At 42.2% G+C, this 60,948-nt stretch overlaps 1 protein-coding gene across 1 annotated transcript; it reads right to left on the bottom strand.

The window, feature by feature from the left end:
• Positions 1–11,198: 11,198 nt before the first annotated feature.
• On the bottom strand, positions 11,199–44,778 carry Srd5a2 (steroid 5 alpha-reductase 2). The gene is made up of 5 exons (XM_048353596.1): positions 44,498–44,778; positions 19,195–19,358; positions 18,495–18,596; positions 14,085–14,235; positions 11,199–11,265 (listed from the first exon to the last, which is right to left on the bottom strand). The coding sequence occupies exons 1-5, from the start codon at positions 44,776–44,778 to the stop codon at positions 11,199–11,201; spliced, it is 765 nt and encodes a 254-aa protein (XP_048209553.1).
• Positions 44,779–60,948: the final 16,170 nt, after the last annotated feature.

The following is a 60,948-nucleotide window of genomic DNA, read 5'->3' as shown; positions in this document are numbered from 1 at the left end:
AGAAATGGAAAACAAGAGGCCAAGAGTGCAAGTAGTTAGAAGCTACTACCTAATCATTGTGATTGGAATCAGAGAGAGGCTAGAAAATGATTGAAATGGGTTATTGATGGTAACACAATGTGTGGTACAAGTGGAGATGGCTCCAAGATAACAAGATGGCTCAGTAGCAATTCTTTTTCTTTTTTTTTTTTAGGTCCAAGACCTGGAGTAAAAGTCAGAACCTGACACTTTCACTCATTGGCTAGCGCTCTACCAACTGAGCCATGCCTCCAATCCCTCAATAGCAATTCTTAACACAAAAGCCAGAGTGGCCTTAGTTCCCTGGGTCTCTTTTCTTTCTATAGCCACTCCCCTGTTAACTTTATACAGAACCATGGATTTATTTTTGTTTTCATTTATGTGGTACTGAGGAATCAAATCCAGAGCCTCATGCATTCTAGGCAAGCACTCTACCACTAAGCCATATTCCCAGCCCAGATCCAAGTATTGCTGTTGCATTGGTTCATCTTTTATCCTTTGTCTTTCCATTTTGATGTTCCCCTTCCCTTCCTTAGTTCCCATAAACATATATATATACAATACCCAGGGTACCGAAATCAGTAACAGTGACATCAGGGGTAAAACCCTGGGGAAAAAGGACAGAAGAAAGTGGCATAATTTCAGATGGTACATTGAAACTAACAACGACAATAGTAAACCACTTATATTCTCAGCTTCTTAAACAGGCACTTCCTAATCTGTCATCCTCACCCTCATCCCTCAAAACCAACATCTCCCTTAACCAACTTCTCAACAGATCCCCAAGTGAATGGGGAACTTGTTTCATCTCTCTTTCCCTGTGTTTCAGTTAGTATGGGACATTAGAAAGGCTAGTGAGTCAGACATGGGATAGAATGGTAGCTCATCATAAAGTATCTCAAAGTCTTATATCTTCCATCAATAATAAGGACACAGTACATGCTTACCAAGGTTTTATGACACCAAATGTGATAAAAATACACAAAATACCACATTGTAATGACTTCTCAATAAATGTTTCTTTTCATGGTTTTCTTCTACTGTCATCTAGTATCTACTTACGCTCACTGTTTTTTAGCTCCCTTTCTTCTTGAATCAAGAGCCAACTTTGTAAAAAAAAAAAAAAAAAGAGTCAACTATGTTGTATACTCAGCCAAAGGAAAAACAAAGTGGAAACTGAAGTGCCATTTGAGATAAACTTGATTCTTTGGGTTCAGTTATGTTAAGGAGACATGGTTTAATTCCCCTACCTGTTCAGTCCGAAATAATATAGAAGCAGCCAATTTCTCCTTCTGACAAATGTAATGAGATCTTTGAAATATAGTTGTTCAAAGGGGAAAATGCAGTGTGGAGCTGATTTCATTTGATTGTATACTTATATCTCAGTGTCTGTAGAGATGCTATTTTGTTGAAATCAGAGTGCATTTGGCTCATGTCACATCTCTATTTATGTAATACAGTTAAGTGTAGTGAAAAGGAGAAAAAATACATATTCAGACCTTCTGAAAATAAATCTACTCTTAATATATGCCCCCAAATTTTATATATGAGAGGAAGCAGGGAGCAGTAGATAAACTTTTCTAAGTAAGTGAACAGCCTTGAGAAAAAAAGTTCCTGGAAATTTTTATACATGGAAAACATATGGCTGTAAATAAAAACTAGCAAATTACTGGCAAAGTTGCTTTGATTTTCAGCGTAGTTTGATCAATTACCTGATTTCACCTGTTACCAGGGAACTGAAACATTAAACCAACCCATGTACATTCAAGGGCACTTTTAGTCTTTTCTTGCATGGTATTTATTCTTGGTTTAATAATATAATTTTTGTTTGAGGCTTTCAAAAATGTAGTTTTGTGGAAACTTAAAAAAAAATGTAGTTTTGCATTTACATGTTCTGGCCAAGCACCAGTGACTCATGCTTATAATCCCAGCTACTCCAAAGGCTGAGATCTAGAGGATCAAGGTTTGAAGCTAGCTTGAGCAGAGGAATCTATGAGACTCTTATCTCCAAAATAACCAGCCCAAAGCAGGCTTGAAGTACGCCTCAAGTGATAGAGCACCACCTGAACAAGGAAATCTGAGCAAGGCCCTGAGTTCCCAACTCTCTACCCTGAATGTCAAACTGTAAGACAACAAATTCAGAATACGGACAGTTTCAGCTCTGCTGTGGATACTTGGTGATCAGAGCTGAAATATCAGAGTGTAGGAGACAGGTTATTCTGGGATCATTAGCCACTTAAACACTACACTTACGCCCTCCAGTGAAAGTCAAAGCCACAATTCCAATCAATTCAGATTTTGTAATAATTCTCTCCCAGTCTGTGCCGACTTTGCATGGAGAGTAGTCTACATCTTTGTTTCCTAGCACTGTACCTTTCTTCCTAGAATGAGGTACTTTGTCTACCTTGCTTGGTTAGTTATTTGTACCCTTAGAATATTGTGCACGTTACTTAGAAGATGTGTCTCATTAACTTCAGTGCTCTCATTACACAACATAGCACCCAGCACCTTATCATCATATAATGATATGACATACTGTACATAAAATGCACTTACCATAGTACCCAGCACATAGTGAACTCTCCTTTATCCTCTGCCTTCCCTTCTGATTGGTGGAAAGGATGGATTGCTGTGCAGATGTGTGGCCACCAGAGGGAGAAGTCCTTGGGGTATCCAGTAAGCACAGCACTGTAAACCTTAGGAACATGTTCCTTCTTTTTTGCATAGCTGTGGGGAGGAGCGCTTGAAGTAATTGGACTGAAGATACTGTCAAATCTGACAGCAAGCTGTAAGCATCAGGGTGTCCTGATAAGAAACATCTGGTGTTACCACACAGAGCCAGTTGTTTGTTTCAGAACCTCTTGTGGCTGAATCTTTTCTTCTCAAACACACCAAACTAAGCAAACTAAGACTAAACTCTGTGACTTAGAGTTGACTCTTGTTAAGAGTTCAGAATAGAAAACAGGGCATAAGATATCACAAGAAATGTACACACTGCCCTACTATGTAACTGTACCTTTTTTGTACAACACCTTGTCAAAACAAATTGTGTTCAATTAATAAATAAATTAAAAAAAAGAGTTCAGAATAGAACAGTTCACATACTTCTTACGAAATTAGTTTTCATAGTTTTTCTGTAAGACCTATCAGGCAAGCATCAATGGATACAACAGAGCATTGGTTAAATTCCACTCTGCCAAAACATGATGTACCTTTTCACACTTCTCAGGGCTGCAGTTACTGAGTCAGCAGTTTTATTCTTATTTGGGCAGATGGCCTCGTTTGTTTTTTCTTTGTTTCATACGGAAGGCAGTGAGTATATTTTTTATCCTACTTGTTTTCCTCCTCCCTCATTTTCCCCCGCTTCCCCTCGCCCCATTCTCTCCCCCATGAGTTGTGCAGTTGGTTTACACCATAGTTTTGTAAGTATTGCTGTTACATTGGTTTGTCTTTTTATCCTTTCTCTCTCAATTTTGTTATTCCCTTTCCCATCCCTAGTTCCAATACATGTATATACAATATCCTGGGTACTAAGATCAGTTACAGTGATATTGTTAGCTATGTCTCAGGCTGCTGGGTGCTGATTCAACAGGAATTTGGCAAGGCAAAGCTTAGTTGAAGGCAGAGCAGGCAGTTTTATCCCTAATAGAGCAGACCCTGCCGCTGTGCTCTGATTGGCTGAGCTCAAGCAACAGGATGTGGTTTAATGAACAGAAACAGGCTATAACTAAAATTCAGTGAGCTTGCTAAGTGATGAAGATAATTAATCTGTTGCTATGCTAGCTTTCAACAACAAAGTATTGGTAATACTGTTCCGTAAGACTTTTTCTGTTCTGTAATGTTCAACATAAAACTTTTCTAAAGCTGGCCCCTGCTGTAAAGTTATTTAGTTATATTTACCCACTTACTTTGAACTTATTTTGCTAGGTATTGGTCACACCTGTAACACCCTCCAGAGTTTCATTCTGTTTTACCACCTAGTTGTTAGATGGTCTCTAGTGAAGATCAAGACTCCCTGACCTTGGGTCTGGGGATATGGCCTAGTGGCAACAGTGCTTGCCTCGTATACATGAGGCCCTGGGTTTGATTCCCCAGCACCACATATTCAGAAAATGGCCAGAAGTGGCGCTGTGGATCAAGTGGCAGAGTGCTAGCCTTGAGCAAGAAGAAGCCAGGGACAGTGTTCAGGCCCTGAGTCCAAGCCCCAGGACTGGCCAAAAAAAAAAGACTCCCTGACCTGTTGTAACTGACACCTCTTGGAAGCAACAAGCCCCTGTAATTGACACCTCTTGGAAGTAAGGAGCCCCTGTTGTTAAGCTAGAAGGTATATAAGCAGCCTTCTGAGATGGCCCCGGACTGCATCATGAGATCCCAAACTGCAGTCCTGGCAGGTCAGTATTTTCTTGCTCAATAAAATCTTTTCTTTTAATTTTTTATCTGGGTGTCTCATTGACTGTTGATCCATGGACCACATAACACTTGTAAGAGGAGTTCTTAATTAAAGGATAGCAGGAATACAATGTAATCCACAAGAGCCAAGCCACCTGGCCAAAGAAGGCACTTTTCACAAAAACAATTCTTACAAGATTGACAGGAAGAAAGTGACACACCAGATCGACAGAAAGGGAGCAACCCTTTTGATAGAAAAGACAGCCTTTCTCACATTTTGAAGATGGGGAAATGTAGGAGGTATATAGAAGGCCCAGATAAATGAAAGGAAATAATAAACTTGCAGTTATGACAAACAGTTGACGTGCACAATAACACTTTGACCCTAAATAACACTGTAAGGGAAATATTATGATCCTTATGTCACAGGCTGGGAAAACAAAAATGAGTTACTTGCTCAAACATACATAGCTAAAAAGCAGCCCAGTTAAGATTCAAACTCAGATCACCTTACTCTAAAAGCTTGCCACATCCATAATATAGTTTGAGTATATGCCAAAATTCATAGGTTGGAAACTGAATCTCTATGGAAGCCGAATCTGTAAAGCCACATGCTAAAAGAAGGCAAGAGATGAGCTGTTTGGGGCTCATGACTTATAACTGAGTTGTGAATGTATAACTTCATTAATCGATTAGTGTTCTCAGGGAGGCTGTGCATTTGACAACTAAGTCTTTCTTTACATTGATGACTCAGTACTCAAGTTAAGTCTGGGTCTTAGTCTGTGATCTTCCTGCATGACTTTTTGCATCCTAGCTTCATCCCTAGCTTCATTTTTATTTATTATTCTTGTTTTTGCTTACCTCTACTTCGTATCTGTTCATAGTATACCCTCTTATAAACTACCTCAAGGAATCTTTTTTTTAATGAAAGAGTGTCTGAAAGAACTTGTGACAAAAGAAAGTATCCCTTCATGAATTAATGAGATTTAATTGGTGTTTGCTTTCTCATCAGTGCTGAAAACAGCATACCTCCTATAAGGTACAGTCGTTTGGTCTGGGGCCTGCGGAGTAAAGGGAAGCAAAGGCCATGAACAGGATAGATGCCTCCCCTACCCCAATGGGCCTCATGGGGCTTGTACAGTACCACCTACTTCTTACAACCATTACTTCACCCCTTCTCCCTGGGTCAGTACTACACAGCCCAAAAACCATCTTTATGAGGTGTGCTGACAGAAACACAAAGTATTCATTGTTAGGTTTAGCCATATGGCTTGTGTTTAAAGAAATCCAGCCTCTTATGAAAAAGGAGCTCTAAGAAGAGTTTGTCCTCTCTCTCTCTCTCTCTCTCTCTCTCTCTCTCTCTCTCTCTCTCTCTCTCTCTCACTTCTTTCCCCGGGAGCCTAAGGAAGTGACCAGGCAATCTGGATACAGGGAAAGGGGAGAAGTTTGCTCAAGGCCCCTGGATTCACTTCACCAAAAGTCCTCCACAGAACCTCCCATCTGCCTTCATTGTTGTCAGTTTGCAATGTGGGAAGGGGTAGTGCATATCCCTCTAAATATAACAGGTACTTACAAATGGCTTTTGCTTAAAAGTACTCACTCCTTACTTGGGCTCATAAATTAACTAAAAGCAGAATAACATCTTGGCATCTCTGCCAAGCTGTCTTCTTTCCTCTAAGTCTCTCTCTCTCTCTCTCTCTCTCTCTCTCTCTCTCTCTCTCTCTCTCTCTCTCCCTCCCCTCCCTTGCAATATCACATTGGATGCAGGAAAGGTAGGACTAATCAATACCATCTTCTGATAAGAGTGAAGCAATGCCTTTCTTATCATGACTAGGGACCACCTCACTATCCCAAGATGATGAACGACCGGACCAAACCTGTGACCAGAACTCTAATACTTATGCATATCTCTCACCTCCTTGTCCCAATTGTTCCTCTATGAAAACCTGAAGCTCATGTCAGAATCCCCAAAGAGAGAGTGGAGTGCTTCCTCTGCCTCTCCCTGCAGGGTGCCCATGCCACGTAATACGCCTTTCTCTGCCCCTCACCACTGACCTATCTCTTCATTTGGCCAGTAGCCAAACTTCACATCTCTGAAACGCAGAGTTGGCTCTGAATGAAAACTCCTGGTTACACAGACACTGCCTGCTCAGCAAAACCAAACCCAGAACTCAACAAGCTCAGAACAAAAGGAACACCAACACATCTTGGTGCATTCCCTCACTTTCCCCAACCACTTATCTCTAGTCACCCAAATCCCAAGCCCAGGTTGATGGGAAGAAATGAGACATAATGCAAATAATGTAAGATTGCAACTCAGTGATTGTGTGGGAATCATGAATGTGTATCTTGTTGGAACTGAAATCCACTCAAAGAACTATTACATTGTTCGAGCATTCTTATTGCTGTCTGGCTCCATGCCTCTGTCTTTCATCATAGGATAGTATAACTGCTATAAAACAATCAGCAGCCTTTTCTGAAAGGATTCGTGGTGCATTTGTTGTTACTTATTTGCCCTGCCTGGGCTTCTGCCCACAGGCTGTTAGAGAATCAAAGGCCAGACAGGAAAACAACCGACTTCCCATAGATCCATTTCTTCAGTTCCAACAACTATCTACCTCTTAATGCAATCACCACAAGGTAACCACTGAAAGTCAAGATAGCTATTATAAAACTACAGGGCTATAAAATGATGGGTTTATTTATTTATTCTTGGAAGAGTTTAGGCCTCCTAAATCACTATGTGCTTGTAATTTCCCATTAGAGCTCTTTTCCCTTTTAGAATCGTGGAGCCATTGTTGTTCCTTCAGAAGGAAGCTTGATGTAAGGGGATATTCAAGTACAAACCTTCTACCCATTGAACACATATCAAAACATCCACTCTGTCAAATAGATTTAGAAGGACATCAGCCCTGATCCTCCAACTGAGTGAGAGAAATGGATTAGTCACAAACATGCACACACACACACAAAAACAGGTGTATAGATGAATTGTGGTCCAACACTCAAGCTCTGTCCATTTTTTTCCCTATGAGTTCTATTGAGTTCTAACTGACAGTTCCTGAAGGACCAGCATGGTGTCTAATTCAACATCCTAGGACTGGAAGTGGGGCTCAGAGTGGGCGCATGTGCTTACCATGAAGAGGGGCCCTGGGGTCAATCCCCACTAATCCTTTTTATTTAGTGAATGCTCAACAAGTGGTCTTTGAGGGAGTGGGTTCAAATCCACTGGGCTCTACTGGGTCTTCCTTATGGAAATCTGCTGTGCCTTAGGGAAGAACAAAACAATAAAAAGGGCTTCTGTCCCCTTCAGTACACAAGATGTGCTGGGGCTAAGACTGCTATGAGCCTGCAGGAAGCACTTGAAGTCCCTCGGTCTCTGAGTCTCCATCTGTACTACAAAGGGTGGGGCTATTTGGTACTTTAAGTCTACTTTCAGCTTCTTAAGTTTAAGTCCTCAAAACCCCCAAAATAAAACTTACCTTCTATAAAGTTTGCAGCAAATACTTTTTCTGTGAAAACATCTTAAACAAGAAGAGCCAAACAAAACATTTTGTTACCTCACCATTACATTTTAACCAAAACCACTCCACAGAAACGTTATTCTGTAGCACTTTATTTTTATGAGGAATAAGCAGAAATCGGTCTACAGATCAGTACACATTCAGACTTTTATTGTATTTAATACAAGTATGTATATTCTAGCTTTAAACAAAGAAAACTGATTTTAAAAAATAATGGCCCTACAGCACTAAAAATACCTCAATTATCAAGGTAAGATTTTTTCCAATTATGTGGAGTTAATTCTATATCAAATTTGATTAAGAAATCTGTGATCATGCTAACTTGAAATGGTAAAAGGAAGTTTGTAGGGAATTTTTGCCCCAAGCATATCAGTTGCCTAAATAAGTTAGAACTGATCTGAATAAAATTCTTAAAAGTGCCCTCTTGTGGCAGAAACGTTATTGCCCAATAGCAGTTTGGGCCCAGATTGAAAGGAACTCTACAAAGTTAACTGTTATCATGCACTCTTTATATTTCAAGGACTGTCCTGGAATTTTACACAGCAGTAAGATAAGGGATCACAGAATGAACTAAAAGTCTCATTTCAGGTGATCTCAAAGCTACACCTGGGGATATATCTTATTGTTATCTTGAATACCCCCCAAAGGCCCATGTATCAGGACTTATTATTCTCCAGTGTGGCACCATTGGGAGACATTAGAACTTCAATAAACGGAGCCTAATGAGAAGTCTCTGGGTCACTGAGAGATGTGGACAGCCTTCCTCTTCTCTTCCTCTTCTCTCTTCTTTCCTCCTCTCTCTCTCTCTCTCTCTCTCTCTCACACACACACACACACACACACACACACACACACACACACACACACAAATGGATTATTGGGAAGTGGACCATGGTTAGAGGAAGTACACTGCTAAGAGCATGCCTTTGAAGGGTACAGCTTGTCCCAGGATCCCCCTCCTTCCTCCTCCTCCTCCTCCTCCTCCCTCCTCCTCCTCCTCCTCCTCCTCCTCCTCCTCCTCCTCCTCCTCCTCCTTCTCTCTCTGTCTCTCTCTCTCTCATTCTCTCTTTCCCTACACAGGAGGAAATTCTATTGCTTCATAACATGCTCTACCTACACCAAGTACTGCCTGCCTTGCCACAGGTCAAAAGCAGTGAGACCAGGCAGTCATGGACTAAAACCTTCAAAATTGTGAGCCAAAATAAACCTTTTCTCTGTGTAAGTTGATCTGTCTCAGATATTTACTGCAGTGATGTTTCTCCCTTTGTGCCCCTGAAATCGGACATATTTAACCTCAGCACATTTTCCTGCATCTTTCTTGTACTTCCTTGGAATTGTGGGCCATGATTGAGAAGATCTGCAAGTCATTCCTTATTTCCTGCTCAAAGGCCTTAATTTCAGGCTCACAAAATGAAGAGAGAAAGCAACACCAAAGACCGACAGAGAAAAAGGAACAAAACACAACAGAATACATTGTGGTTTAAAAAAAAATCTCTAGAAGCCTCAGGATCTTACCCAAATAATTTTAACAGTCAGGATTTGAGAGACGTTAATGAACAGCAAAACACATGTTTGTGTCATTGCAATTTGTACTTTTCAGTAATCTACCCCAGCTGCAGATGTCTCTTGATCAAAGTATCTTACACAGGGAATTTCTGCACTTAGCATCACATTTGCTAAACCTGGTGCTTAGTTCTCAAACTGAACAGGGGCTAATGCTTACCACAAACCAAGGGTTGAGGAGACAAATATTTTCAGGCATTCTGAAAACATTCAGATATCTAAATATTTCAGATATTCTGAAGGTGAGTACTTGGCCCCTTGTTAAAGCCAGTATCTCGGGGCTGTCCACAAGGTGATCCAGTCCTGGGTGGTGACAAACTCAAATGCTGGCTAGCTAGCTATGCAGTCCCAAGTTCTTATTCAGGATGTTTGGGGATCCTCCAACTTTTTAACACATAGTAACTGTACACAGTAGTAGGTTTCATTATGACATTTTTGTGTGTGTCATATCTTTTGTTCATATTTAACCCCCATGACTATCTATTGTCCTTCCCTTCAACTTTTTAAAGGAAATTAGAATGCTAGCATCTGATGCAGAAACTTCCTACTTTTTCAATTTTGACCATTGAAATGCAAACAAAATTGAACTAAGCGTTTAATACTGTCTGCATTAAATGAAATTGGTCTCTTTTCTGCCCAGGTGTATCTGTCTGTAGTTTTCAGCTTCTGCCTTTGAGACGTGTGAGGGAAGATGACCAACTTAGCCGTGGCATACATCTTCTTGAATCGATTCTCAGCACTGAGATGAAGGAACTCCAGGAGGATGCTGCTGCTCCAGGCTTCTGATGTACTTCGTGTCTCACTGAGGCAAATAGCACATGAGACTCATTTGTTTCCCTTATTTGACATGTTCTCATTATTTGTATATTCCCATTAGTTCCCCAAAATATGAGAGTTTGCAATGTCTATTGTAAAACATTTCTTTACTCTCTCTGTAGCCATGTTTCTTTTTGTGGTCAGAAAAACCTCCAAGAAAAATCCAACCCATTTCCTGGGTCAGACTAGAGCATCTCAAATGCAGATTGTGGAATCCTCTGGAAGAATAAGGTATTCATCAGTGCAGCACAGAACCAAACTGAGGTCCATGTGTCAGTACACGCAATATGAGGAGAGGGTTCTTTTTTGATGATCTGCATTTTCACCTCTTTCCTAAATTCTCTAAGTAAAAATGAAGCTGTGGCTAGGTCTTCCGTTAGGAGTGAGTGTGCTCTGGGTCTCTGACTTCAGAATTTGCATCTCTGCTAGCCTGCATCAGGATGAAAGGTCTTCCCCTAATAAGCTCCACAAGGCCTGCCTCAGCCCGGTCTCCAAAGCTGACTCACATTGACACAGAGGAAAAGCCACATCTACTCAGCTCATTCAATGGGGGGAAAAAAAACATGGGGGAAGGTTTGCACTTTCTAGATGTAGCTTAATTGGAAGAGGCTTTGTGGAAGAACCAGTAGGATGAAATTTGGATGGAGTGCCCTAGTAGACCAATTGTAAATTGTAAACAGGCACTACTCAGCATTCCCAAGCTGCTGGCAAGGCACCAAGCGACCTACTATTTTATATTTTATATTGTGTGTATAGACTTACATACATATATATATATACATACATATATATATATATATATGTAAGTTAGAGTTTCCATTAACGTTTCAGCAACTTAAGAGCTTCCATTGGTGTTGCAGAAGCTTGGCTCTTTTCCATTTGGTTTCTTCAAAAAATAAATGGAATAAGGGCCTTCCTAGATTTAGGGTAGTCCTCAAACATCTTGAGGTAGAACCTGAAAGACAAGAAAGTGATCATTCTAAATGCAGTGGAGCCATCTTGGAACTTGGTTACAAGTGAGCCCAGTCATGAGCATCCAGCCACTCCAGGTGAACATTTGCTCATTATTCTTCCCTTCTCTACAGCAGGTACCTAGAAAATGGCGATGCTTTTTATCTTGGGAAATAGGAAGTAACAGCTGGAGGGTAGTGGTGATGGATGTCCACAATATTATGAATGTACTTACCATTACTACATTTTACATTTAAAGATGTTAAAAGGTCAGAGTTAATGTTGTGTGGATTAATTAGAATTTTTTAAATATAATAGCCAGGAAGAAATATCTATGTGAGTTCAGCTGAGAACTACACGGAACCAGAGTCCCCCAAAGGCAAATCCCAGAGAATAGACAGGATTTCTGGAAAAATATCCCTTCATGAAATCTTAAAATAGCCCTGTGTTAGAGGTTCAGTTTTGTTCCTCTCCAAAATAGAGATCAAAGTCATAACTTCCAGTAACGGAAAATGTAATCTTATTAGGTGAAAAATGATCATTGTAGATAAAATGAGGTCACATTGGGTCAGTCTGAGTCCTCAGTTCAATATGATTGGTGTCATTAGAAGAAGAAAGACAGAAACAAGAGATACCCAGAAGGTCTCTTGAAGTCAAGGCAGAGGTAGGAATGGTCCATCTCTACCAGAAGCTGCAAAGAGCCAAGGAAGGGTTCTTTCCTCAAGTCATCCCAAAGAACATGACCCTGGTTACACCTTGATTCCAAACTAGGGCCTTGGAGAGAATAAATTTCTGTTCTGTTAAGCCACAAAGGTGGCGTCATTTCTTATAGCAGACCAAGGAGACTAATATGCCTTGTAAAAAGCCTTTTAACAGATTGTCCTCCTAATTAGTTGAAGCTGGTGGCCCTTAAGACACAATATGCACTGCAAAAGTGCCCTAGTTTGAACTGGAGGACCAAAAAAAAATCATAATTGATACAAGAAGTCTCCAGTGCTGTGATTGGAGAGGACACCACGTGTGTGGCCTCCTGTGCAAATGCCTGGTTTTGTTTCATAAGTGCCTTCACAAAGCCCTTTCAGCCCTATAAAAAAGACACCCTCTTGGCAGTGCACAACAACCAGATGGCCTCCATTTGGATTTAGTCATTGCACCAGCTGGGAACTTCTGATGGAACTGAAGTGCCTCCCCTGACCAAAAACAATGGAGTCTAACCTTCCCAGAGACTCACCAAGTGTTGAATGATGTCTTCTCCCTGCCCATTCTATCTACCTCTCCTGGGCAACAGACCCACCGGAAGTTGGAGAGCTGTCATGTTGACTCCTATGCGAACCTTCTTCCACCCTCCCCTGCTAAACCTCATGGATGTCAGGAATAGATCAAAAGGAAACTTTGCTTCATCCATTTCGGACCTGATTTCATTAATTCCATTCAGAAGGAAAGAATCTGTTCTTTATTTAACCTTCAGAAGTATGAGATGAATGATTTGCCAAGCTAAGTTACCAAGTAAAGAGCTTGAGGGCAGTCCTCAGGATCCTGGTCCCATCTCATCCCCTCTAGTCATCCATACCCTCCCTCTCAGTCTCCAGTAATCTGGCTCTGTTGACAAAAGCCATGCTAGTGAATAGATCTATAGCGTACATTCATGTTTAAAGCAACTAGCAATTTAATATGTTACCCTTTCCTGCCCAGTGATACTTTCTTTTGTCTCTACCTCACCACTGGCTAGTGGGGTTAGTAAAGCTGTAAACCAGGAGTGTAAGGGAAAGCACAGAAATAGAGGGACAAAGGGTGAACAAATGCAGCAATGGTACTCATTGGATACTATGTTGAAAATGAACTACACAACTTGGTGGGGGGGGGGGGCCGCGGGAATTGGGAGAGGGCAAGGGAATGGGGTGACATTGTCCAAAAACAAATGTACTCTTTACCTGACTTACATAACTGTAACCCCCCTGTATGTACCTTTATAATTGATTTTTTTTTTATTTTTAAAGCTATAAACCAGACTTTGAGGAGGCTCTAAAAGCCTGAAATCCCAATGCCAACCAGTAGATGGAGCAGTCCTCAAATTGCCCCCTAAACTGTTGCTTACCCTACCTTCCCAGGAGGCCAGTGAGGGCTTTAGATGAGTTATAGAGGGTTGGGATAAGGGAAGGAAAGGAGTGCCTGAAAACACAGGCACAGATTCCAGGGTAAATAATCCTACCATTTATAGGGCTCTGTGGATGCCTGATCTGTTAGTAGCAAACTTTGCCTTTAAAATGGCCCACAATTAGGGACTGTGCCCAGGCCCTGAGTTCAAGTCCCATGACTAACCAAAAAAGAAAGGCCCCCAAAAGGGTAGCCACATAAGTACCAAGCTAATGCTTTTTCTCAGTGACCCTCCAATCTGGCTGTACCTCAGAATTATCTGTGAAGCTCTTGGAAATGAAGCACCTTAGATCATTAACTTATGCCAAATGATAACCATCATGGGGTATAAAGCCTCAGTCAAACAATTCATGTGCATATCGCAAAGTTCCTCACTAGGAAATTCTCTTCAGGATGGTAGGTACAGTGGCTTTCCAGTTGTCACCTCAGGCGCCTCTGTCTACATGAATTTATTTTTGCTCTTAGTGAGGAAATATTACTACTACTATCACCTACTAAACTCTAACTTGAGTAAAAGCCTGAAAAGTCAGAACTTGACAGTCTATATTGCTGTTCCAAATTTATTTATGTTAATGAATATCGTAGGTTTCTAAACCTAACTCCATGAACTAAAAGCCTGCTTGGAGAAGAAAGCTATGCAAATACTTGCCAATCTATTGAAAAGTTTACCTATGATGATGAAAAGCTCGAATCCCAAGGAAACAAAGTGAGAAAAATGCAAATGCGAGTGCAGGAAGGGACCAAGTGGCTAAGGCAAAGCCCATCCATTCAATGATCTCACCAAGGAAATTGGCTCCAGAAACATAGGTAAACAAGCCACCTGTGTGCAGAAGAATCAGAAGTCAGTATTCAGAACTGAACTGCTGCAACTTCATATCCCTCCACTTTCTTCCAAAAGGCATAGTCAAGTAATAACTAAAACAAATATAGGGTAAAGACTCCTTCCACCATCTTAAGAATTTAGTAGAATCCCCTGGGGCAAAGAGGAAAACAAAAACAACAGCAGCCTGTTGGCCCTAGACCATTCTGGAATACTGAAGAGTGGCTGGATGGACTCCAGTCAGATCTCTAACAACTGGCTTGGGACAGGACAAAGGGGAAGGTGCAGGAAGTGTTCTTTTAGGACTTGAAAAAAAAAAAACATGTTTTTTCTCATATGTGGAGGTAAGACCTGATTTATAAATTTACATGTAAATATATACAATGGGTCAAATGTTTAACTGAAGTGTGGTAAATGCAGGTGGGTATTCCAATTGTGCAGCTCCTTTAAACAACTCACTTCCAGTTCATCAAAATGAATACTAGAAAGCTGGAAATTGAGGTGTTGAGAGGAGCGAGGTCAAGAGGAGGGAATAGATGAATGAAGAGAGGAAGGGTGGGGAAATGCAATTATAATATTTGATCTACGTATGTGAATATGGAACTCAACAAAGTGAGGGGTAGGTGGCTTTGGGAGAGATAGGGAGACTGATGAAGGGGTAACATAGATCAAGATGTGTTGTACTTGTAAACTGGCATGACAAACTGAAACCCGTTGGTATAACTAAAGATAATAAATAAATAGTTGGTGAAATAAATTGAAAAAGAAAGTATGGCTTTTTGTTTTGTTCTAGGAAGGGACATTTTCAGGCTGCCTTTTGCCTTTTCACACCTTTCCTGGATGCTATCAGTCAGTATATTGCACATGCAATCATGCAAAGTGCAGTAACTACGTTAAAACAATAAAAATCTGAGTAGCTGTGAGAAGTAATTAGATTCCCCTGGGGTATTTGCTCATCACTTCTCCACATGGCACCTGTATCTCTACAAAGCACTCTCCTCTGATCAAAGCTGAAAGACCTGCAATAGTCCTGCTTCTGAGGTCTGCTTCAGTTGATGTCAAACATTTCATTCTATCCAACCAGGTATTCCTCTCTTAGAACTGTATCTAGAAATCAGCTATTTCTAATATTAAATATATCCACACAAAATAAAATTAATAAAATAATAAATAAATAAATCCATACAACTTTATGGCCCATGTTGGAAGGCTTTACTGAAACATTTTTTTCTTCCTATAATTATATGTTCTGATTTTAAATCATTGTCTATTGTAACTCCAGGTTAGAAACTTTGTCAATATGATAATTAAGAGCCTTCTTCTACTCTTCTCTATCTAGTTATTGAGTGAGGACTTAAAATATCAGAGCCCTTGAAAATGATTTCCCGCAAGGAACTCATTGTATCAGGTTCCCTGTCTACAATTCTCCAGAGCATGAGAAGAACCACTAATCTGTTGCAAGAGTACCTGAAGATCATTGTTCCAAAATTCTCTTACGCCAATGAATATCTTAAGTTCATCTCTAAATGCAGTGGATAGTTTCCTCAACCTACTCTGTTATTTTTGTTGGGGGTTGATGCTATCATAGCATTAACAGTAAATAGTTAATTCATAGCTATGTCATTTTCCTTAACCAAAGGATTGCAATCTACACTAAATTATACTACCATGTCACAATTCAGGGCATTTTTATTCACATAGTTTTTGTTGTTGTTGGGTTTTTTGTTGTTGTTCTTGTTTTTTGCCAGTCCTAGTGCTTTAACTCAGGGCCTGAGCACCATCCCTGGCTTCTTTTTGCTCAAGGCTAGCACTCTACCACTTGAGCCAAGTGTCACTTCTGACTTTTTCTGTTTATGTGGTGCTGAGGAATTGAACCCAGGGCTTCATGCATACCAGGCAAGCACTCTACCAATAAGCCACATTCCCAGCCTCAAAGCATTTTTGTTATAAATAAAGGATTGTGTTTATATGTAGAAAGGAGAAATAGATGGCTAATTTGACTAAATTACAATATATGTACTTGTGAATTACCATGGTAAAATCCCTTTGTGTGAATAATACATGCTTTTAAAAATTACATAAAGAATTAGGGGAAAGTAAAACAGGCTATATTGGGAAATAGGTATCTGAAGGAGGGGTTAAGACCAACTGACAGGGTGAATGAAAGTGAAAAGGGTCAATTATATTTATGTATGAAAATCGGACAACGAAACCTGTTGAAATTGTTTAAAGGGGGAAGAGAGATGAGGAGGGTGGGGGGTAAATTTGATCAGGTACATTGTGTATATGTATATATGGAAATGTCACAGTGAAACCTCTCTTTACATACCTAATGTATGCCATAATTTTTTTTTTTTTTTTTTTTTTTGGCCAGTCCTGGGCCTTGGACTCAGGGCCTGAGCACCATCCCTGGCTTCTTTCCGCTCAAGGCTAGCACTCTGCCACCTGAGCCACAGCGTCCCTTCTGGCCATTTTCCATATATGTGGTGCTGGGGAATCGAACCGAGAGCTTCATGTGTAGGAGGCAAGCACTCTTGCCACTAGGCCATATTCCCAGCCCCATAATTTTTTTTTAAAGAATGGAAAACACTGATCCACCTGAGTAAGTTCAAAATTTAATTGAAATTCATTCTTACCTGCCTCTTTGTCAAATCCACACCGATTTCTTGAGAATAATTAATATTTCAAATAGCTGCATCTTCATCTCTTAAAAATGCACAGTTATGGACTGAATGATGACATTTCCATCAGCTAAGGCAGCCTGTACATCTGTGGTCCTGTTAGATTGTAATGGACCTCAAAAATTCCTATCACCACCAGGCAAGTGGCTCATGCCTGCAATCCTACCTACTCAGAAGGTTGAAATTGGATAGATTACAGTTCAAGGCCAGCCCAGGCAAAATGTTCACAAATCTCCATCTCAATCAATAGCTGTATGTGTTAGCATATGCCTGTCATCCCAGGTGTATGAGAAGTATGAGTAGGAAGATCACAGTCCAGGCCAGCCAGGTCATAAAGCAAGATCTTTTTTTTTTTTTTTTTTTTTTTTTTGGCCAGTCCTGGGCCTTGGACTCAGGGCCTGAGCACTGTCCCTGGCTTCTTTTTGCTCAAGGCTAGCACTCTGCCCCTTGAGCCACAGCGCCACTTCTGGCCATTTTCTGTATATGTGGTGCTGGGGAATCGAACCCAGGGCCTCATGTATATGAGGCAGGCACTCTTGCCACTAGGCCATATCCCCAGCCCCGCAAGATCTTATTTTTAAAAATGAGTGCCAAAATGGTGGACACTGTGGCCCAGGTGGTATAATGCCTCCTTAGTAAGCAGGTCTTGTGTTCAACTCCTAAAATCATTTTTAAAACATTCCTGTCTCCTAATGTTATCAGAGCTGTCATAATGCTGTTCCGTAGTATGTGATTCACATATCTGTGATGATGCTGGTGTCAAACCTATTGCAGTACCCACTACAGAAAAGCATAGTAATATAATTATGGACAGGACATAATGGTAGATACTTAATAATGATTCTTGTGTATAGTGAGTTTACATACTTTACTATACTATACCATTGATTATTATTTTAAAGTATACTTCTACTTAGTTACCAGACTGTAATATTTATTGTTGTTGCAAGAATGCATTCCTTCTACTTGCAAAACCATTGCATACAAAACACTCATGAGCAACTAGTCCAGCAAGAAACATTATCATAGGAGCCCTCTGCTCCATGCATGTGGCAGTCCCTGAAGGCTTTCCATTGAGACAAGATATCAGATGGGAGACTTGATATTCATGAACCTGACTTTGTGTAGACTTAGACTAACATGTGTGTTTGTGTCTTGGTTTTTAAGGGGGAAAAGTTTCAAAAGTAAAAGCATAAAAGTGTATATCTTACAACCATGCTCAGTAATGTTCACGTAACACTGAAATCTGTAGCTGCACGTGCTAAATTAGAAAGGATCACACTCTATAGATGGATGATGTCTTATCTATTTCAACTAGGTTGTAGCCTATCTATCCTCCCTTACTCCTGCCTGACACCCTCTCACACCTTCAAGGTACCGTGATCTTCCTTCTTTCAGACTCCTGTAGCTGTCTTGAGTCTCTGGGTTCCCAGGGGAAATGCCGATGTGCTGTGGAGGGCATAGGTGTAGCAGGGGAAGTCAGGAACACTCTAGGATGTGCTTGTTGTGCATTTAATCCTTCTATGCCCCTCTCTAGTTGTTACTTATTCAGGTAATCCCTAGCACAGGGGTCTTAACCTTGTGGAATCCTGTAGGTGATTTCTCCAGGCTTCCTGAGCTGACGCAATATGTAGTCACTGTGAATATTGATTCCCATTCCCAAAAGAAATAGGAAGATACCTAGGCAAAGAAGAAAAGAGAGAAATTAAACAAATATGTCCTGATTTGGGGGGTTTTCACATGAGCTAAGATTTACCTAAAAATGAAAAGAGGAGGAATGGTACTAAGATAGGGTTCCAAGTTCTGGCAGAGGAGTAGATGACCAGGTTTCTAGATTTTAATCTTCTCACAAAACATGAAGGGGAAATTCCATGACCAATGTCTTCCATTCTTTTAGATAAACTGGCTAGGAGTTACAAATTGGTACAGACCCAAACAACATGAGGGACTAAGCTTCATGGCTAGAGGGGCAGAACATTCTAGTCAGAGACAGACAGAGTCTTGAATAGAAGCTGTCAAGCAGGGAAGCCTGACAATCTCCAAGCCAGCATGAAGCCACTGGGGCTAGCACAGGAAATAAGGTGAAAAATGGCAGAAAATGGGGTAGGATTTGGAAAATTGGCCTCTCTGGATACCATATAAAGGAAAGACCCCAAAAGAGGTATGAAAGGATGAGAAGGTGATGATGAGAAGGTTACTCTAGTAAGATGAGGAGAAGGAATGGGCACTTTCACTGTGGGAAGGCTGGAGGGGATCAGAGGTGGTCAGAGTCACTTACCCAAGCTAAACCGCATGTCCGTGTACCACTCTTCAGGATATTCTGCACAGTAACTCAGATAGTAGGCTTGAAGGAATCCATTTCCAATGCAGAAGAGAATTCCTTTGAAAGCAATAGCAGCTGGGTAAGGTCTCCCTCTAGTGAGCAAGGAGTAAATAAATGTCCTGGGACACAAGAAGGAAAAAATTAGGTTCCATAAAAGAAAAAAAGGAAGGAAGGAAGGAGAGAAAGTGAGGGAAGGAAGGAGGGAGGGAGAGGAGGGAGGGAGGGAGGGAGGGAGGGAGAGGGGAAAAGGAAAAAGGAGGAGGGAGAGAAGGGAGAAAGAGGAGGGGGGAAGGGAGGAAGGAAGAGAAGGAAGGAAGGAAGGAAGGAAGGAAGGAAGGAAGGAAGGAAGGAAGGAAGGAAGGAAGGAAGGAAGGAAGGAAGGGAGGGAGGGAGGGAGGGAGGGAGGGAGGGAGGGAGGGAAGGAAGGAAGGAAGGAAGGAAGGAAGGAAGGAAGGAAGGAAGGAAGGAAGGAAGGAAAGGAAGTGTGAAACAAGGAAGGAAATGTTTCAAATAGTCAGCCACATTAAGTTCACCCCTACTTCCTTAAAAGGAACTATATTTTTCATCTTAAATTGTTGAGTTAAATTTTTTTTCCAAAGAAAAAACAGCTAATAGTTTGAAAATGAACCATACAATAAGAAATCCTATCATCCACGTGGTCTTTAGATGACTTATATTCAAAGCTAAGAAGTATAGAAGAATCAGAGTGTCTGGCTGGAATCACAAGGCCATCACAGATTGAATATTTCCCTTTTCCCTCAGCTCTGTGGATACCACTCAGAATGGCAAACCAACATTGGTTATTGCTTTCCTTGCTCTCAGATGCAACGCCTGAGAATGGATAGCTATGTAACATCCAGGAGAACCAGCAGCAGAGATGGAAGATGGCAACCTGGAGAGAGGGTAGAGGCTGTGGCAGCATCTTAAGGCAATGGTAGCCTGCTACAGCAATGAAGAACCTTTCAGTTCTACTCTTCCATGCCTCCCTCTCTGCCATGAGTGAGAAGAGCTCTCCCTGCCCCTTGCCACAGTGATGGGAAACAGCTCACGTCACCTGGGGCCCCTGAACTCACCTGACTAGAATGCAGAAATCCTACCAGGGTGGACCATGATGAAAGCAAGTACCAACTAACTAACTACCCTATGACTTCCATTCCAGAATTCTACACATCCCACCGCTAAACCAACACACTGCCCCTAGTCTCCTCTCCCAGTATCACTTCTGGAAGTATGACAGCCAGCTGCCTGGATGACACTGGGGAGCAGCAGTTCTGTGGTGCTTGGGGTTCACACCCCATGTCTCATTCCTCCTATTTCATAAGCTCATCAGGAGGACCATTGACTGGGGCCTGGACTTTAACCCTAATCTGACACTCAGTAACAGACATATTTCTCAGGAGAAGACGACATCTGAGAAGCACAACCACTGAGAAGCATCAACAATATATAATATGCAAATTATAGGTCTAATAAATAATGAACCACATAAACCGGGTACAGTGTGATTGCCACATAGAACAAGTGTGAAATAAGCTCTACAAGTATCCTCATTTCTTTGAGGTAAGGAAAAAGCCACTTTAAAAGGAAGTCAATAAAATAGAAGATATGAAAAACACAGTGGTTAACATAAAGAACAGAACTTTTAGAACAAAACAGCAAACAATGTTTAACAGACAGTTCAAGAAAGAATTATTGGACTGGTATGGTTCAGTAGTGGGGACCCACCAAAAAAATGGAAGGAGGAAGGGAGGGAGGGAGGAAAGGAGGGAGGGAAAGAAGGAGGGAGGGAGGGAGGGAGGGAAGGAGGAAGTGACATTGTCCAAAAAGAAATGTACTCTTTTCCTGACTTATGTAACTGTAACCCCTCTGTATATCACCTTTATAATAACAATAAAAATTTAATTTTTTAATTGAAAGAAAGCAAGGAAGGAAGGAAGTAAAAGAAAGAAAAGAGAGACAGAAAGGAGAGGAAGGAAGGAATGAGAGGGCAGGGGGGAGGGAAGGGAAGGGAAGGGAAAGGGAAAGGAAAGGAAAGGAAAGGAAAGGAAAGGAAAGGAAAGGAAAGGAAAGGAAAGGAGATATAAAATGTTGGGCAGGAAAGAGATGAACCATTATCAGTTACTTTTTAGATTTCACAAGTTGTTTTATGACTGGAAAAAAATCTTTCTTTGCACCCAGAAATGTAATGATAGAAGAGTCTACAGTGAGATGAGCAAATGAAACTTAAGATAAAAAAGTAAATGATGCATAGTTAGGAATACAGCCCATCTATTCAACCCCTCTGAGGTATCATACTGGTTTGAAGGCTAAAGAGACCAAATGATAAGTATCTAAAGGGAAGAAAAATCTTCTTAGCAAACTCTTTTAATTTTACACCTGGGAAAGCTGGAGCCCAAAGATGTTAACTATTCTGTCCATAATTATCCCAACAACTGGTGACAGAGGAAGAATAAGATCTAGGTCTTCTGACAACTCATCCCCTACACTAAAGCTTTCTAACTATTATGAATTGTTATTTTCAAAAAATGTCCTGTCACATTTAGGATCTGTGACATCAAACAAGGCCCATTACGTTTGCTCAAAAAGAGACTCATGGAGTCGTGACAAAACTAAGCTCAACACTTCACAAAATGTGACAGAGAATCCCATGCAGATGGCTCCATACCAAAGCTTGCAGCACAGCTATAGTCTGAACTGTGTCCTCCAGATTTTCTTGTGGGAACATGACCCCCATGTTCATATGTTAATGGCATTTGGAGGTGGGACCTCTGTGATGTGATTAATTAACCTACCCATAGATTCATGGGCTATCAAGGGAGTGGTTTTGTTAGAAAAGCAGCTCTCTCCAGCACATTTGTCCAGTCTTTCCATGTGAAGCCATCTGCCATGACAGGATACAGGGAGAAAGCCTTCACCAGATGCTAAATAGATGCTACTACTAAGCTCTTGGACTTCTCAGTCCCCAGAACAATGAGCTAAATAAACCTTTATTCTCTATCAATTTCCCAATCTCAGGTACTCTGCTATATCAGTGGAAAATGATGCAAGTCAAGAGCTGTTGTTTGGTTTTGTAAATTACATATTCTTACACACACACACACACACACACACACACACACACACGCCTGCCAATTCTCACCCATCTCTAAGTGTTCATGTGATAATTAGCTTGGAGGGGTTGTTTTATGAGGTTTTCTCCCACAATTGTATTTTGGATATGGATTTGTAATTTTTAAGCCTTGGAGGTCTGTCACCAAAAGCAGACAGCCTGGGGAAAACACTGAACAAGGTAGGTGAGTGTTGCTTTACCCTGAAATGGGGTCCTTCCTTGCCTGTCACCACACAAGATTTCTGTGCAGATGAAATCATCTAGGGCTGGGAATGAAGTTCCGCAGTAGAACAACTGCCTAGTATGCATAAGACCCTGGGTTCAATCTCTAGCACAAAATAATAGATAATCCTATGTAAAAATACTTTTTTTTTTTTGGCCAGTCCTGGGGCTTGGACTCAGGGCCTGAGCACTGTCCCTGGCTTCTTTTTGCTCAAGGCTAGCACTCTGCCACTTGAGCCACAGCGCCACTTCTGGCCATTTTCTGTATATGTGGTGCTGGGGAATCGGACCCAGGGCCTCATGTATTTGAGGCAGGCACTCTTGCCACTAGGCCATATCCCCAGCCCTGTAAAAATACTTTTTAAACTTGCATTATTTGTGAGCCAAGTTTTACAGATGTGAACCACCAAGATTACCTGAAGACCTGCACCTTTTCCCTTTGTCAGAAGGTCCATGTCTCCCCGCTGTTGGCTTGAACACAGCCAACCCTATCAGAACAGGGAGGATGCCAAAAATGGGCTCAAGATGGCTGACCCTTCTCATGCTACCATCTTTTCTTACAGCCACTTGGATCATTGCTACCTTGAACTCTGAATTAGTGTGCTGAAGAAGAAAGAAGAGTTAGCTTCTTGTGTTGCATCCTCAGAACCTAAGGCAGATAGATCACTGCTCCCCTCACCAGACTTAGAGAGATGAGCCTGGATCTCTAATACCAAAGTGTAAAGTCAGGTTCAGGGTGTCTGTCCTCCTTCGCTTGGAGGGGAAGTGAGACAAGAGAAGTGGAAAGAACAAGTACTCCTTGAGTGAAAAGGGACAGATTTTTGACTTGACAGATTCTATTACTTCATAAGTCTGGTTTTGAACAAATTATCTTCATCTATAACCTGAAGTTAATAATATTTCACTGGATTACTATTCAACTAAATGACACGATGCAAGAAAAAGCATCAGACATGGAATTATTGCTGGGTGTTTGCTTCTCTTCACATTCACATCCTAGGGGAGTTTGGGGGTCTGGAATTCTCCGAGGGGAAGGGTCTTAGAAGGCTATGGAAAGTTATTTAAAAACAGTTATTAACATTCCAATGTGATCCTGCCCATGCCAACAATAAGCCCAGAAGATAAATGCCCCAAATCCAGCAAGCTAGGTAGCCATGGTTCAAGTTAAACCATGTACCCACCCACCCTTACCTTCTGAGCCTTCTAGGTCTGAATGCAAACTCAACAAGCATTGTATCTCATCCAAAGCAACTGTCTTAAATTCAAGGTAAGGCTCTTGACTGGAACAAAAAACTGCAAAGTATCAGAGGCCCAGTGTAATAGTAATAATAATTAAGCTTATTTCCTGCTCATGCCACAGCATAATGCTCTCTGAGATGATGTCCTGCTCCAGTCATGCAGGACCCAGGGACATCTGTCTTCCAAGGGACCTTTGTTATCTGGCCAGTGGATACAGGAAGACAGAAAGTAAGAAGAGATTGTCTAGACTTTCATCAGAGTCAATCCAGGCTGTGACTTAAACTATCTTCACCCTCATCCTTTGTTTTCCAACCATCTGTAAGGGAGACTGAGACGTCTAGCCTTCTGGTTTTCCCAGTGGGAAACAGAAAAGGGTTAGGTGAACACAGACGGCAGGCATAGGGTTCTGTAGAGCCAGAAGTGCTGGCAAACAAATATGATCTGAGTGATTCTGCTGTTAGAAAGCTGGAAGTAGCTCAAAGTAAGTATGTTTCGGTGTAGAAAAGGACATCAACAATTAAGAGAAGCAAAAGACAGTTCATTGGTCCAGGAAGCTACAAAGGAATCCTGTACAAGGTGGTCCTTGACTTTGCTTCAGATCTCAGGCCCACACCCTCAGGTTCACTTTACCTGGTTTGGGACTACTTCTCTTTAATTCCCTCCCACACTTCTAATGTAAATTTTAATTCTCTTCTGTCCATTCTGAGGCAGAGACCCATAAGTATTATTTAAATAGAATGCTTTCTGTCACTGCTAAGTAAGTATTCATTTGGGGAGGGCTCTCCCTGGAAAGGGTTAACTGAAATTGAAAATCCAAATTAAATCAAAGGAAATAAACTTAGAAATTACACACTTTGCGTAGACCAGCTGATATTTAACTAAGTCTTCTTCAAATATAAATGCTATTGCTAAGATTATGAAGCAAATTCAAGACTTCTCAGTATATGAAATTTTAGACTTCATTATAAATCCAAATAAATTTGGACTTTATATATAAATGGTTTTCCGTGTATTGTATTTAGCTGCTCTAGAGAGTAATAACTCCTTCTATGACACTTATTCTCTTGTATCCACTATAGAGTAATAACTCCTTCTATAACACTTATCCTCTTGTATCCACTAGTCCATTCTTCTGCTTTCCTTTTTTGCTTTTTCTGGGGCTTAAACACAGGGCCTGGGTTCCTGAACTTTTGTGCTCAAGGCTAGTGCTATACCACTTCAGTCACAGATCCACTTCTGGGTTTTTGAAGTTAATTGAAGATAAGAGTCTCACACACAATGCTATCCAAGCTGGTTTTTTTGTTTTTTTGTTTTTGTTTTTGTTTTTTTGCCAGTCCTGGGGCTTGGACTCAGGGCCTGAGCACTGTCCCTGGCTTCTTTTTGCTCAAGGCTAGCACTCTGCCACTTGAGCCACAGTGCCACTTCTGGCCATTTTCTGTATATGTGGTGCTGGGGAATCGAACCCAGGGCCTCATGTATATGAGGCAGGCACTCTTGCCACTAGGCCATATCCCCAGCCCCCAAGCTGGTTTTGAACCATGATCCTCAGATCTCAGCCTCCTGAGTAACTAAGATGACAGGCATGAGCCACCTGGCTCTTCTACCTTCCTAGATAGTAAAACTCCTCCCAAGAGATGTCTGACCTTTTTCTCCTCTACTTTCCTTCTCCCTGAACAGGAGTGAATCTTAATGAGATCATCAGAGACCATCACATTTCTAACCCCCAAAGCCAAGTTTCAGCTCTCACTTCATACATTATTTCTTCATTCTGAGATGTTTTCTTCACTCAGATGCCAGCAAAGCACACTTTCTTGTTCTTCTACTTCATTGATTTGTTCCAATTTGCCTCTTCTCTTTCTCCTCATTCTTGTGACCTGTAAACGTTGGAATGCCCCCAATCCAGGCTTTTTTTTTCTACTTTATTTACTGCCACTGCCTATGTGGTTCTATCAAGTTTTACAACAATAAATATCATTGCTATGGTCTTTATGTGTTTGAAATTTAATTCTTGGTGCCATGGGGTCTGTTGGGTCTTTGGGAAGGAGTAGGGCATGAGAGGGGAGCCCTCCTGAGAATTCTGGATTAATGGCAATATAAAAAGGCTTGTGAGGGGCTGGAAATATGGCCTAGTGGTAAAGTGCTCACCTTGTATACAAGAAACCCTGGGTTTGATTCCTCAGCACCACATATATAGAAAAAGCCAGAGGTGGCGCTGTGGCTCAAGCGGTAGGGGTAGGAGTACTAGCCTTGAGCAAAAAGAAGCCAGGGGGACTGGGAATATGGCCTAGTGGCACGAACGCTTGCCTCGTATGCATGAAGCCCTGGGTTCGATTCCCCAGAACCACATATATAGAAAACGGCCAGAAGTGGCGCTGTGGCTCAAGTGGCAGAGTACTAGCCTTGAGCAAAAAGAAGCCAGGGGGCTGGGGATATAGCCTAGTGGCAAGAGTGCCTGCCTCGGATACACGAGGCCCTAGGTTCGATTCCCCAGCACCACATATACAGAAAACGGCCAGAAGTGGCGCTGTGGCTCAAGTGGCAGAGTGCTAGCCTTGAGCGGGAAGAAGCCAGGGACAGTGCTCGGACCCTGGGTCCAAGGCCCAGGACTGGCAAAAAAAAAAAAAAAAAAAAAAAGAAGAAGAAGAAGCAGCCAGGGACAGTGGTTCAGGGCCTGAGTTCAAACCCCAGGACTGGAAAAAACAAAACAAAAAGGCTTGTGAGAATATGTTTAATCTCTCTCGTCCTTCCACCTTTTCTTTTTTTTTTTTCTTTTTTTTTTTGGCCAGTTCTGGGCCTTGGACTCGGCCTGAGCACTGTCCCTGGCTTCTTCCCGCTCAAGGCTAGCACTCTGCCACTTGAGCCACAGCGCCGCTTCTGGCCGTTTTTCTGTATATGTGGTGCTGGGGAATCGAACCTAGGGCCTCGTGTATCCGAGGCAGGCACTCTTGCCACTAGGCTATATCCCCAGCCCCACCTTTTCTGCTATGTAAAAACACAGTAAGAAGGCCCTTATCAGATGCCAGCTCCCTTAGACTGAACTTCCCAACCTTCTGTTCCATTACTAATTACCCAGTCCATTGTGCTGCTATACATTATCTCCCTGAGAATTTATACCATGAGATGGAAGTCTGTATTCCTTGAACTCATATAGTGAGCTCTCCATCTTGTTTAATGGTCATTCCCATTTTAACACATCCAAAGCAGCACTCCTTGTCTCCCATACTTCTGAAATGTGTACCTCCCCACTCTTCCCTATCGTAGTAAAAGCAAGCTTCATCTTCTAGTAAGAACCTTGAACCATTCTCCAACATGCCCTATCTCTCTCTCACTCATTCTCCTACTCTCCTCTCCCCATCTCTTTTCCCTTGCTTTCCCAACCTCTTCACCACTCTATTCTCTCTCAGGTACCCCAAGTAAATTTATTAGCAAATCTTATATTTCCAAAATCTGGTCACATTTAATGATGGCTCAAGCCATCATTAAACCCCTCACAGGTAGATTTTTAAATCTCCTCACTTGAACTCCATTCTTCCTCAGCAACAATCTCTTCTCCCTAGAAGAGACAAAGTAACAAGCTGAATATATTATTTCCTCCTGAAAGACCTCATCATGACTAAGGCAAAGCGAGAATTCTCATGATTGCTTTCAAGACTCTGTACAGGCCAGGCACCAGTGGCTCACACTTTTAATCCTAGCTACTCAGGAGGCTGAGACCTGAGGACCATGGTTCAAAATCAACCAGGGCAGAAAAGTCCCCATGACACTCACCAATTAACCACTCAAAAACCAGAAGTGGAACTGTGGCTAAAAGTGATAGAGCACTAGCCTTGAGCAAAAAGAGTTCAGAGATAGAGCCCAGGCCCTAAGTTCAAGCCCAATGACCAAAAAAGAAGAAGAAGAAGAAAGACTCTCTGAAGTCTGGGTTCATCTCTAACCTCAATTACTAGTTTTCACCTAGTCCACCTCACTCCAGCCACTCGGGTACCCCTGCTGTTACCTGAACAGGGGCAGCACATGCCACCTCAGATCTGTGTGGCTTACCTAGAGAACTCTTCCCCACGCTTTTTGTAGGGCTTGCTCCCATACTTTACATCTACTTTCATGTCAGCTTCCTCACTTCTAGAGATGGCCTTGGCCCATGGCATCATCACATTGATTTCTGCATCTGTCACCACGTGGTCCTCTCCACAATGTCTCCACATCTCTGTCTCTTCTCTTCTAAGGACACTACTCAAGTTGGATTTGAGAGCCAGTCTAATCCAGTATGATCTCTTCTTAATGACTTGCATCTGAATATACTCTATTTCCAAATAAGTTCACAAGCTAAGGTTTTAGAGAGAACAGGAATGTAGGTTAGACACGACCCAGCAGACAACTCTACTCTTAGCTCTGAGCTTGGATGTATGGTTGGCCCCCAGCACCATGGCCAGCTCTCCCTCTGCAGCTACCTTGGCAACACATGTCTATAGCTGTGACTTCTCTTGCCTAATGTTTGAGCCCTACAACTGGTCTCCAGACTTTAGGAATCACCACTGTATGTAATCCAACCTGCACCCAGCCAAGTACTCCAGAATACAGCATTTTATTGCATGTTCTACTTTCTAGATTTCAATCAAGAAAAAAAAATGATCAAGCTATTGCAGAAAATACTGTGGTATCTTCCCAGTCAAGGAAAGATTTCCCTTGTAAGCACTCTTGGACTGATTCAATATTCCCCTCCTTAAGGATGGCTAAAATAATATTTTGAAAAACCTCCCTTACTAAGTGATACTGTACTATAACTATCACACTAGAACCTGCCTTTTTTCTCAAAGTCCCTAAATTTTTTTTTTTTTTTTTTTTTTTGGCCAGTCCTGGGCCTTGGACTCAGGGCCTGAGCACTGTCCCTGGCTTCTTCCCGCTCAAGGCTAGCACTCTGCCACTTGAGCCACAGCGCCGCTTCTGGCCGTTTTCTGCATATGTGGTGCTGGGGAATCGAACCTAGGGCCTCGTGTATCCGAGGCAGGCACTCTTGCCACTAGGCTATATCCCCAGCCCCCTAAATATTTTAACATGTACTTGGATAGGATTTTTTCACCAGCATCTTATTGTTATTTTAGCCATTTTTAATTTCCTCCAAGAGAAAAAAGATTATGTATAATATATAATATATAATATATATGTATTAATATAATATGCAATAAATATATTGTATATGTGTTATATAATATGTAATGTTATACTATATACAATAATACATATGTAATATATTATATGTTATGTTAAATATATTTATAGTATGTATTATATATTTATTTGTATAATATGCATATATTATACAATTCATATTTTACAAATATGTTATACATTGTAATTATTATGTTATATACAAAAATTATATTACATATAGTAATGTCATAATTTATATATAGTTTATATTATATATACAATACATTATAATACATTGCTATACCTTATTACTATATATTCTTATATTATAATGTACTAATAGTATGTATAACATATTATATAAAATGTTAAATATTAGATATAACATATTATATAATATATTGGAATATATTATGCCATGTATCATATACATGATTATATTTTATATCTATAATATCCCATATATATTTAAGATTATAACCACAGATGTGTAACATACATCGAGATAGAATAAACTAATAGAAAAAGAGGTGAGATCAGATACAGGTATACAAGTAACATAGACAGATGATCAGAGTTGGCACCCCGACTCCATCCCTACAAATCCAGTGTGCTTCATAGAATAAGGTAGAAGGCTACCTGTGCACTTTATAGTGCCTACAACATATGCTGACTCTGAAATCAGTGCTTATAAGCAAAGCAACCAACCAACCAACCAACACACGCCGTACACACCAGTTCTCTTCATAGCTTCTACTTTGAAAACAGCGAAAAGTCTCTCCCCTGGGTCTCTACAGAGTAGGATACTGTGATCTGAAACAACTGGATCTTTGACAACCCCAATTCAGCAGGCCAAGGAAACCTGCCCCAAGAACGGAAATTTAGAATTATTTCTCAGAACAGGCTGTGCTATGACTGGACCACTACCAGCCAGGAATTAGGAACAGCATAGCATTGTGGAAAAAAAAAAAAAAAAAAACAAGGTGAAAGGTAGGAGACAAAGGTTTGTGAATCAACTTCCAGAGTGAGACTGTCTGCAGAGTCCCTGGAAATGCCTAGAACCAAAGCTGTGGGACCATTTCCCCAGGGAGTCCTGGAAAAACTCAGGCTACTGGGCCGGAAGGTCTTTCTTTCCCCTAAGCCATGGCAAGATGTTGAGGGGCTACTTCATAGGCTGCAGTAGCAGCAGTTTAGTCATCTCAGCACTCTAAAGACACTCCCAACCACCAAGTTCCGCCCTGAAGAGCGGCTCAGGAACTGTTAGGTATTAGGACTTAAAGAGAACAGCATGAGTTGAAACAGTCCTTCTACTGTCACTCCTCTTGAGTATTCCTACAAAATCTCTATGTGCACCCATTTCCCGCTTTAAAGAAAAGTCACTGGCTTTTGGAAATCGAGAATGTTGAGGGGTTAGGGAGACAAGCACTACCAAAAGCACCTTTACACTTGATTCATACATGGACTCTTCCTAAAGGTCCAGCCCTTTGTTTTCTAATGGGACATCTCACTCTCCTCATCTTCTCCCTACTACTGGTTAGAAAGCTATCTATACCGTTATCACTCCTGATACATGGTAAAAGGGATAGCACAGAGAGTGGTGGGAGGAAGCTGAATGAAAGCAAAGCTCTAACTTCGAAAAAGAAAAGAAAAAGAAATCAACCCAGCAAGCACAACCTTTGACATATGCTTCTAGATGAGACAAGGTGGTGGGATGTCCTATTGATGTCCTATTGCTTGGAAGCAATGTGCTTCCTGTGTGGATAGCCCCCATCGCTTGCCCTCCACCCAGAACTCTTCCCTGCTCCTCTCAAAGTCCCATTGAACCTTCCTGGTACCTTTCTGCAGCTTTGACAATTCTGGATATCAGCATTCTTTGTGTATGGTTGTTTGATTTTGTTCTAATAATGGGGCTTGAACTCAGGTCACTATCCCTTATATTTGCTTAAGGGTAGAACTCTCCCACTTGAGCCACAGTTCCACTTCAGCTATTTGGTGGTTAATTGGAGGTAAGAGTCTCACAGACATTCGTTCCTGCTCAGATTGCCTTTGAATGGTGAACCTCAGATCTCAGTCTGGTGAGTAGCCAGATTACAGCCAGCATTGATTCACTCTCTCCCTCCCTCCCTCCCTCCCTCCCTCCGTGTGTGTGTGTGTGTGTGTGTGTGTGTGTGTGTGTGTGTGTGGTTGTTCTTGTTGTTGTTGTTGCTGGGGTTGGAATTCAGGGCCTGAGCACTATCTCTGAGCTTTATTGCTCAAGGTTAGCTCTCTACCACTTGAGCCACGGCTCCACTTCTGGCTTTTTGGTGGTTAAATGAAGATAAGAGTCTCACAGATTTTCCTACCCAGTCTGGCTTCGAACCACGATCCTCAAATCTCCACATCCTGTGTAACTAGGATTACAAGTATGAGCTGTGAGGGCTTAATAAGCCAATACCACTGTCAGTTGAGGACAGAGGTCCAGTTTCAGGTTCCCTGTCTTAAGGTATAGCTCACTCAGTGCCTAGCCCTGGCTAGGTCCCTGGAAAACTGACATCCGTACTCTTCTCCTTCCCCATTTTCTTCTCTGTTTTTTATTTTTTTATTTTATTTTATTTTTTTTTTTATTTTTTGCCAGTCCTGGGCCTTGGACTCAGGGCCTGAGCACTGTCCCTGGCTTCTTTTTGCTCAAGGCTAGCACTCTGCCACTTGAGTCACAGCACCATATCTGGCCATTTTCTATATATGTGGTGCTGTGGAATTGAACCCAGGGCTTCATGTATATGAGGCAAGCGCTCTTGCCTCTAGGCTATATCCCCAGCCTTCTCTATTTTTTAAACTTGCTTTCTTTATCTTTTCCCTGGACATTTTAGGGCAAATACAATGGATCCATCTTGAAAATAGCACCGAGCCTGACTCAAAGCTTGGGTCATAGGACTGGATGCTATCACATAGAAACAAGCATGGGGAATTAAAAAGTGGAGAGCACTTCAAACACTGAGTATCTGGAGTACAGGGTGATTTTTAAATTCTAGATCACCAACTGGGCCCTGTTTCCTGATGACCTTCACACCCCCTCACAAGTCTGGGCCAGGCTGTCCTTTGAGGAACCCCCCTTCATGTGTTGGCCTTCCCATCCCCACACCAGTCAGCCCACCAATACTCTGTGCTGAAACCACTTATGAAAACAACACGAATAATCATAGGCAGGATGAGATAACCCACGTAAAACACATAACAATGTCCGGAACACCCAGAGCTCAATAAATATTAGCTTCTCTTTCCTTTCTCCCATCACCAAATGGAAGGCTATTGTACTATTGGCTCCAATTCAGAGGTTCTTAAATTTTAGAGCCCCTATGTTGAGCTAAGTCTCATTAAAAGCTCCTGGGCTGGGGACAGACAGAGCCTTTTTAAACAAGTTAAGAGTGGACTGTGAGGCCCCCATTGCTATACACAGGCAAATTGCAGATGAAAATTGTAACGGGTTCCAGAGGCAAGGGACAGACTCTGACAAAATCAATAGGTGTACTCTTTGCAGTCACCAAAAACATTTACATTCCCCCTCCAGCTTGCTGAGAGTCCCCTTCCTGTTCTTCCCACCGCCCCAGCCCATTCCTCCTCACAAGCACCCAACAGCTGTCCACAGCTCAGCCTTTCTGTCTTTTCAGAATAAGCAACACCAGGAGAGGCCTGTCCTTGACCAACCATGGTTGCTGTTGGGTAGTTTTAAGGCATGGTGTTAGGATGCCTATATGATCCAAAACCTAAATCAATTTCCCCAAATCAGCTTTCTCACTAATGAGGGTGGTAATTGGTCTCTAGATGCCTGATTCCTGAGTTGCTTACTTGGTTCTAAATGGGTAGGAGGAATAATATCATTTAAGGGGGCCCTCAACACCCATCCAACATATGCCTTCTCTCTTGCACATACTCACAGACAGGCACTAGAGTCCTTGGTAGGTCTCTGTGGCATGGCTGTCTCCCCAACCCCAGGTCTCTTTCTTTCCCAGATCATATTCAGCCTCTCAAACCAATACTGTCACTACCCAGCTTCCCACCAGAAACAGTGACAAGTGACGCTTCTTTCCTTCCTTTCTCCTAAAGTCAAGTACCAGGTATTGTACTTTTCCTGCCTCCCGTGAGAGCTAACACAGTTGCGAACACGCAGAATTCTGATGGAGGTTAGGAGGCCTTCCTTACCATGGAACTTGGTAAACGTTGGCCCATCTGTCTGTATCCTCACTTTCTCATTTTGCTTGTTCTTTTTCAGTGACATGGTTAAATATAAAATGAACAAGAAGTCAGTCTTTTGTGCCACGTGTAAAGGTGAAATGGACTGGAACTCTGTAGCTTGTTTGCATGCTTGGCGACCCCATTCAGAATGAATCTCCATGACACCTACTACCGCTTTCCTTAAGCATTCAGATCAAGGACTTAGGACTTAGAAAGGAATGCTTACTACCACATCCCCAATTAAGCATAGCAGAAATTTCCTCTGCTGAGAACTTAACCAAATTATAGGATTACCAGTCAATGAGTGTGAAGTTACATCAATCATGGTTTTCTTAAAGAGGGAATGATACTCTGTTGCCCACAGGTCAAATCTGACCCACTATCTGCTTTTGTAAATAAAGTTTTATTGGAATACAACACATTCATTTGCTTACAAAATGTCTGCAGCTGCTTTTCTGCTGCCTCAGCAGGAATAAGTTTATTTCAATGGAGACCATATGGCCACAAAGTCTAACATAGTTATGATCTCACTTTTTTTAGATGTTTCCTGAGCCTGGTATGGTGACATACATACATCTATAACCCTAACACTTGGGAGGCGAAAGCAAGTAAATCTAGAATATAAGGCCATCTTGGACTACCTTGCTAGTTCCAAGCCAGCCTATGGTAGTTGCATAGGAAGACTCTGACTCAGAAAATTGATATGTGGGACTGATTCAAGCACAGCAACAGAAGTAGTCACTAGGCTGAAAAGACAGCCTACAGAATGGGAGAAAATATTTACCTGCTATACATCTGGCAAGAGATTAATAACAAGAAGAGGATCTCAAAACAACCAGGGAGCTCACAAACTAAATTTCCAAAGAATCAATAACCCAATTAGTAAATGGGCAAATGACCTAAACAATTATCAATAAACAATAGAAATGCACATCAAAATAAGAAATTTCATCTCTTTCCAGTCAGAATGGCCATCAAGAACCACAAATAGCAACAAATGCTATCAAGGGTATGGGGGGAAAGAAATCATTACAAACAGTTAGTGGGAATGTAAAACTAGTGCAACCACTATGAAAATCAGTATGGAGTTCCTCAAAAAAACTTTTAAAAAACCATCCAGCATTAGCAACCTTGAACATCTTCTCAAAGGAACATAATTGAGGATATAATAGAAGCATCTATACAACCATGTTCAATGCAGCACTATTCACAATATCCAAGCTATGTAGTCCAAATGCTCTACAGCTATTGAATAGATTTTTTTAAAGTATGTATGGAGAGAGAGAGAGAGAGAGAGAGAGAGACAAAGAGAGGAGGGAGGGAGGAAAGGAGGGAGGGAGGGAGGGAAGGAGGGAGGGAGGGAGGGAAGGAGGGAGGGAGGGAGAGAGAGATAATAGAGAAGAATGAAATTGTCATTTATAGAGAAAGTAAGCCAAGTAGGTCAGGGTCAGAAGGACAAAGGTCATGTGTTTTCTCTCACATATGGATGCTAGACCTAAAAGATAAACATATACATAAATATATAATCTAGATTGATACACATATGGTCAATCTGATTGAAGCATATATATTATATTATATGATCAATCTGATTAAAGTATGGTGTATGAATATGTGACATACAATGATGAAGCCCCTTGGAACAATTAGCATGCACTTTAACAACAATGAATGTAAAAAAGTTTAGAAATGTCCTGTCTGAGGTATAGTGCTAAGGGAGAGGGGTGAGCAGAGAGAGTGAAGAGGGTGAATGTGGGCACAATACTTTATGAACATGAATGAAAATGGAGTAATGACCACTTCTGAGACTGGTTTGGGAAGGGAGAGGAGGGAGAAGGAAGAGTGATAAGGAGTGACTTCGGTCAAGGTGTGTTATATGAATAATGGACACATGCAAATAAAACGCCTTGTACAACTAATTGATAATAAAAAAAAGTTTTGTGATTCTATTTTTTTAATCTTTCAACCAAGAAGCTGAAGTATTTGTTGTCAGCAGGGAGTAAAGTCAGGGGGAGGGGAAAGGCAGACAATTAGAGAGAGGAAGGGTGGGCAAATACAATCATAATATTCAATGTGTGCATGTAAAAATGGAACCAGGAAAACTGAGGGAATGGATTGGGTTGGGAGAGAAGGAGAAGAATGATGAAAGGAGTGACACTGACCAAGATGCATGTGCTCATTAATACCCCTTTGTACAACTACTTTGTACAACAAAATTAAATCTTTCAGTAAATTTTTGCTGCCCTACATTATGTCTCATGAATTTCCTTAACCTATGGCTAAATATACACTTACCTCATCTGGGCTTTCCTTCTTCGTGTGTGTGTGAGTGTGCGCGCGCGCACGCACACACACGCACACATGCACACTTCACACTACACAGAACCTTCTCACAAAATACTCACCTTCTGGAGATGAAAATACATTTTGTTTTCAAACCAATTATTAAGGCCACAGCCAAAACTATTATAAAAATGCCAGTTACCACAGACATATAACTGGCATGATAGCCAATGTATAGGATACTACAACCTCTTGGAAAAATGAAGATGCATTTCAGAATATGGACAAAGAGCTATCTCAGAGCTGTAGTGGAGATCAGCAAGAAGTGACACAGCTCTGGGGTCAGGTGAATTGGCAGTGGGATCAAGCAATGTGCTTAGGTAGCAGTCATTGTTATGTGGCTAAACTATCCAAATGTCTACAACAATAGATTCTAAACAGAAGAGAGTGGCAGGAGTTGGCCTGTGCATGCAATCTCAGCAGTAATGATCCCTGAACTTTTGCTAGCATGCACAGAATCCTGCCTGTACTGTTGTGCAAGTAGAGTCCATTTATGCATTCCACAAAATTTAATGAGCACCAACTGTGTACCGGCCCTCTTCTATACTCTGGGGATGCAGCCACAAAAGAATGAGACCAAGAAAAGCATGCTCTTGTGGAACTTATATTCTAGTGTGTTATCCTCAAATGAGTGCCATGAACTTTAACTTCCCTATGATGGGACAGAATACTCTATTGAATGGTCCCCAGCGGGCATTTTGCAAAAGACTGTGAGCCAAACTTGAGGCACTCATCCTCCTGAGATCTTGTCTCTCCATCGGATCAGTGCCATGGTACTGCCCAGGACAAGGTAATGCGAAGATAACCTGGTGCTTTCCCTGATTCATCTTCTTTCCTAAGCCAAATGACTACTAAGTCCTCAAAGCAGATATGTAAAGCAGATACTAAAGAATGTTCACAGCTATAAATCACTCCTGACATTTTCTTTTCTGGTGGGGGAAAGATGGAGCCCTTTGTTCCATGAATGCCTAAGCAGGTGCTCTAACACTAAGTCATACTCTTAGCTCTACTCCTGGGAATCCTGACTTTAAAAAAAATCTAAACTTCTGGGGCTGGGAATATGGCCTAGTGGTAGAGTGCTTGCCTCCCATACATGAAGCCCTGGGTTCGATTCCTCTGCACCACATATATAGAAAAAGCCAGAAGTGGCACTGTGGCTCAAGTGGTAGAGTGCTAGCCTTGAGCAAAAAGAAGCCAGGGACAGTGCTCAGGCCCCGAGTTCAAGCCCCAGGACAAGCAAAAAAATAGAAAATTAAAAAAATTCTAAAAATGTCTCCTTTAAAAAATCTAAACTTCTATAAGGAATTTCAATGCCAAAAAATTCACATTACTAATTCATTGGCCCCAGACACACAAAATATGAAATTAAGTATACAACTATAAAAAGGGAGATGCTATGGTTTCTACATGAAATGAAATACCAGCATCCATAAAGTGATCTAGCGCAAGAAAATAGTGCAAAAGGTTGTTAGAGTAGGCAGACAGCCACACAGACATAAGCAGAAAGAGAACAGTCCCTGCTCCACATTTGAGATATTGCAAAGGTAATGAACACTCTGAGCTTTGGACTAATGGACAGCCTCCTACAGTGGCACAACCAATACCATGTGCACCTATTCTGGTCACTTAGGGTAGACCCAAACATTTGCACCAAGAGATTTTTTTCAACTCTCTTGACTAACAAAGGACCAAAACAACTTGGGGCAGATTTTCTCTCCTGGACTATCTCTGTTTCATATCTCTTTAAAGGTGCACGATCTCATAAATAAAAGCCTCCTTCTTGGGCATGCTATAGGTGGCTCATGTCTGTAATCCTAATTCTTCAAGGAGGAGAAAATTGAGTAGCTCAAGGTTCTAGGCCAGTCTGGGAAGAAAAGTTGAGAAGATCACCATCTCACCAGAAAAAGCTGGGCATGATGGCACACTTCTGTCATCTCAGCTACCCTAGGAAGTATAAATAAGGATCTCAATACAGGCCAGCCAGGCTTATGAGCACCTTCACCTGCCCTGGCCTGTTGATGCAAAGTTAAGGACAGATCCAAAAGTTCACACCAGGAGATTTTCCCAGCTCATTATCTAACAAAGTAACCAGACAAGGATAACTTCTGACTTCCTCCCCTGAGCTACTCATCTCACTCACATCAATTGTCACTCTTAATTATAATTTTTTTAAGTCTCATTCTTTTCTAAATAAAAGTCTCTTTCTCTGCCATACTTTCTTTTACCCGTTTAAACTTTGCTTTTTCTACCTTCAGGACATTGTTCTAATATTAGAAACTTTTCTCAAAGAATCTTACACCCAACAACTACAAGCCTGTAATAACACTCTAAAATTTACCAAAAAAGAAAAAGGAAGATAAAAGATGATTATTTCCAACAATATCAGAGAGCTATGTGTAGGCAAATATTTCCCACTAGTCAATTCTAGAAGAATTGGTGAACATTTAACAGTTGTCATTTTCTCTGAAATTTGTTTTGCCTTTTTTTTTTTTTTTCCAGTTGTGGGTGGTTGAACTCAGGGCCTGGGCACTGTCCCTGAGCTCTTTTTTTATTATTTTTATTTTTATTTTTATTGTCAAACTGATGTACAGAGAGATTACAGTTTCATACATTAGGCATTGGATATATTTCTTGTACTGTTTGTTACCTCCTCCCTCATTCCCCCCTCCCCCTTCTCCCTTTCCCTTCCCCCTCCCATGAGTTGTTCAGTTCACTTACACCAAACAGTTTTGCAAGTATTGCTTTTGTAGTCATTTGTCTTTTTTACCCTGTGTTTCTCGATTTTGGTATTCCCTTTCAGTTCCCTAGTTCTAATACCAGTATACATGGTTTCCAATGTACCCTGAGCTCTTTTTGCTCAAGGATAGTGCTCTACCACTTTGATCCACAACGCCACTTCTGGTTTTTGAGTGGTTAATTGGAGATTAGAGTCTTACAGGGGCGGGGGTGGGGTGGGTGGGGGGAATAGTAGAGACCAGGTCTGCAAAATAACAAACTTCTTTTCAAATGGTATTTCTATATGTTTGGGTCAGCAACTTTACATTATGTATCTAAAACCAAACAACTACTAAACAAACATAAAAAGGTCTAGAATAGACCTATCAGTGGATCACAATAGCTCAACAGCTATGTACACATGATTATATAAGACGAGAATAAGCAAAAACAACTCCAAGAGGAAGGACACAGGAGAATTCTATTGTTGACATTACATTTAATGTTCTAAGTGAATTTTCTTTGGCATACTCTATGTTGGTTACTGTATATGATTTTGGTACACTGGATATTGTATATATGCCTACCTGATCCAGGGAAGGGAAAGAAAAATGAGGGTGTAACAGGTATCACAAGAAATGTACTCACTACCTTATTATGTAACTGTACCCCGTTGGCACAACACCTTGTCAATAAAATTTAATTAATAAAATAAAAAAAATTAAAAGTCTTACAGGGACTTTTCAGCCTGAGCTGGCGTCAAACCCTGATCCTCAGATCTCAGCCTCCTGAGTAGCTAGGGTCATAGGCATAAGCCATGGTGCCTAGCTGTTTTTCCTTTTTACTTAAAAAAAAAAAAAAAAACAGTTAACTTTAGTGTCAGAAAAATGTTAGCACAGCTACAAGACTAATGTCTTGCTAAAATAAAATTTTAAAGATGTTAGAAATGGTCTAAAACATTAGTAGCTAATGTACATAGGTGCTAAAATTGTGTGGGTTTTCTAGTTCATGAATTTTCATTTGTTCCTTTGGTGTAGATTATTTTTACATTTAAGAGAACAATAATGTTAAGCCTGTGGAGGGGAGGGTTTTTGGGGAGGGAGGGTTGTTGTTGTTGTTCTGTGTTTTTTATTCTTTTGGAGTTTGGGAGGTGGATTGCTTTTGTTTGGGGGGGGGATCTTTTTAAAAAGGAAGCATGAGTCACCTTCTTTGCTATGATGTGTCATTTTTAAAGGTCCTCTTAATTTTTAGAGCCATCTTTATGGTTTGTGTTTTAACAAAAGTATGCCTCATCAACCATCATATCTGCACTAGTGCAAAGGTGTCTGAGAGGATTATTCATTCTCTAATCCTGCAGATATAAAGACACTGGTGTTTTGTTCATTTTTCCTTTTCAAAAAGATTTAGAGTCTTCCAAATAAGGTTTGCCTGGTCCAGACACCCAAGAGTTTGGGGTTTTCTTTCTTTTTTTTTTATAATCAGAGAATATCTGATTCCGATCATTGTCATCACAGAAACTAACATTTTTCTCTCCTGTATGCTTTACAGTATAATCTGTGTTTTCTGGTAAAAATCTGAGCCACTGCAAATAAAAGAAAAAACTAGAAGCAAAGTAGAGTGCCAGACTTAAAATCTGCCTGTACCATCATAACAAAAACAGCCTGGTATTGGTATAAAAACAGACCTGAAGACCAATGGAATAGAATAGAAGACCCAGAAATAAAACCACACTCTTACAGTCAGCTGATATTCGACAAAGGAGCTAAAGACATACAATGGAATAAACATAGCCTCTCAACTACTGGTGCTGGGAAAACTGGGCAGCCATATGCAGAAAACTCAAAGTAGACCCAAGCCTATCACCATGCACCAAGATCAACTCAAAATGGATCAAGGACCTCAATAGCAGACCTGAATCCTTGAAACTACTGAAGGACAGAGTAGGAAAGACACTAGAACTTATAGGCACAGGAAGGAACTTCCTGAATAGAGTCCCAGGGGCACAAGAAATAGGGGAGAGACTCGACAAATGGGACTACTACAAATTAAAAAGTTTCTGCACCGCTAAGGACATAGCCACCAAAACAGAAAGACAGCCAACCATATGGGAAAGGATCTTTACCAGCACAACAACAGACAAAGGCCTGATATCTGTCATCTACAGAGAACTCAAAAAACTAAGCCCCTCCAAGCCCAATAAACCAATTAGGAAATGGGCAAAGGAGCTAAAGAGAGACTTCACAGGAGAAGAAATAAAAATGGCAAAGAAACATATGAGGAAATGTTCAACATCCCTGGTAGTAAAGGAAATGCAAATAAAAACAACCCTGAGATACCACCTCACTCCAGTTAGAATGGCCTATACCCTGAACTCAGGCAACAACAAATGCTGGAGGGGATGCGGGGAAAGAGGAACCCTTCTCCATTGTTGGTGGGAGTGCAAATTAGTACAACCACTTTGGAGAACAGTATGGAGGTTCCTCAAAAAGCTCAATATAGACCTACCCTATGACCCAGCCATACCACTCCTAGGCATCTACCCTGAACAACAGGTCTCAGGATATCAAAAAGACATTTGTACTTCCATGTTTATCGCGGCACAATTCACAATAGCCAAAATATGGAAACAACCCAAATGCCCCTCCACAGATGAATGGATCCAAAAAATATGGTACCTATACACAATGGAATACTACATAGTGATTAGGAATGGTGAAATATTGTTATTCGCAGGAAAATGGTCAGAACTTGAACAAATAATGTTGAGCGAGACAAGCCTAGAACACAGAAAACAAAGGGGCATGATCTCCCTGATATACCACTGTTAAGAAAGGGTGATGGAGAGACATTAGAGACCAGGTCTGTGAAACCAAAACTGCTTGTCAAATGGTATTTCCCACAGGATTGGGGCAGCGACCCAACAGTATGTAACTAAAACCAAACAACTACTCAACATATAAAGGTCAAAAATTGACCTCTCAGTGGAATACAATAGCCCAAAAGCTATGTATGTACGTTCATATAAGACTACTGTCGACATATTGTCTAATACCGACATTACATTTAAAGCCCTGGGCGAATTTTCTTGGGCTTGGCCACGTGGATACTGTATATGTTCTTAATGCATTGTGTATTGTATATATGTCTACCTGACCTAGGGAAGGGAAAGAAAAACAGGGTGTAAGATATCACAAGATATGTACACACTGCCCTACTATGTAACTGTACCCTGTTTGCACAACTTGTCAAAAAATTTGTGTTTGATTAATAAATAAATTAAATTAAATAAATAAAAAAATAAAATCTGCCTGTAAAAGTCTTGGAAACTAATACCTGAGGTTTGTTTTATCTTCACAAGGACTATGCCTTCTTATTTCTTCAAGTTTGTTGCTCCATTTTGCACCTTCACAATAACAGTGAGGTGACAACCAGCACATGAGGGGTTCTCTTGTCAAGGTAGGCTTCTTATGCAAGTTTTTTAAGTTTCTTTTTCCTACTATATCTGGCTACAGGCAGATACAAATAGACATACGAAAATGTGGTTGCCGGTAAAGTGTGCACTAAACATGTTGCTAAAGAATCACTTGGGTCTGTACATATACCAACTAGTGTGACCACTTCCATCTTAAAAGACAAATCTAAAATTTATTCAAGTTACTACTTGAATGCCTCTGTGACTGAATTTTTTTCATTTTAAACATAAACTTTTGTGTGAAGTGTATGCTCAATGTTTTCCCCCCTTTTCCCATTCCCTTGTAAATACATTTTATTCCATGTGACTTGGTTTGGAAATAGTTAAATGGTACAATAATTTGCATTAAAGAATAATCAGGGGCTGGGGATATAGCCTAGTGGCAAGAGTGCCTGCCTCGGATACACGAGGCCCTAGGTTCGATTCCCCAGCACCACATATACAGAAAACGGCCAGAAGCGGCGCTGTGGCTCAAGTGGCGGAGTGCTAGCCTTGAGCGGGAAGAAGCCAGGGACAGTGCTCAGGCCCGGAGTCCAAGGCCCAGGACTGGCCAAAAAAAAAAAAAAAAAGAATAATCAGGTTAGTCTGGAAATGGAATTAAAAATTTTTAAGTGTAAAATGGCCTATCGTTGCATCTAAGAGATTCTGAGATCTGAATGTATGCACCCTCAGCCTGAACTCTGATTCAAATTACTGTGCACCTTTGGGCAAGTTCGTCAACACTTTTTTTTTCTGCTGCTGGTTTTGTACTTTCCCATCTGCAATATGGAGGTGATTATACTACATAGCTTAGGTAAGCTAATGTAGGATGCTTGGCCTAGACTATTCCCAGGAAACACTCAAAATAATAGCACAGCCAATGCTCTAGGATCCTCAAAGGAAGAATTTAAACAAGCACCACATCCTAGTGACAAGAGACTCAGACTTAAGAGTTCAGTGGGAAATTTTCTCTCAGACTGATTCAATGTTCATGTCCTTCATTAGTATGCTCAAATTTCCCCTGAAGAAAGACATTATGTACATATTTTGTTTTATGGGTAATTGCGTCCTTGTTTTTAATGCATTGGTCATAAATTTATTGTGCAAAATACCTTTCGGTTTGAAAAGAAAATCTAAAAGTTATGTTCATAGGATTGTCAGAAATATTAGTCCTCACTCTTAATATGAGATGACCTCATAAAATACTGTTTATGATGTTGACACAAGTTAATTTGGAGATAAAAAAAAAGTTATCAATACGATCATGTTTTTCTGTCAAATGTCTATTCCAAAAACCTGTGAAATCAAAGGCTTGTCTTTTATCTCCTGCACCCAACAACATCCTTTCTGTGGAACCATCTACATCTGAGTAAAACAAAGTGGTTGATATCTACACAGGCAGAGACCTTGTCTACAAAAAGGCTTTTGGTAAATATTTATTGGAAGAAACCCAACTGTAGTTCTGTTTGCCAATATTTATCTTTCTAAGGATGAATGGTCAGTTTAAGCTACATAGCTGATAAATCTTGACTAATAAAGTATATCCAGAGGAAAAGGAGTGTAAGAAGAGACGGTGGAATCTGTATAGATTGAAACTGTGTGTCTGTGACACCCGTTCCCTGGAAATGAGGCAGCACATTCCCATAAGAGACAGAGGATTGTGCCATGTGGTTCCCAGAGGCCTTACTTATCCATATCGCAATCCAAATGTCCTTGGCCTTCTGGTCCTAAGAATTCTCACTGTCCAGGTCGTGCTTGATTAATTGGTTGCTTGGTTTGGTGACCTTTCCCTATGTTTGACTCTCTGCCTTCAGGGAGCACCTACTTCAGGTGTCTAAAAGGCTTTGAACAACAGGAAGAGTCACAAGATCTGCTGCGAATGGTGTTGTTATGAGCTGAGACATCTGCATTCCCTCACATAACAAGCTCTCTTAGCCTTCCTCTGTCTGTGAAGTGGGCACGGGGAAGACATCTCACAAAGCTCCAAGGGGACTATGTAAGACCACATATGTACCCCGTGATTGGGCACCGCAGGCAATTTGGGTGATGTCCTCTTCCTCCCCACTCTGACCCTTTGTTGGGGCTTCCACAGTTCTTTGAATCCTGAAATCCCTCCATCCCTTTCTTGTCTTTCTTTTCCAGATCAGAAAAGCAAAGTTCTCCTGGACTCGGAAATGTTCATCTAGAAGAACGTTGGAGCGGTTGGTTAATTTAGATTCGGTCACAATTCAAATCCCAAGGGAACTGTTAAGGTAGGAGAGTGGATTGTGACCTGTCCCTTTGGGGGTGGCACCTAAAGCTCCTGACCCTGGCGGAATCTAGAGAAGCGGCATTGTGTTTTCCTAACACCTGTCAGCTCCGGTCTGGGCTCTGGCCACCTTTCTCCTCAGACCCACAAAGACTTAGATCAGAAGAACCTCTTGAGTTGCCTTCAAAAGATGCCAACACAAGATTTCCTAAGGTCCCAGGACCAGCTCGGCCCCACTGTGCAAGCCTAAGGGGAAACGGGATGGATTGGGGCGCCGCAGGTAAACGCACAGCATAGCACACCCTGTGCCGCAGGAGAGGGGAGTGTCCGGGCCAGTCGCAGCTTTCCACCTCGCCCCGCCGGGTGGGATCTCCTTCTCCCACCCCGGGAAGCACCGCCGGCCACCGACCCGCAGGTGTCCAAGCCGCGAGCTCCGGAGCGGCTCGTGCGCTCCGCAGCCCTCTGCGCGGCGCCTCCAAGTTCCTCGGTGCGCTGCGCACTGAGATGCGCTCCTGGGCACCAGGAGTCCGGCACCACGCTGCCCTCCACGCCCACCCGGGAGAATCGGTACCTGTGGAAGTAATGTGCGCAGAAGAGGCCCAGGAGCACGGTCTCCGGCTCTCCGAAAAGAGAGGCCGGCTGCCGGGCGAGGACGGCTGCGGGCACGGCGAAGGAGGGCAGTTCCTGCAGGAACCAGGCGACACAGGCGGGCAGGCAGGTCCCTCCGGACGCCTGGCTGCTGCGGTGCTTCCCATATTCGGAGGGCTCCGCGAAGTACAGGACCAGAGCCCCAAAGACGGCCAGCGTGGCGCTCCCCGCCACCACCGGGCTCTGCTGGCACCCCACGAGCATCGCGCCGAGTTGGCAGCTAGTGGCCTCCGCGCCTAGATGGCAGAGCGGCCCCCACGGCCCCTTTATGGAGCCCAAGACGCCACCCCGTGTCCGTGTCCGCCCCTTCGGCCCGGCTCCCGCCCCTCCGAAGTGCCTCCCGCTTCGCTTTGAGCCTTTTTCTGGGCTGGGTCTTGGCGCCAGCCAAAGGCGCAGCACCGAAGGCTCCTGTGCCACTAGAAAAGTGCCTTCGGGCCCCTGCTCCGCCCTCGCACCGGCCTCCCCACGCTCCCCACGCGACTCGTGCCCTGGGATGACTCGTCCTCAGCCACCAACCACGCTGCAACTTCTGACACCAAACAATCGGGAGAGACAACCACAGCCCTTCTCCCTCCCAAACGCTCATCCCCCGGGGCCCTCGCCAGGCTCCCCAACTTTTCTCCAATCCTTTACTGCCGGCGGCTTCCGCCCAACACTGATCCTTCCTTCCACTGTAGACTCTAGGAGTCTGCCATTCCCCCTCAACACACTTAGCCTCCACGCGGGTTCTACCCGCCACGACCCCAGGCAGGGACCTTCCCCCAGCGCCCTAGCCTTGTTCTTTCCTCCTGGGTTTCCATCTGCCTCTCCACACGTGGGTTCAGGGGTTCACCTGGCACCGGTAACTTGGAGGCTGCCAATCCGGCCCAGCCTCGGGGCTAAAGTCCACGGCTTCTCTCTTCAGACATCTCTTCCAGCTCTGCAGCCTGAGAACCAGGTTGCACCTGATGACGGACTTGGAGATGTCAGGCTCTGCTGCCCAGCCAGCCCTCCCTGGCTGGGGTCTTTTTCCGCTTCCAGTTCCCGCACTTCCCTCATTCCCCATCCTCTTTCCCCTTCTCCAGCCCGTCTCTTCTCTGATTCAGCACCCAACCTTTCTTGGCTGCCTCCTCCACTCCACTGCACTCTTTATTTTCCTTCCTTCCTTTCTTTATTTGTCCTTCCTTTTATGTTTCTCCCTTCCATCTTCCTTCTCCTCCCTATTTCCTTATATCTTTTTCTTCTTTCTTTCCTTACCTCTCTTTCTTCCTCCTTCCTTTCTCCCTTTCCCTTTTCCTTTCTTTCTTTTCTTTTCTTTTCTTTTTTTTTTTTTTTTTTTTGCCAGTCGTGGGGCTTGAACTCAGGGCCTGAGCTTCTTTTTGCTCAAGGCTAGTACTCTACCACTTGAGCCACAGCACCACTTCTGGCCTTTTTCTATATATGTGGTGCTGGGGAGTCGAACCCAGGGCTTCATAGATGTGAGGTAAGCACTCTACCACGAGGCCATATTCCCAGCCCCTCCCTTTTCCTTTCTTCTCTCCCTCTATCCTTCCTTCTTGTTTCCTTTTTCCCTATTTCTCTCCTTCCTTTCCTCTTTTCTTCCCTTCTTTCTTTCTTTTCCTTCCTTCTGTGTTTCTTCTTTCCTTCTCTCCCTTCTTGTTTTCTTCCTTTCCTTCTGGCTGCTGTGTCTTGACCAGGCTTTCTCCTTTTGTTATTTTTTTTTTCAAATTTCCTTTTGTTATTTGCCTTAGTCTTCCATCTTCTTGTCCCACCTTCCGTGATGAGGCCTATTTCATCCTCTGGTCCCTGCAGTGGGATTCCCATCCCCCTTCCAGGCTTTCTCCTTTACTCTCTTCCCTCATTTGTAGCTTTCTTCATCCTTCCCCCTTACCTTGCACTCACTACCTGCAGGACCCCCTCTCAGCATCTTCCCCAAGAGTGCTCCCAAGAATAGTTTCAACCAAAACCCATTCTCTCATCTGTTTCAGATTTTCTGGATCCTAGCAAGCACAGGCTGGGAGTTTAGATCCTAGCACCACACAAAAAGAAAGAGGAAGAAGAAGGAAACTGTATTTCTCCTGTCTCAATTTCAGCCTCTTGTTTTTCTTAACTTTACCCAATTTGGATCTTCATTATCGTTTTCCCCCACTATGGTAACAGTTTTCACTGAGTAACAAACCACCATAAAGCCAGTGACTCAATAAAACCAATAATCTTCAACTTGTACATTTGTGGGTTTCCAGGGGCAACTGCTCCTGTGAAGGTCTTGGCTGACCTTCACTGCTCATTCATTTTTCTATGGGGTATCTTAGAGCCTAGCCCCAGGCAGAATTTGGATCTGGAGTCTTAGCCAAGACACAGTAATCCTGGTCTTGTGCACTAGACCCTCTAGTCCATATGATGTCAAGGTTAGTAACAAAAACACAAGAATACAAGAAACACACAAAGCCTCTTGAAACTCAAGCCAAGAACCAGCATACTGTTACTCCCTTTTCTTTTATTGGCCAAATCAAGACACATGGCAAGCATGAGTGTCAGAGTGGGAGGGTATAGAAAAGTTACATAACAAAGGGGAAAAGTACAGGGAGTTAATTGGAGCAAATAATACAGCTGTTCTGTATTACATACATAAAGTGCAGAAATGGCAACCATACAGCTTGATTGATTTGCACAGTGACCATACTCTCTGACCAGGAGGCAGAGTGCCAGCACTCCAGGAGCTCCCTTGTGCTCTTTATATCCTCCTCCCAGAATAACCACTAGCCTAGCTTCAAATACCATAAATTAGTATGCCTGATTTTGAACTTCATTTAAATATTTATTCTTTGTGTGTATATTAATGGTACTTGGAATTTGTTTTAATCAGGTAAAGTAGACACACAGATACAAAAATGGCTATCATGAAGGAAAGAGTTGATATTCACAGATCACTAGAAATAGGAGACATGGCCTGGTCCACAAGAGCACCTCAGGAAACAACAGGCTCTGTGAGGAAATAGCAGGACTGAGGGGCAAAAGAGTAAGACAGAATAAGCAGGTTAGGACTGGTTACTATTATTATCTCCAGTGGCTCTGGGGGTACAGAGATTGTCTGGATTGTCTATTGCTTGAGCCTGAGCAGGGAGATTGATTGTTCCTCAGAGCTTGATAGTCTGATAGAAGATTATTTGATTCAAAGATAGAAAATATACACTCAGTTGTCATTTATTAGCTTTAGAAATTAGTTTCTAGAGGGACAGTCTCTCCAGTGTGACTAAGACATGGTTAACCCAGTGTGGGGGTGCAAGAGTGTCCCATGCACATTGTTGCATATGGTCATAATTTCTAATTTTTAGCTTTTATTCTGAGTATTGTACACCATTTTATTCTGTGATTAATACTACAATATATAACCATTCCATTACTTCTGCACATATTAGTAAGCTCAAGCTATCATAGCAAAATACTATAGACTGAGTGGGTTAAACAATACAAGTCTACAAGTTTCCTATCAGAAACTAGATTTCTAAGATCAAGGATCTGACTAATTCAGCTTCCGATGAAGGATTCTTCTGGCTGGCAGAGAGCTACTTTCTGTCTTCACATAGCCCTGCCTCAGTGAGTTGGGGTGGGAATTAGGAGGGACTCAAATGTCTCTTTTTTACATGGACATTGTGTTAGTAGTTTGTTGTTGTTGTTGTTGTTTTGCTGTGGCAAATACCTAGAAGGGACCATTTAAAGGAAGGAAAGATTCATTTGGGCTTGTGGTTTCAGAGGTTTCAGTCTGTAGCAGCTTACCTCATTGACTGGGAGACCTGTGGTGGGGACGAATATCATGGTAGATAGAGCATACGGAAGGCAAGTTCCTTACCTCATGGTGGCCAGGAGGCAGAGAGCAACAGGAAGAGAACAAGTAAGATACCCTTCAAAGGAACACTTTCAATGGTTTACTTCCTCCCAACTAGGTCCTCTTGTTACTTTTCTACCACTTCCTAATAATTCCACTATCATCCATCAAGGAATCAATCCACTGATTAGATCAAAGCCCCTGCGATCCAATCACTCTCAATGATTGGACCTCAAGTAATAGCAATTACTTCAGAGTTCCCAGCTCTACATACTACCACACTAAGAGGTTAAGCTGTGAACATTTAGATTTAAGGGGACACAAACAGTCAGTGCATATGATAGGCATTTCAGTGGTAAAATTTTGACTGGCATTTATATATTGTCTCCTTAGCATCACACAATTCTTTCTCAGTTCAGTTTTCCCTTAGTACCATAGCAACTCACACTAGAGAGTCAGCAGTATAATATTTAAAATATCAGTACAGTAGACCAAGAAAAACAATATTCTTTCAAATACAATTAAATCCACACAAGTAACATGCATTCAGAATCCCAAAAATCACTAGACATGTTACACCAAGCTCTAACACCACCCAGGGGAGTTGAGGCAAAATTCACTGGTCCAAAATACGACCCCAACTTTAGCTATCATCTACAAAGGTAGGAATCAGTAGGCTACTTGCATTTCTGAACAGCTGACTATTTATTTAAAGATCCCCACCAACCCTTCAGACTTGATAATTCACTATAGTAACTCACAAAATTCAGGGAAGCACTATACTGACCATTACAGCTCTATAATAGAAAATGATACAACTCACACACAACCCAAGGAAGAGATACATAGGGTAAAGACTGGAAGAACTAAACATGGACCTTTTGTATTCTTGCCCCAAAGAGCCAGGATACACTACCTCCTCAAAACATCTGGGTAGAACAGTATATGTAGTGACAACCAGGAAGGTGTCTCTCTCCAGACTTCTTAAAAAGGTGTTACTATATAAAGGCAATTAATGGAACTATTGACTGCGTAAATTAACTCAATTTCTAGTCCTCATCCCTTTCCCAGAGGTCAGGCTGGCATCTTGTGCTTCACATCCCAGCACCCTAATTACGTAGTTGATCATTCTGGCACAACTGGTCCTCATTCAAAGTTATCTCCACTAGCATAAACAATCAGAACCCACTAAGAATGACAAAGATATTCCCATCACTCAAGAAATTCCAAGGATTTAGAAGCTACTTCCAAGGAGTTAAAACAAAAGCCAAGCCTTTTGGGAGGTAAAGTTAATTCTTCTCAAGATTAAGAAACAAAAGAATGAGAAGACACAGGTACAGAGAAATAATGTTAATAAGAGAAAAACATAGTACAACCCATAATCTCTATAATTTAACTTGATCATATCTAGGATATCATCCACAATTACAAAACACATAGAAAGAAGCAATGAAGTCAAACAACTCTCCAGAGCAAATGAAATCAATTTCATCTAGTTCTGAGATGAATTGGTTAAAGCTAGTATAGCAATGTTGCAAAGCAAATGGCTTAAATAACAGAAATTTATTGCCTCACAGTGCTGGAGGGTAGAACTCTAAGATCACAGGGTCAACAGGGCTGGTTCTTTCATAAGAAACAATCTGCCGTGCTTCTCAATGTGATTGTGTCAGGAAATGGGACCTTTAGAAGGTAGTTATTGTCAATTAAGTTCACCAGATGAGCCCAAATATGGTAAGATTGTGGCCTTATAAAGAGAAGGAGAGATCTTATTTTTCTCTATCATGTGAAGACACATCAAGAAGCCATCCACCTGCAACCCTAAAGAATCCTCAGCACACGTGGGCACCTTGATCTTCCAGATGCCAGACATATGAAAAATAAATTTTTGTTACTTCAGCTATTTGGTCTTGTTGTCCTTTGTTATGACCATTCATACAGACTAAGATACTTTCCAAGCTGTTCTATCTACGCAACACAGCCAATATCAAAACCTCAGATGACATTTCTTTTTAACTGGGAAAGCTGATACTGAAACTCATGTGGAAACTCAAGAGACTCAGAAAAGTCAAAGCAATCTTAAAACAAAAAAGCTGATGAACTCACACTTCTGAATTTCAAAAGTTACCACAAAGTAACAGCAGTCAAGATAATGTGACTAATATAATAAGCCTTCATTGCTGGCTACTGGTGGCTCATACTTGCAATCTTAGCTACTTGGGAGGCTGAGATTCAGAGGGTTACAGTTTGAGGCAAGCCCAAACAAAAAAAAAAGGAGTTCAGGAGACCCCCCTTTTCAACCAAAAGCTGAGTAAGATGGCATGCACCTGCCATCCTAGCTACATGGGATATTAAGATCAGGAGAATCATGGCTCCAGGGCAGCCCAGGCAGAAAGGTCTACTACAAGCCTCCAGCTCGATGCAAGCAGTTGAGCATGCCAACATGTATGCCGTGTCATCTCAGCTATAATAGAAAAAAAGAGATGAAAAAATAGTACATCCAGGATGACAGGCAGAAAATGGAATTCTATCTCAAAAACCATCAGCACAAAAATGGGCTGGAGGCATAGCTCAGCAGCAGAGTCTAGCAAGGATGACATCATGGCTTCAAGCCTCAGTACTGAAGAAAGAAAGGAAAGGAGGGAGGGAGATAGAGAACGAAAGAGAGAGAAAGAGGGAGGGAGAAAGAAAGAGAGAGAGAAATATGAGGGAGGGAATGAAAGGGAAGGGAAAGGAAGGGGAGAGAAGGAAGGGGAGGGGAGGGAGGGGGAGGAGAGAAGGGGAGAGGAGAGGAGAGAAGAGGAGAGGAGAGGAGAGGAGAGGAGAGGAGAGGAGAGGAGAGGAGAGGAGAGGAGAGGAGAGGAGAGAAGAATAGATCTTTGATCCCTATTGTGGTCAACTGAGTTTCAGCAAGGCTGCCAGGATCATTCAGTGGGGAAAGAATAACCTTCTCAACTGATGGCGCTGGTACAACTGGATGTCCAGATGCCAGAAGAGTGGAATTGCAGTTTATCTCATGCTGTATATAAAATTTAACTCAAAATTAATCAAGCATAGTCTAGATACATGGCTCAGAGCCTAAATAACCTGCCTAGCAATATGAAACCTTGGGTTCAATCCCCTAATACTGAAAAAGAAAGAAAGAAAAGTGGATCAAAAACATAAAAGTAAAAACTTTCAGAAGAGGGCTAGGAATATGGCCTAGTGGTAAAGTGCTCACCTCTTATACATGAAGTTTGATTCCTCAGCACCACATATATAGGAACGGCCAGAAGTGGCGCTGTGGCTCAAGTGGCAGAGTGCTAGCCTTGAGCAAAAAGAAGCCAGGGACAGTGCTCAGGCCCTGAGTTCAAGACCAAAGATTGGCAAAAAAAAAACTTTCAGAAGAAAACATAGGTATACATTTTCATGATCTTAATCTAAGCAATAGCTTCTTAGATGCATATGTAGTACAGAAAATCACTAAAATAAAAGTTTTTGTGGGCTGGAGATATAGCCTAGTGGCAAGAGTGCCTGCCTCAGATACACGAGGCCCTAGGTTCAATTCCCCAGCACCACATATACAGAAAACGGCCAGAAGCGGCGCTGTGGCTCAAGTGGCAGAGTGCTAGCCTTGAGCGGGAAGAAGCCAGGGACACTGCTCAGGCCCTGAGTCCAAGGCCCAGGACTGGCCAAAAAAAAAAAAAAAAAAAAAGTTTTTGTACTGCAAATAATACTACCAAGAAAGTAAAAAGGTAAACACAAAATGGGAGACTTAAATTTGATTCATATTATTGCATGCCTAGTATCCTATAATTCAACAATGAAAAAAATTAGAAGACAAAATATCAGGATAAACATTTCCCCAAAGCAGATACACAAATGACCAACAAGCACATGACAAGATGGTCAACATAAAGCACATGACAAGACTCTCAACATAATTAGTCAATAAGGATATGCAAATGCAAACCATGAGAAATGCTTCATACTTTCAAGCATGATTACAGAAAGACAGAAGGTAACAAATGCTAACAAGGATTGTGAGTGGAAACGTAAAATAGCATAGTTGTTGTAGAAAACAATTTAGCAGTTCCTCAAAAACATAGAACTACTATCACCTAGCTATTCAATATGTATGTGACAGGGATGAAAACACAAATTCACACAAAAACATAAACACAGGATGCTCATAATAGTGAAACAGTAAAAATTACCCAAATGATCACCCAAATGAAAGACTAGAAGAAATGTGATTTATTCATACCATGATCTTTCAGCAATAAAAAGAAATGAAGTACTCATACATGATTCAACATGAATCTCAACAACATTATGCTAATCTAAATGAGCCAGTCACAAACCACCATTAATTTTATGTTTCAATTAATATCCAATGTCCAGAATACATAATTATAGAGAGGTAACAAGTAGATTAGAGGCTGCCTAGGATTAGAGGGGAGAAGCAGATAGAGAGCAATACAAAGATTTTTGTTGTTGTTTGTTAACTGAGTGATAGAAATGCTCTGAACTTTGATTTTGAGGATGGACTCTAACTTGAACAATACCAAAAAACTGCTAAATTGTGTACTGTATAGAGCTAAGCTTAAGATATAAAGATTAGGGGCTGGGAACATGGCTTATCAGTAGAGTGCTTGCCTCCTGGGTTCGATTGCTCAGCACCACATAAACAGAAAAATCCGGAAGTGGCGCTGTGGCTCAAGAGGTAGAATGCTAGCCTTGAGCAAAAAGAAGCCAGGGACAGTGCTCAAGCTCTGAGTCCCAAGCCCCAGGACTAGCAAAAAAGATAGATAGATAGATAGATAGATAGATAGATAGATAGATAGATAGATAGATAGATAGATAATACCTCATTAAGATATTGAAAAGAAAAGATAAAATGGGGAAAAAATACTTCTGTTTTATTTATGAGAGGTTAGTATTACCCTGGTTCAAACCAGATGAAGATATTACAAGAAAAAAATAACAAGTCACTATACCTCATGGACATAAAAATAAAAACTGTTAACAAAATACTAATAAGATGAATCCACTACTATACCAAAAAGGCAGCACATGAATCATCACAGGATAGTAAATTGAGCTTTGAGCACACTCATACATACATGTTCAATTGATTTTTCAACTAAAAGTACCTAACCTAATGGAAAACTGTTTTAGTAGCATAATTTATTCTTAGGTGAAGCAAGTCTAAAACTATTTTAGGAATAAGATATATTGAGCAAATGAAAAACAGACAAAGGTGTTGATGTTATTTAAAACCATCTTTCTCATGTGGAAGAAATTACATTCAACTATGATATGCAGGAAGCAAAAATTCAATGTGAGGATGAACTGGAAGTATTAGTGTGACTATAATTCCTAAAATATGCATGAAGTATATACATTTATGTGCACATGTACATTTAAAACAGGTATATGTATGTACAGGTTTATATATGTATATACATATGGGTATATATATATTTGTATGGGTATATGAATATATATATGTATTTCATTGTCTGCCAAAGGACCATTTCAATGATGCTCCAATAGTAGTAAGAACAGCTGGTGCCTAATTCTTAGGCTCTAATACCATTTCCTATTAAAAGACTTTCCACTCTTCATAAAAATGGTTGACCCTAGGGCTGATGCAAAAAAAATACAAAAAGAAACTGGAACATCTTGTTACAGCAAAACATAAGAAAGTTCCAAATTTTATTTTTAATTGAATTATTTTAAAAGAGCTGGTAGACAGGGTTTTTAATTTTCCAACTGAGAAAATGACATGTATCTGTTGTTGCTGGTTTGTATGTGTGTGCCTTGAGCTCAAGGTCTGGGCTTTGTCCCTGAGCTTCTTTTTGCTCTTAGTGCTCTACCACTTGAGCCACAGCTCCACTTCCATGAAATATATCTGAAGTGATATGTATGTTAATTACTCTGATCCTACCATTACATATTCTATACATGTATTGAAGCATCATACTATATAGCCCATAAGCATATCTACGATATGCCAATTAAAAACTAAAATATTTACCAACAATTATGAAGACATACCACCATGTGTGTTCTATACTTTCTGTTGGGGTTCTGGACCCCCTTTCTCCCCCCACGGGGAGAATGGTAACCACAAACTCTATGAAAGAGCACCCAGCCTGGCCCTCCGCCAGCGGAAGGCCAAAGGCGTGCTCACATGGGCAAACGCTAAGTAGAGGACGGGTTGCTGAAGCTTCCCCTCCCCCCAGTTCCCCCCACATGTTACCGAGGGCGGAGGCGAAAGGAAGGCATCAGGGACACGCTGCGGTGGTGGAATGCGTCTCAAAGACTTTAATATGGAAGGGCACTTATATAGAAGTAGTGGCGGGAAAGAAAGGGGGCTGGCCAAAGGGTCAGTCATAGGCTAGGGGTCACGTTCATCAAGTGACATCACAAAACTTCCCTTTGTGGGCGGGACAACCCCATCATGGTGGCACGCACGTGTTCACCTCCCAAGGGGTAGAGGTCAAAAGGTGGGAGGGGCTTCTATTGTCCCAAGGCTGGTGGAAGGGCAGTCTTTCCCAGGCCATAATAATCCCCAACATCTCCCCCTTTTGTTTTTTCAATAAGCAGGGGATGCTGCAAACACATGGCATGTGTGGGCATAAGGCAAATGCTGACATAAGATCTGTGGGGCCCCTTCCACAAAACTGGGGTGAGGGGTAGGTAAGGGTCCATCCATCTGGCTATGTCCAGAAGTCAGAATCCTCAGCTGGTTTCTGCCAAGTGCAGGAAGGTGCAGACAGCAGCCCTCTTTTGTTGGTGAGGTAGAAGCTGAAACTCTGGCATTCCCGGCAGTTCACAGTAGCTGATAACTCAAACATAAGTGATTAGTAAAACATTCTTTTATATAAACATTGAAGCCAAGGTGTTAAACCTTTGCATTTACCCTTTTAAACATTTCTATCATAAAACATTGGGGTTGAGTGTCAATACCCTCAGCTTCTATTTTCTTTCCAACGGGACTCCCCAAGTCTAGCAGCAGGGGGAGAGGAAAGGAAGAAGCATGGTGCAAAATTCCTTTGGTTTCTTTGCGTGACGCTGTAGGCAGTATTGCCACAGCAAAACATTGAGCCATGAGATGCTCAAGAAGGAATCTAGAAAGCAAACAAGGAAAGGAAGCTTGGTTGCTTCCTACCGTAGGCAGTCCTACTTTCCATGAGCCATGAGATGCTCAAGAAGGAATCTAGAAAGCAAACAAGGAAAGGAAGCTTGGTTGCCTCCTACCGTAGGCAGTCCTACTTTCCATATTTTCATGGGAGAGCAGAAGTCCAACATGGTCCTCCTTTTCCTGGAGAAAACAAGAAAACATTTCTCCAGAGTGGGTGCTCTGGGTTTAATTTTCCAATCTGGAAAAACACATATACTGTACTCCATCCCACACTGATTCGGGATGATTTAAAATTTCTGGATAATTAACATAAGCATAACTAATCCTTAATTAATCCTAGGGAATCCTTAATTAATCCTGGGGAATACCTCCCCCTTTTGTTTTTTTTTTTTTTAAAATTATGACACCGGCGGCCACCAGGCAGGGAGTATGGATGGAGGTCTCGTCTTCTGTAGCTACTTCCTGCTGTCAAGGGGGCGACGTAAATCAAGGGCCCCTGGTCAGCCTGGCAGTCCGGTGTAGCTGGCAAAAAGTCCCCATCATTACCATGAGTATGGTCACTAGGGCCAGAGAGTGCTATGGTTTTCTCTAGCCCCCCCTGAGTCTTTGGGCATACCCAGAAGTTTCCAAGGTTGGTGCCTCCAGGGTTCAGGCCTGTGTTAGGGTGACGACTGTGAACGGCAAATTCCCCATTGGTGATCTCAGCAAGAGATGTTATTCTGTCAAAAGACACTTTTGAAAAGGTCAGGCAAAGTATCGACAAGTTCTCAGAGCTGGTTGGCATGAATGGCATAGAACACACCCTGGGCATAAGCCAGGAACAGTTCCCTTTTGGAGCATAAACCCAATTGTAAAGTGAACGAGTAAGGAGAAACGACTGAAAGAAGTGGTTAATGATAGAAAACTGGTTTGGCATAGCCAGTCAGAGGCAAAATAAATAAATATATATATACACCTATATACAACTGGCAAAAAAGAAGAAAATGGACAGGAATTATCTCTCTCGATTTCCCGGCTCTGATCCATTTTGAAAGGGTGAAACAAGGCATCTCCCTTTAGGATAATATGGCACCATTCTCCTCTCACTCCACTCCACCTTTCCGTCTCCTGGACTGGCTAAGTCCCAGGAATTTTAACGTTTGTGGCTGGAATTGCATTTTCCCATCCGCGTTTGAACTCGGGGCCTGAGCACTGTCCATGAGCACTTTCGCTCAAGGCTAGTGCTCTACCACTTGAGTCACGGTGCTGCTTCAGCCTTTTGCTCGCTCTCTGTGGTTGAGCTCTCAATCTGGCTCTTTGCTGTTTAACTGGGAGGTGGGATTTTGGAGAAATTTTTCCTTTTGCCCGGGCTGGCTTTGAACTATCCAGGGAGTCATAGTCCTACAAGCCCTTTTTATTCCCAATTGAGCAACAAGGAAAAAACACAGAGATAATCCATTTGTAACCCGTTGAGAACTGACCAAAAACTGCTTGTGAAGGTTTGGCTATAACACTTAGAAAACATGAGATTTACATGCCATCAACTTGAATCACGCCATTGAATCCCACTGGCAAGTGAAAGAGAACACAGATAAATGACAACCAAGGGCAAAGGGTTAAAGCATTGTGGAATCCTCAGTCTCGGAAGTGGCTGCGTCCCTCATCCCCATTTGGCAAGTTCCATGCCATGCGATGGGGAACTCGAGGCAAAGCTGTAGTGGTATCTCTTGCTCACATCTTGCTCTGGGTTGCCTGTAAAATTTCTATATAGATTGGTTAGGGTGTTCAAAATTTTTTCAGCACTTCTGGCTCTGGTATATCGATGCCCTTCTGGTTTAAGCAGGGTGAAAAGACTTTCTTAATCACAAAATTCAAAGACTTTCTTAATCCCAAAATTTTACCTGGCTTGCTGTGACCACTAACATAACTATGGTGATTTAACCTGGAGTAACTGTTAAGATGGAACTATTCACATCCTACTCAAGGCTCATAAATCATTCGAGCAGCTTCCAATGGGAGAGAGAGCAAAGAATCATTAGTAGTGAAACAAGGCAGTTTGGGAACAGAATGTGGTGGCATCTTCCTATCCAGGAGCTGCGACCGTCCATGCGGCTAGAACATCTGTCCACCTGTATCCTATAAAGCAGTATATTAATCCTGGGTCAGGAAAATTGAGGTTAATAGTCACATTTGTATGAAGCAATCTCAATTTCTTGATCTTGAGAGTTTATGAGAACACAGGAGAGAAAATGGGAAGGTAAAATCTTAATTTATGCCAAAGAGTTGTTAAGGCTACATGCACACTTAACTTTTAACACACTGAGTATAAAATAACATGCTGATTTTATACCATTGTGCTTTTACTACATGCTGCATATTTGAACCTTATGGAAACACACTGAATATAAAATAACATACTGGTGAACTTTTACCACATGTTGCATATTTGAACCTTATGGAAATTTTTATAGGCACCTTTATCTCCATCGAACACCGGGATGGAAACCTATTGTTATGCTTTTAAATCTTACCAACAACCACACGTGCGCGCACACACACACACACACACACAAAAATACCTGAGCGCACTTTAAAATTGCTTTGATTGGCCATTTAAATTTTCTGGAATTCCAGCGGCAAATGATATTAATTTGCCCATAATAGAACCACGTGGTTGAATAAAAAACAAAAGGGAAACCTGTTAATTACACACTCCCAACATGACAATTTTTAAATCACAGTGGACAAGCAAACCCTTTTATCCATCTAGAAAACTCCAGTTGATTTTATCTCCTTGAACTGGTAAACATGGAAGTTCAATCAAATTACCTATTGCTGTATCAAAACTCTTTGTTTTCCTTTCAATATTCCATTTTAGTTTATAATTTGAGGCTTTCCTGTCTCCAACCCCGTCTGCAGCTGACACAGAGAGAAAAGTGCAGGCAAGCACAGCGGGGTGCTTGCCTCTCTCAGCTGCAGCGCAATCGGCCAGCCCAGGCGAGCCTGGGCACGCCCCTCACCTGGGGGGAATGGGTGGGGCCCCGCCTCCAATATGGCGCGCCCCATTGTGCTCCACGTGTGTGTTAAGTCAGAGAAATCAGGATTCAACCAACTCACCCGAATTTCTGAGCTTAACGACCATCGGCGGGCATAAAGCAGTTTGCCGGGCTGCAGCAGCCCACGCACCCCAACTGGGACACCATCCCATGGTCTAAACTGCACGCCACGCTTTTTTTTTTTTTTTTTTTTAATCCATCCGCGGGCTGGGGCCGCACTGGCTCCAGCCCAGCCATTGTAAATACAAGTCTGGCCAAAGCAGCAGCCATCCCCAACGCTCTGCCGCCGCCATGCCACAGCTTCCCACATGGCGGAACCGCGCTTCCGCCACGCCGTGCTCGGCCGCCGAAATGTTACCGCAAAAGACGCCTGGTGCCACGCGGGCCCCAGCGCACGCAGCTCGCGAACCCGGGCCGCGCAGAGCCCAGTGTACTCAGCTCAGCCCGCGCAAGCCAAATCGCTCCGGCGCTCGGCCACCCACTGCTTCTCAAGCGCCGCTGCGGGTGCCGGGACCGCCGTCTGGCCCGGGGCGCACAGAGCAGAACTAACCGACCCCAGCCCGGGGTCGCATTCCTCTTGCTCCGGCCCCACTGCTCCACTGACATGCTTCCGCGGGAAGCGCGCCCCGCTCCCTCCGCCGCCCGGCGCCAAATCGCCACGGCGGGGCAACTCTCTGGCGCCGCGTCCCGCGAGCCTGTCTTGTCTCCATGCTTCTGCCCCATCTGGATGGGCAGGACCCTCCTCTAAAACCCTACTTAGCAAAATCTGTGGGGATACTGTACCCCGAACTTCTCGGCCGTACAATTCGGTCCCCGTTCGGGCGCCATTTATGTTGGGGTTCTGGACCCCCTTTCTCCCCCCACGGGGAGAATGGTAACCACAAACTCTATGAAAGAGCACCCAGCCTGGCCCTCCGCCAGCGGAAGGCCAAAGGCGTGCTCACATGGGCAAACGCTAAGTAGAGGACGGGTTGCTGAAGCTTCCCCTCCCCCCAGTTCCCCCCACATGTTACCGAGGGCGGAGGCGAAAGGAAGGCATCAGGGACACGCTGCGGTGGTGGAATGCGTCTCAAAGACTTTAATATGGAAGGGCACTTATATAGAAGTAGTGGCGGGAAAGAAAGGGGGCTGGCCAAAGGGTCAGTCATAGGCTAGGGGTCACGTTCATCAAGTGACATCACAAAACTTCCCTTTGTGGGCGGGACAACCCCATCATGGTGGCACGCACGTGTTCACCTCCCAAGGGGTAGAGGTCAAAAGGTGGGAGGGGCTTCTATTGTCCCAAGGCTGGTGGAAGGGCAGTCTTTCCCAGGCCATAATAATCCCCAACACTTTCATTTTGAGACCTCTCTCTGGGGAGTGCTTACAACTCTAGCCCTTCCCTAATAGGTTCTCAGGAGCTATGATCAAAGACAATTATATGCTTTTCACTTCATTATCCTGATGGTGGACTAATGTCTACATGTCTAAGTTGTGACCAGGCATCCCTCTGGCAGGAAACTTGTTTATGGCAGTAGACACCCTATGACTCTTGTCCAGCCTGTGATCAATTTATTTCTGCCATGATAGCCACTCTCACTCCGAGCCTTGGGTAAGCCAAGATGATGTGCTGGTTGAAGACACACAAAGGAGAGTTGGGGTGAAACTCAGTGGCAAAGCACTTTCCTGGCAAGTGCAACAGCCTAGGTTCAATTCCCAATACCAAAAAACAAAAGATGACCAAAAAAAAAGAGAGAGAGAGAGAGAGAGAGAGAAAGAAAGACAAAGGAGAAACTCATCAAAATACATGAAACAATAGCATGCTATTATTTACAGTCCCCAGAAAAGTGAGTATAGCACATTTAAAGGTCCAATGAGGGGTTGGGGGAACTATCTAGAACATATGGGCTCAACCAGTGGGTGTAGAGCAAGAGAGAACAATGAATCTATGAGCCAATGATTTTATTGGAGCCCAAGGTATTACTCCAGCAAATTTCCTTTGAGGTCTAAGAGGTGTTATCATATTGGCCATATTTTTCAATCTTATTTTCCTCTATGTACATCAGTTTGAATGATTCCTATGGACCTGCATCCAAATTCAAATGCTTTCTTCTATTGCAGCTGTTATAGTTTGCACCTGAAGTGTCCATGTGCTAATAAAGGCTTAGTCAACAGCTTGTAGCATTATTCAGAGGTGGTGCAACTTTAAGAGTTATGACCTAGATGTAAAAAGTAGCTTATTGGGGTGTACCCTTGAAATGTACCTTGGGATCCTTATCCCTTCTTGTCCCTCACTGCTTCTCAGTCCCATAATAGAAAAGCTTTGCTCTACCACACACTCCCGGCCATGATGTTCTCCCTCACGAAAGGCCCAAAGTGATGGCATCCAGAAGCAATGGGCTAACACTAAGAACCCAAATCTTTCT

Source organism: Perognathus longimembris, chromosome 8, assembly GCF_023159225.1.
Source record: "Perognathus longimembris pacificus isolate PPM17 chromosome 8, ASM2315922v1, whole genome shotgun sequence".
Lineage (NCBI taxonomy): Eukaryota > Metazoa > Chordata > Mammalia > Rodentia > Heteromyidae > Perognathus > Perognathus longimembris.
Note: the sequence above shows the minus strand (reverse complement) of the source record. Positions and strands in the feature narration are given on the sequence as shown.

What these genes read in the sequence shown, in the direction of transcription:
- Srd5a2 (XM_048353596.1), bottom strand. Translation starts at nt 44,778, where the DNA reads ATGCTCGTGGGGTGCCAGCAGAGCCCGGTGGTGGCGGGGAGCGCCACG. An exon ending in TGCGCACATTACTTCCACAG is followed by an intron (nt 19,359 to 44,497) that starts GTACCGATTCTC and finishes CTTGTGTCCCAG; the next exon opens with GACATTTATTTACTCCTTGC. An exon ending in CGAGCTTTTCATCATCATAG is followed by an intron (nt 11,266 to 14,084) that starts GTAAACTTTTCA and finishes CTTGTCTTTCAG; the next exon opens with GTTCTACCTCAAGATGTTTG.